General features: G+C 35.2%; 1 protein-coding gene and 1 pseudogene across 2 annotated transcripts; both read right to left on the reverse strand.

Annotated features, from left to right (window-relative positions):
- Window positions 1-9473: 9473 nt before the first annotated feature.
- On the reverse strand, window positions 9474-14028 carry LOC143608057 (sucrose transport protein SUC3-like). Its single transcript, XM_077083260.1, has 12 exons — window positions 13807-14028; window positions 12901-12966; window positions 12211-12309; window positions 12065-12129; window positions 11900-11984; window positions 11673-11806; window positions 11523-11598; window positions 11060-11425; window positions 10836-10979; window positions 10011-10241; window positions 9828-9935; window positions 9474-9727 (listed from the first exon to the last, which is right to left on the reverse strand). The coding sequence occupies exons 1-12, from the start codon at window positions 14026-14028 to the stop codon at window positions 9560-9562; spliced, it is 1764 nt and encodes a 587-aa protein (XP_076939375.1). The 3' UTR covers window positions 9474-9559.
- A 2689-nt stretch (window positions 14029-16717) lies between these two features.
- LOC143607646 (binding partner of ACD11 1-like) lies at window positions 16718-21378 on the reverse strand (annotated as a pseudogene). Its single transcript, XR_013149010.1, has 5 exons — window positions 21345-21378; window positions 20565-20685; window positions 17677-17752; window positions 17380-17496; window positions 16718-17305 (listed from the first exon to the last, which is right to left on the reverse strand). The product of XR_013149010.1 is annotated as a binding partner of ACD11 1-like (transcript).
- Between the last annotated feature and the right edge of the window lie 50711 nt (window positions 21379-72089).

Genomic DNA, 72089 nt, shown 5'->3' on the forward strand with positions numbered 1-72089 from the left:
AGAAATTGAAGTCAATCCTAATCTTTCTACTTTACGAAACTACTTGCCAACTTAAATTGACATTATTGAGATGGTATGACATTAGGAAAGGGTGGACTTTAAAATGCGCATATCATCTCCTTAGTGCCAAAGATGCTCACTTAAGGTTTAAGGAGCTATCTATCATATATTGCTACGGCAAGTTTATCACATGTCTACATCTTAATTATCAATGCTAAAATGGAGTGGATTCTTGATCTTAGATGGTAACATTCGCATAATTGAACAACTCATTTAAAATTTCTTATCTTGGTCACCTATATATATTATATATAAGTATTTATATTTTATAGAAAGTTCAAAAATTAACCTCAAAATGATTAAAACTTCCGATTAAAGTAAAACAACGATTCATTATTAGAAACATTGGTGTCCACGGATCGATACTTGGTTCTTACCAATACTATTCTACATATACGATAGGTACACTTGCCTATTTTGTGTGTGTTTGGTCTTTGTAGAAATCACTTTTAAAAATTTAAAACACGATCTTGTGCAAAAGCTAAATATCCAATCTATCATATTTATACAAGCCGCGCACACACGCATCACCCTCCAAGGAGCTTTACCCCTCTCTCTGGTCTACCAATCCCACTAGGGAAAAGCCCATCTTTAACTTTCACTCCATTACACGTTGGCCAAAAAACCTCGGTTTTCTTAATATTAAGTTGAAGCCCCAATGATGGCCCTTCCGAGATGATAATGTCTAGGGCTTTAGCGACTTCGTTGGCACCACCAATAATAGTCCCATCATCCAAGTACCAAGCATGAAATGGGAGGTTACAACCATTTTGTACCCGGAGAACAAGAGGGTGTAGGCTAAGACAAAGAGGAGGGGCCTAAGGGGGTCTCCCTGCTGAACCCCAGTAGTAGCCCCTATACAGTCATCACCAATGTACAACCTAGCCGGCTGGGCATAAAGGAACTGGACCCATAAATAGATAGATGGGAAATGATGATGAACCTCCCAGAGAAGGGCTGTGCGGTCGACCATATTGAAGGCGTTGGAGAAGTCCACGGTAAGCATAGTTAAAGAACCGTCCGCGTGAAAGGAGGTAAGAAACCGGTTCGCGCTGTGAAGCACCGCCTCTGCCCTATTAGGGGTCCCAACCCCAAACTGAAAGTCCCCTAAATACTGAGTCATTTCCTTCCCAACCATCTTCATAGCCACTTTAGAAACCAACCTACGCCAGATAGCCCCCACAGCAATGGGCCAAATTCCATTATCTGGCTTTAATAAAGGGGTAAGGGGGGCCGAAGCAATAAACTCAGCGAGCACCTTGGGGCACAGACCCCCTAGCCATAATTTGACGACTTTAGTGATGGCTGAGAGCAGACCAATGGAAGTCACTGATCCCTCACCACTAAGAGCGTCCAACAAGTGTTGCGCCCGCATCCCGTCTCTCCCGCATGAGGTCCCTTTAGGAAATGATCGGATACATCTAAGCACACAGTCCCCATCCACCGAGAGAGTAGGCAGGGCGACAGAGCTAGAAGGCAAGGACGGAGGCGGCACCACTGGGTATTTATCAATGAGGGCTTTCATGGTTGAATCTCCGAGAGGGGCAACCCCACTTGAGCATAATACCTTGACGGCAGCTGTGAAATGACCATCTCTGACTTTCCTGAGACATTGTTTAATATTGAGGCTTTTCTCAGAACCCTCCTCCCCTCCCACCTCTCTTTTAGAAAAAGTGCTTCCCCCCACGTTATCAAAGAGAGAAAGAACCAAGTCAGCAAAGCCAGATCCATCTTTCCACACCACAAGTGCTTGCTGAATGCTGCTACATTGCAAAGACTTTCGATTCCCTGACCTGCGTTCCTGCCTAGTGGAAGGTTCACCACCCTTAAAGTACAACGCGGCAACAATAGTAATTTTACCCAATTCTCAATCGAGCCTGGTGAATCCACTACCTTGCGTAAAGCACATGCCAAAGTCTGAGCAAACACCAAACGACAACTTGGGGGGGGGGGGTGCTTTTAACCGTTTGAATGGAAGGGAGAAAGCCTGTTCCAAAAGGGATACATCCCCAACCACTCCTACGGATGGACCTGGGTCCTTATCCACAGACACACGATTAGGTTTCTGGATCCCAATGATGAATTCTCCAACATCTCCAGAATCCATAGAAAAAGAATAGGCACCATCAACATGCTTGCACCCCCTGCTAAGGGCATGCAACGTCATGCACCTCCCACATAACCATTTATCCCTCGTCCGAAGGGCTTCCCCAACATCTGTAAAAAGGTCCAAATCCTTGGAGATAGCATCTTTTAAAAGGTTCTTCCGAGTATCCGTTTTGAAATGGGTACTTTGCATGTGCTCAAGTAGGCGGAAAAACCCCGAGGACCCAGGTCTACCATCCTTACACTCGTGGAAATGCTTAAAGGGGCATGACCTTAAACCGTTAGTGGAGCTAGGACCAAGCCCTCCTGTATTAACGTTTCGAATTCTTTTTATGGGAGATAAAAATATATATAAATAAAAATAGTAACGTATATTGTGAAATTTATACATATATAACTTCAGTATCACCAATTTATATGGGAGATATGAGGTATGACTCTGGCTTGCCAGTATTCGAGTTCTTATCTCACCCGGTTTTACCGGCTCCTTGTTGTCGTGCCATTTGGCGGGCATGAGGGTCGGGTTTTATCCGGGGGAATCCCTTAATAGATGGACCGCTAAGGGCTTCGTCCGTCCGGACTCGTGGCAGGCTCGGCCTACCTTTAGCCAATAGGGACCGCGTACGAAGTACCCGACGTTACTTAGCTGATCGTTCCATATATATATATATATATATATAAACACATGTTGTATTATATATAAATAAAAATATATCATATATTGTGAAATTTATAATAGTAACGTATCTTTTTTCGAGAAAACACGTCGCCCGAAGAGTCGAAGACCATTGCATTACAATATAAGGAAATAATAAGTTGCATATTTTTGTTAAAACAAATCTTACTAATCTATTAAAGCAAAATCAGTGCTTCACATGTCCTTCTACTAGCCTATCCACCTATGCATCCAACTCACCAAGTTTCCGTTCTCATATTGTCTATTATGCTGCTACGTCACCTTTCTTATTATTGCCAAATCATCTATGCACTATATTTAAACCTTAACATTTTCCAACCCTAATCATTTCAATTTTAATCTCTCTCTCTCTCGGCTTACTAACTCCACCATCATCTATATTCCGGTAATGTAGATCGGGATTAATCGTTTTCCTGTAAGGTTATATATTATACTCTAATGGCCAACAATGTTATATGATTTTCCGGCAATGTTATATCTTTTTCCGGTAAAGTTTTCCGATAAGGTTTTATATTTATTTTAATTGTTATATGATTTTGTAATAATCTCTTTAGGTTGTATATCAAAATCCAAGATTGAATTGATATTTAGATGTTATTATGGTTTTCCGGTAAGGTTTTATTTGCTACTCTAATATCTGATTATCATATTATTCCTTATTTCATTTACAATTGTTTTTGTTTGTATTTATATTAATTATTATATGATTTTCTTATAATCTCTTTAGGATCTATATCAAATCGAAGATACGATGGAGATTTTCTCTATTTTCTTTTTCCGGTAAAGCGATTCAAATATTCCGATTATTAAGTAGAGCATTTTGTAAATCAGTGGTTTAATATTCCATAACATGTAGCATTACCACGACTAATTTTTTTATTTCTAAAACGATTACAATCTTGAATTTTAAAATCCAAATTTAAGTTAAAGTTGAATTTGTAAATGGTTGGTCAATATTTCATAACGTCTAAACTTACCATCATTACAATTTATTATTTTCTAAAACGATTTGATTTAAAAAGTTTAAATTTCCAAATTCAAATTAAAGTTGATTTTTTTATTTAATTGCTGGTCAAACGTTTAAGTTTGTCAAGCATTTTTAAATTGCCTGGTCAAACATTAAAGTTGAATTTAAGTTTAAGTTGAACTTTTTAAATGGCTGGTTAAACAAACATTCATAATGTCTAAAATTATCATTACTAAAATTTATAATTTCTAAAACGATGTAATTTAAAATTTATAAATTTCTAAATTTAAATTAAATTTGAATTTAATGAATTACTAGTCAAACATTTCATAACATGTAACATTACCACAGTTAAAATTTATTATTTGTAAAACGAATATCAATATTTAATTTTTTTCATTTCAGGTTATGTTTCCAACTTGATATAGATAATTTCATGGGTTAAAGATTTGTTGATAAGATATCTTGTTTTTTGTTTAATATTGATGTATATTTTTATTATTATTCATGTATTTATGTATTTTCACAATTCATGTAATTTATTTGATTTTTATATAATCAATCATATATAGTTGTTGGTTTTTTCTATTTAATATATTTGAATCAAAACCGATATATTAAAGAAAAATTATTTGTATATTATATTTATCTATTTATTAATAATAATCTCTATAATTTATAATAATTATTATAAATTTATTGCAAATAAGCATTTACATTATATTTTATATATTCAATGTATTTCCATGATTTTAATTACATAAATACAATAATAAAATTTCCATGATTTTCATTTATTTTCACATTTCCATGATTTTCAATATCGGGCAAGTTTTATTTAAAAGTTTCTTGTATTACGTTAAGTTCCTTTGGTGTTTTATAATTTTTTATTAGCTATATATTATTTCTGATTAATATTAAATGTATTTTATTAATGTAATCGTTTATTAAGTATTAATTTTTATTTGGTTAGTTTCTTGATATGGTAACCATTATTAAATTAAAAATGTAATAACCAACATTTTAGTTCACGTAATCATTGCAAATTAATTACCTTTAATTCAATTTATGACAGTTGATTTTTGTTTAAATGTATTTAAGGTAATTAATTAATTTATAATTTGATTTCCATTTACTTAATTGTGGAAGTCAAAATAAATTACTTAATTTTAGAAGTCAATTAAATTAATAACGCTTTCTAAAAGACCTGAGTGATTATGGAAGTCAAATTTAATTACTTAAACTCAAATTTATTTAAATTACACTAATAATATTGTTAAAAAGATTTATATTTTAATACTATAATTTGACCAAAATGATATAATCATAATTAATGATATTATATTTTGCCAACTTCAAAACAATTTATACTTTTTATATATGTAAATCGTTTGAATTTAAGTGTTTGCGATATATGTTGACCGCTAATTAATTTATTAGTTATGACGTCTTTGACCATAACACTTTCTTTGTTTTACAAATACAATTATTGATAAATATATATGAACATTAGCTCCATGTGATAGCAAAATATTAATCAAACAGAAAAAGAGTTTAATACCAAGTTTATAACCAATAATGTCTATATAAACGTAGGCATGAATGAATATATACCAATTACGTTGTTCTGTTAGATAAATTTATAAATGTTACTTTTATGTTTTACTTGCATATTATATATGTAGATTATAATAACTGACAAGGTTTTGTTATCCAACTAATAGTATAGGTAGATTATGTATGTTTATTTAAACTTTTGTAATTATTTTTAACATATATATGAATCCATTTTGTTTATAACATATTAATTGTTTTAGAGTTGTACTTTTAATTTCAAATGATGCAATTATCATTTAATTAATATATGAATAATATTTAATTACGCAAAAATATCAAGATTAATGTATACAATTGAAAAAAGAATTAAATAATGAAATTGATTTTAAATAAAGTAATGATGTTAACAATTATTGCATGTTTTTTCTTCCTATATATTTTTATTAATATTTTGAAATATGTTACTTTTATTTAATAGCAATATTTGTCATTTGTTGTATGTTTGGATTGCTAAATGGCAATGATTTGAACATTCACATACTAATTCCATTGAAGTTGTTGTCATCTCTTGATGAAGAGTTTTTGAAAGCAACATATTTCTATAATATTTGCAAGATTTGCACAATAATCTTGGTAATTTGTTGGTTATATTTTTTAAAGTTTCATATTTATCTCTTATAACCTATTGTACTAAGATTAATAATTAGTTTATTAATTTTGTCAGCCGAAAAGTATCATCTTGCTCGGAACATATTTGTGTTGGTTAAATGTGTTATCTGTATTTATATGATCTGTTTCCACTCGTGTGTAACACGGGCTATACTCTACTATGAATAATAAGATACATACTTTTGTAAGTTTAATGGTTAGACTCTTAATAGTATGTTATTTCATTTTTTTTTATGTTTTTAAACATGTATAATGGTATATTATGGAACCACAGTCCGATGGTTAGAAACTTCATATAATGTTTCTATTAGAGATGACAAATGTGACTCATTAGGTTGTAATAGAATGTATATAATGCGTCAGAATAGGTCAAAGTAAACAAAGAAAATGATTGAAACGTGTTGATATTTCTCGAGTTAATTTTTATGGAACGAGAAAAATGGAGAAAATTTTTAGTACTTTTACTTTTTTAGTTTTTTATTTATATTTCGAGTTATGACTTTTTTAATTATTTTGAAATGTGTCAAAATGGGTTTAGATTTTAAAAACTCCTCATAAAAAAATTCAAAAAAAAATAATTAAAAAATCATAACTCGAAATATAAATCAAAAACTAAATAAGTAAAAGTATTAAAAAGTTTCATCCATTTTCCTCGTTCCATAAAAAAAGAACTTGATAAATGTCAACATGTTTCGACCCATTTCAATCATTTTCTTTGTTTAGTTTGACACATTCTAACTCATTATATACATTTTGTTACAACTCAATAAGTCACATTTATCACCCCCTAGTGTCCACTAATATATCGTGTACAGTCAAAAGGAACTCTTTGTCCTCAAATAGACATAAAGGTAGTGTTTGTGTAGGTTTATTGCCATTTTTTGAAATGTAAAAACATACATTCATAGTTGGAAAAAGAAAATGTACCAATAGGATGGTGGTCCATTGGTAAAGACAAAACATTTAAACACCTGAGTTTGAGAGGGGGTAAGTTTTGAATTCAAGTCTCATAGACAACAATAATTAAAAGAAATTTATCGTTCAAAAAAATAGTTGAAAAAAGATATATTTTGAGAAAGTAAGGAATGGTATCGAAATCTAGATCATCGGCTAACTATGTGGGCCGGGTGGATTTGGGTGAACAAGTCAACACAAGCTCTAAGCAAAATGAGTTCGGGTTAAAATGGTTGTTTAAAGGTGTATCGATTTGGTTCACACGCAAACCGATTCTGGCCAAATTAGAGTCGGGTTGAAAGAGTTAGTTTTAGCAAGCGTACCAATAGGTTCACTTGTTGTATTTTTATGTTGGCTAGTGGTGAAAATCAGGGCCGGCTCTGATAATTGAAAAAAAAAAATTAGGCCGAAGGCGAAAAATATTTTGGGTCTTAATTAAAAGAGGATTTTGTTGGGTTTAAACAATTAAAATTTTAAATTAGCGTCATTGGTTATGATTTGGATTGTATAAAAAACTAATGTATAAAAATAGGCTTAAACATGTCTCAAATGAGATTAAAACCCACAACCTTTTGGTTGGAAGTCATACATCTTTGCCACTAGACTAAGTTAGTTGTTACGTAATTGAATTTAAACATTGAATGTATATATGGTTTTTCATAAAATATATATAATTTAAAAGAAAATAAAAATCGGGCCTAGCGGGTAGTCGGGCTAGCAGTCGACCACTCTGCCATAGGCCATGGCCGGCCCTGGTGAACATGGAGGTGGTTGCAACGGTGGTGGTGGTGGGGTTGGCATATAATGCAGGTGGTGGCGATGATGGTAGACGTGGAGGTAACGGTACTGGAGAGGATGGTAGTGGTTGGTGGGAGAAGCGATACTGGACTGACGACGGCAGTGTGTGTCTCGTTAAAGGGGTGGAAGCGAAGGTGGCGGCAACATCATGGGCACGTTGGTGGTTGTAGTGGTGTCGATGGTGGAGACCAATAATAATCGTAGGTGGTGCTAAACTACTAACCCGTTTTGACTATTTGTAATGGGGCTTTTGAGTTCTTAGCCTCTTAGGCTAACGGTAATGGGGCTTGGTTCAGTCCCAAGTGATCCAATCAAAACCTGACACGTAGGCGATGATATGGCACTTGATCAAACCTCTTAACCAAGCCCCATAGGGTGTAGTGGGGCTTGATTCCCACCCACAAGTATTTAATCCACCCCATGCTCAAAAGCTTGTTCAAGCCCCTGTGCCATCCGCGCCCCAGTTCACTTGGGTGGTGTAGTGGTGTGCGCGAGCCACCTAGGCTACCACATGGATCACCCCCCCCCCCCCCCCCCACCAGCCTAAGTTAACATGTTTATAACAGTTGACTGTTTTGACTCGTTGACTAACTCGAGTATATCAAAATTGCCACATTACTCATTTGGGCCTTTGAAGTGACCCAATTAAACTTGTATATAAATTATTGTTGATATAAAAAGGTAAACTCAATACTTGATTAGCTTCCGCATTTGCGTTGGGTCTACAGAAGGCGATCTGTTTACCTCTTATACTTTATGCAGGAGGTTGTTTCCTTGAGGACATATCAGACAATAATTATTTTTTTTCTCTTATCTAACATATTAACACACAGATACATGCATGACAATTTATCTATATCCGACTCATTAATCGATCTATCTAGCATTCATATCTGAGCCAGCCGACATATCTCATCACACCTTGATATTTGAACCATCTTTTCATAAATGTAAATGAAAGATCAATAATTATTAAAAAACAAAACAAAATGTTGTTTTTAGAATAGAAAACTGATTCCCATGTGGGCATCTTTGGTTGACGTCTGTGTAACAAAATAGTGACTTTTAAACCACTTGATCTAGGGTGTAAATAAGCCAAGCTACTCAAGCTCATATAAATAAAAAATCTTTAAATAAGTCGAGCCTTTTCAAGCTCGAACCTCAAATAAAGCTCGTCTAACTCTCGAGCCCAAACTTAAGCCTTGTGCATTTTTAAGCTTCGTCACTTTTGAACTTTTATGTATTAAGTTAACACTTAACAACTGAGTTTTGGCTCGCTTAAGGCCTAAACAAGCTTGAGCCGAGTTTAGGCTAGTTACAGGGTTTTTTTTCTCAAAATATATAAAATAAAAAAAAATTGTATATAATAAATTAATTAATAATCAAGCCAAGCCTGAAAGAACAACCCACTAGTATATCAAAACGGGCCGAGCTTGAGCCTGGTCAAGCTCAGGCTCAACTAGTTTACACCCCTAACTTGATGTATGCTACATTTAAATAATAAAGTTAGGTAACGCATGTTAAATATTGATGTATGCTACATGTGAATGGTAAAAGTTTGGTATGAATTATAATCAGTCAATTGATCATAGTTCTAAATTAAAAATATAAATGTAACGAATATAAAAAAGAAATACAAAATTATCATGAAAAATACATCAGGTATTCCTAACCTATACTCATGGATATGATAGTGTATCCTTTTAACTCTGCAACTGTAAATATATACAAAATGGTAGGACAAAATGTTGTCACCCTACATGAAAACCTATAGGTGTGTATGAGTTGCTAGGAGTTGGAAGCTTTAGAGTTGCAAGAATTCCAGCAGCAAGAGCACTTAATGAAGCAAGAGCAAATGCCGGTACGTTCCCCCCACCGAATAACGCATCCCAAGGCCCCGCACCAAGCGACACAATCATCTGTCAACATATTCCCACAAACAATTATTCAAAGTTTCAAACAACTAATTATTGGTTATAACTATTAGAAGTTATAACCAACATGTAACAACCCAACTACCTGTGGTATTACAATTGCTAAATTCAATACTCCAATCGCCAATCCTTGGCCGCCACCTGTATCGGCTGTTAGATCAGCTGTCACAGAGAACGGGACACTGTAAGTTATCTGCACCAAGAAACGCGTGTTAAAATATTATAAGGAAAGCAAAGGTTTAGTTGCTCATGATATGATGACACTTACAGCAAGGGGAAGGCCAAGAATGGCAAAAACAACTAAAGAAGCAGTTTTGATAGCCTCGTTTCCTCCAACCATGTTATCAGTGTTTCTAGATTCTCCTAGAGAGATTAAGGTTATAATGGCGGTGCCTGCCATGCAAGCGAACACGATAAAGTTGCTTACGGCCCACACGGATTTTGAACCGATCCATTGACACATTGGTTGTATTAAGAAAGAGCTGATACCGAGAACCACCTGTGGTGAGAAATGATATTATGAGAGCTTAACTAACGATTATCCAGAAAACTTAATAAGGGAAATATGCACAAATGGTCCTCGTGGTTGACCAATTTGCAAACTTAGTCCAAACATATGTGAGAGGGTTGCACGTGTAGTCCCCACCGTCAACTCCAGTTAGTTTTTAACGAAAAAAGTGAGGGTTTAGTTATTTTACATTTTTTTTCTTCGGTTAAGACATTATATTTATAGATGGATAAGCAGATCTAAAAATGTAATGATGTTCCTCAAAGATCAGCACTAAATCAAAGGTTTGGGTTAAAAATCGAAGGTGATGAAGTCGACATTAGGAGTTCTGGAGTTTGAAAGACTACTTTATCAAGGGTTTGAATTTGAAAAGACACAATTACCCAAACATGACATCTCTTTTTTTCTGTTGAAAAGTAACAAGGACTAACGGTGGGAACTAAACATGCAACTCTCTCAAAAATGTTTGGACTCAGTTAGCATTTTAAAAATTTGGGGACCAAACTTGCAATTTAGTCAAACCACAGTGACCATTTGTGCAATTTTCTCTTGTAATAATATTGTTTGCTTAATTATGAGTCTTACGGAATTCAATAGCAAACCGAAAGCTCCTTCTCGGACACCGTCATCATAAGCTTTGATTTCAGCAGTGCTTCCCTTCGGGTCGCCATGATAAACTTCTCGACCCATCCAATCGGTATCAAAAAGGAAAAACGGAAACCAGGACAACTTCACATGTGAAAAAGTAAAAGTAAAAGTAAATACAAGTCAACAAAACAACAGTTCAAATACTGAAACTTTAAACTTACCCATGTTAGAGCCATTACAGTAAGAACCGAATGCATCCCTAAAGGTAAATGGCGTAAGCTGGTCAACAAGTTGACGAGAACCGCACTAGGACTGTTGCTAAAGCTTTCGACTTGGTCTACATCAACTGTAGAGTTGGGTTTTCTCTCACTGGTCTCTATTTCAAAAGCATTTTCAAGCCGATTACCAGCTTTGTGATCAACTGAGTGTTTCTGAGATTTTGATTCTGTGTGGTCAAGACCATGCTGCTGAGCCTGAGAATCCTCCAAAAGAGGATCAACATCTGATAGCCTACTATGCTGTTTTGGTGCTAAAGGAACCTCCTTTGCAAAGACTAGTGTCACCATTGTACAAAATGTAAGAAAAACCTGTGAAAAACACCAACAATATAATCTTACGTTTCAAACACTAACAATCTTGCTAATTAGTTTCACAATATAATCTTAAAAAACCGTAAAAACTCACCACTGCAACTAAAAAGGCTGCTTTAAGATTACCACATGCCTCACAACAAGCGCCATTTGTCAAGAACGGGAACCAACTGCATATGACAAGTGTCAAAACATTAAAATTACACACACACTACAGACTCGACATGGAATATTGAGCTTCTACCTGTGCCACTTTCCACTAGAACCAGATAAAAACCCTAAAATATTTCCAACTGCCATCCATGAGCAAAATATGGCATTTGCTGAGTTTCTCTGATCAGGGCCTGCCAGATCAGCAAGAAGAGCTCGAGCTGGGCCCTAACAAAAGTAATAAAGATTACTTTCATCAGTTCATGTACACATGATAGCTGCATCCCCGTTAATGCTAAAGATAAACCAAAAAACACTTGCCTGAACAGTGTTATTAGCAAGGTCAAGCATCCAAAATCCTAAGATGAACACAAAAGCAGCCCTTGGACGTGTACCTTTATATGTGCTGCAATACATAACATCCCGAGATTATATAAATTATATGCATCAAATTCTTAAAGACGATATAAAGAAGTAAGCAGAGACCTGCAATGTTCTTTAGTGTCTCCAATCAAGGATCCAATGTCTGCAGAAAACCCGATAATTATCACCTAAAGTGGAAATCGAGTTTAGTGGAGATAAAACAGAGTAACTAAGAATGATGAAAACATGATATTTGAAATTGTGCTTACAGATAGAGATATCATGAGAGATCCAAGCAAAATAAATGGTCGTCTTCTGCCATATTTTGAAGAGCATTTATCACTCCAGATACCAACACAAGGTTGAACCTAAAAAATGGGATCGTGCAAAAATAATCACAAAACTTCAATGACCATTGAACCTCATCAAGATACTAATGGAAATAAATAACTAGACATTTAATACTACAATCATGCTGTCCAAACAACAATATGTGGAGATGAACCACTGACACTGCATCTCTCCTCATTTAGCTGAAGATCATATTCAACTATAAACTATTGCAAAAGATTCCGATTAGCTAACTTACGAGTGACATAGGTCATTACTTCACTCCCGCATTCCTTTTTTTTAAAATACTTCACTATTTCTAAAACAGGAACTCCATCTTACATTATGAAACTTCCTCATGTATGTTTACATCCTTAAAAAAGATCAGATATAAGGGATTTATACATATGTGGAAGAGCTATGCCTAATTCAAATGACTTTAGAACTATGAGGCGATAAAAAGAGTTATAGGGACTGAAAAGAACTGTAAACTAGTTACATACACAGCATAACCAACATTAGCAAGTGCTGGCATTCGCATGCCAATACAACGAAAAGAAACATCCTATGTTACAAATCAGTGGCATATAACATAAATCTGATAAGTAAAAAAAATTACTGTAACTTACCACAAGACCTGTAATAGGACCACAAAGCCAGATAAATGAAGAGAATGCATGCCCTATTCCCAGTGTCTGTACCAAAAATAAAAGAACAGGAATCGATAAGAACATAACCAGAATAGAACATAACCAGAATAGAACAAGACACACTATCATGAGACTGAGAATTGAAATGGACAAAGTCATTCACAATAATACAGATACTAGCAAGCAATTGTATGCACAGTATACACACACTTAACCTACATATGAATCTTGTCTTTTTTTATCTATATGGCATGTGATACTCTCAAACAATTCCATCATAGAGTCATTGTCAAACAAACTCTTGGAAAGAAAATTCATAACAGTCTAATATAGAGCCATGGGATATGCTACAGGAATTTCAATCTTATTTTATGTAGCTGAGATTAATCAAATATCAACAAAAAGACATCATCTCAGACATTCAAATAGTGAAATGAAAGAGACAGAAAGACTGCAAGAGTGTGTGTTTGATACTATGTAGTCAAAAGCCTGCAAAGCGAGGCGCTGTCATACACACGATCTGGTGGCCAGATTTTGGTCAGTGAGATTCTGGCAAAATTCTGCAAATTCCAATGAACTGGTCTGAAACATGAAAGAAAACGGCCTGGAAGCAGCCTAAATGAGAGACTAAAGCCACAAACAAACGTATGTTTATGCGATGCACCTTTTCCTATCTCGAGCCTTGGCTTTTTAAACGCCTTTGACAAGTACAAATTGATATGATCATGATGCTACAAAAGTAAGAGGAGGCAGGAACTAAATGTTGCATTCCTAAATAAGTAACGACAGAGAGAATGCAAAGGCAGAAAAGCTCAGTAGCGTAGATCTAAAGCCCTAAGCGGATCTAAATCATCAAATGAAGCAGATCGAAAAGCAAGCAAGCACCTGGATGTAGGGCGTGAGAAGCGAGAGTTGCAAGGCCCAGCCAAATTGCACACCGGCGGCAACAGCACAGCTCAAAACCAGCGTAATCAAGCTACAATTCTCCTCCGTCGGCGGATTCTTCGATTCGATGTGTCGATTGGGTTCTTCTTCTTCTTCTTGGAATTTGACGATTTCAACATCCGCATCGTGTTTTAGGTTTCTGTAAGGTACGCCGGCGTCCATGATGGATGTAATTGGAATTGGAATTGGAATTGGAATTGGATTGTTAAGGCGGCATTGATATTAGAGGTATATGTAATTTGATTTAGATCCCGGTGGTGAGGAAGAATATGTGTGTCATCTGTGACCGTGGTTTGAGTTAACAGCAAGAATAGAATTTGCCCACGGGGAAGGAAGGAAGGAAGTTGGTGACGTTGTTTTGGTTTGGGTGATGTGGTGTTAACGCCGTTTATCTGGACTCACTCTATGTACCATTGACTTCACATTACCTTTACTTTTCACTTTCTTTTTCTTTTTCTTTTTCTTTTTCTTATATTAGAAACTCAAAAACATACTTTTGTCCTTATGTTTTGTTATTTCATATTTGAGGTGGGGTGCGGTGGGTTGATGTTAAGGGTTCCACTTTCGTTTATGACGGGTTGGTGTTAGGGCTGTAACGGTTCATGCACACGATTTTATGTTCGTGTTCGTTCATTAAGAAAATTATTGTGTTCACGTACACAAATAAAATCGGCAGAGCCTAGAGATTAAGACTGACGTATTTATCAATGTGAATAATGAAAGCATGTAAACGAACACGAACAAGTGTATGTTAGTGTTCATTCATTTAACTTTAAACGAACACAACCACTTAATCGAACAAATATTTATGCTCATGTTCGTTTATTTAAAAAATGAACATTTGTGTTTGTTTGTTTAAAATCTAAACGAATATAACTGAACAAATATATAAACACAAACGAACATAAATGAAAACAAATTAATAAATATAAAACTTTAAGTACATGACTCATCCAAATAATGTTTCAATCAATCAATCAATCATACCCAGTAAAATCCCACCGACAGCAGAGCTATAGGTAGGGTCTGGGGAGGGTGGGATGTAGGCACACCGTACCTCTATCCAAAGGAATAAAGAGGTGGCTTCCAGAGAGACCCTCGGCTCTAAGAACATGTGTATGAAGCAAAAAAAAGGAAATCAAAGTTTAACAGTTATATAAAAAACTACTACTAATTATAATAATATTAATAAAAAGGTCACAGTTTAACCGCAATATAAAAGCTAATAATAATAATAATAAAATATGTAAGGGAAATACCATTATGGTATGTGACCTAAATAAGTTAAGTCTAATCCCTAAGGTATTCAATTCTCTCTAAAAATCCTTAACTTTAATTCTACTTCTCCACGAATTCCTATCCTCAACCATGTCCTCGGAGAGGTTTAGGTCTATCAAATCATGCCTAGTCCTCTCATCCCAAGTCAATTTCGGTCGTCCTCTACCCCTCCTCCCCTCTATAGTAATGTTTTCTACGGATCTAACAGGATTCGTCGTCTGTCTTCTCTTTACATGTCCAAACCATCTCAATCTCCACTCTCTTATCTTGTCTGCTATGTTCGCCACCCCTAATCTCTCGCGAAGCACAACGTTTGTTTAATTATTTTTATTAATACATACACAAACATAAATAAACAGACATAAATGAACATAAATAAACGAACATAAACGAAAGTTCGTGAACATAAATGAACGAACGGAACATGTGTTCATGTTCTTTCGTTTAATTAAACGAACACAAACTTTTTGTTCATGTTTAATTAAACATAAATAAACAAACTTTTTGTTTATTAAATAAACAAACATAAACGAACTTCCCACCGAACAGTTCACCGAACGTTCGGTTCGTTTACAGGCCTAGTTGATGTAATTTATTTTGGTGTAGATTAGGTGGAGTAGGATAGTATCATATTATTTAACCGTTCCAATAAAATATATTATTACTTAGACCCTCACGAACACGGGTAGAGCACAAACGCATCACGTCCCACTATTCGTTTGACCATTCATATTCTTTTACCCGCACTTTTGTTCTTAATTGTAACTTTTAGATCCTTAATTATAGTTTTTTCATGAAAGTTAAAATTCTGCATGTGTTCTTAAACTTTTAAGAAAGGAAAATTGGACTTCAATAATTTAAACTATTAACAATTGATCAATATTAATCCTTACTAATAATATGATCAATGACAACCTTAACTTTTAGTTTTACTACCAATAACAATTTCTCATTAATATGCTTTACTCTATTATTTATTAGTTAGTGGGACTGTTTTGGTAATTTCACATCAACTTAAAGAAACATAACTAACGGAGTTAATGATCTGTTAGACTCTAACGTGATTGTTATTGTTATCACAATTGAAAGTTGAGACTACCAATGATCAAATTGTTAACCAATGCAATGGTTATTAGTTATTTTTTATTATAATATTTAATTCTTCTTTAAGAAATTATACCTTGTCTTAAATATCTACTCCATCGTCACAGTTTTAGGAGAAGTAATTTGCCGATTACAAACAAAAGTAGATAATCTGAACAAGAATTGAGTTATACTTCATGTAACTTGCCTAATTTGTACACCAAACGGTTTCTAGCCTAGCGGTATTAAAATGGCAGTAAAGGTGTTCTGCTTAAGTGATTAAGCTTTCTGATCTCATGGTGAACATCCGTATAGATTTAAAAGTAAGTTTAGAGGGTGTGCTAGTTAGCAGGTCTAAAAAATTCAATATCATGCTTAAACATGTTTGGTTTAACTGCTAACACTAATAATTACCAGTGGCCACTAAAAGTTTCAGTAAAAAGTTCATAAACTAAATAAATTAAATACTTTTACAAAAAGATGAAAATCACTTCATAAAAGTGTATTAGTATTTCTACAAGCAATATATCAACATAATAAATCTCTTTAATATAAGACGTTGAATTTGAATAGTGTTGAGTTTACTTGTTTCCCTTTATTTGTATTTCAAAGCCCACACTCACCCACCTAAAGGCTAAAACAATACTTCATTTGCCAACACCGTTATTCCCCAAATCCGCAGCCGCTTTAGCAGCTCGACTCAACGCATCGGACATCCAAAGAGCCCCTTTTGAGAAATAGCTACTGTTCACAACCGTTGTAGCAGCAGCTGCAGCCGATCTACCAGTAGTCGACATGATCGATTTAGTTGTATCAGAAATATGATAATTCTTGTCTACAGATCTAACTGCTTCAACTCCAGCACAAAATTTATCAGTCAACCCAATTCTCTCACTTAATTCAGCCACTTTTGCAGCTGCACTTGCAGACACTTGATGCGTTCATCAAACGCCTTCGCTTTTGCCAACGCGTCTTTGCCCAAAATATACCCTTTTGCCAACATTGTTTTCACCACATCTTGAGCCACCGTCACTGCTTCTCCTGCTGTGTAAGCATATTGATTTTCTTGGTGTGATGCCTGCATGAATACGTTCAGATGACAATAATGAGAAAGTAATTAACAGGGAAGATGTTAGGTGTTAGATGCATTACATATGAAGTATTTCCGTCTTCTGGAATCCATGAAGAAGCTCTGGTCCAATACTCGGTCTCATCATAATCTTGTCCCCATTTTGTTATGCATATAGTCTGGTCCAAAAATGTTGCTCCCTGTAAACAGAATAATATTCATCATTAGAAGTTAGAACGATAACTAACTCTAACTTAACTGAACAGTAAGTGGTAAAAAAGCATATGTCATATTTGCAACAATTCTTACCTAAACCAGATTTTTAAATTTTGTTGAACGACTAATTGAATGTTGCAAAAAGTGTGAGAGTAATGACTTACACTAAGCAAGACTGCTGTTTCTAGAGCAAAAGCGTCCTTAAATGTTACATAAGCTGTACACGCATAATCACCGGCTCTGTGTATCAACCATGAGAATACCTCTAGTTAGGATAGTGAAGTAATTATAATTAATACAGACATAAAACTATGGGAAAATAAAACAAATAAAGCAATGCAAACAAATTAATGTATACAACATGATAAGGATAACCCAACGAGTTAAAATTTCCAACCAGTCAACAACTTACAAAGAGATATTAGTTGGCCAACAACACAACAACATCAGGGGGGGTGTTGTAGGCCTGTAAACGAACCGAACGTTCAGTAAATCGTTCGTGACCCACCCGCCCAGCGGCAAGTTCATTTATGTTCGCTTAAACAAACGAACATGAGCAACATTTTTTGTTCATTTAGTTAAACGAACAAACATAAACACATGTCTTGTTCATGAATGGTCGTTTATTTAAGTTCGTTTATCTTCATTCATTTGCGTTCAATAATTTGTGTTCGTTAGTTTACGTTTATATGTTTACTTATAATTATGCCACTCACTTATGTTCGTTCATCTATGTTCGTTTATAATGTTTTTTACGTTCATGAACTGTTCCTTTATACACAGTTATACTGTTAACAAACAAACATAAGCACACACAACACGTTCATTTTCTTAATGAACAAACACAAACAAGAACTACTCTGTTCATCTAATTGCTCGTGTTTGACCGTTTTTCGGTGTTAAGTTAAACAAACGAACATGAGCATGCATCGTCCGTGTTCATTCGGTTCATTTACAGTCCTAGATGGTTGGCTTGCAGCCTTGCATAAGAAAAGTATATAGTCTTACTTTAAACAATAAATCCAAAGAGGGAACACACACATATATGTATATAAAATGCACACATATACACATATATCACACATACACAATCTAGTTAGGGTTCTACTATCCCACTAAATATTATGATTACATACAGAACAAAATGAATTACACACTTTTCCATTCTTAAAAAATTTATAAATAAAAGAAAATAATGAAAAAGCAATTTTGTTTCTCTCTGATGAATTTCACCATATACGTATGCGTCTGACTGTCTAAAACTTAATAGAGAGCATACACTCTCCTAAAAAACGTCTTCTAAAATCCACCTATTGTCAGCTTCGTAGGACTTGAACTTCTCTATTTCTTACCAAAGAGCATTTTGATAATTCAAGATTTTTATTATATTTAAAATTAAAAATCTTTTTCAATGGATTTCCAAATATGTAGGTGTTAAATGTATGGACATGATGGATTGCGGTGTCATGTCTAGGGGCAAAAACTGTAAGCCATGGTAAAAGAAAGGACCCTCGCAGAGGCTATTTTTATAAGTTTTTACATACTAGAATGACAAAAACTATAATTTCTTCTATGTATTGTAAACGATTTTACTTACAAACTTTAAAGTCCTTTACCATAGATTAACATAACAAAAGAAGTGTGACTTCACAAAGATTAAAGCAACTGCTCTCGCAAACGGATTGAATTGTACTGGTTAGTCGAATCAGGAATCATCTATGTATACATAAAGGTCTGGTTGAGTACCCTTGAACCAGTTCCATTTAAAGTGCCTGCTTATTGGCTTGATCAATTGAACTGGTAAAACCAAGTCGTTGGTAGGACCAAATTTACCAAAAAAAATGCATTCCTTTCGATCATGGATTGACTCGTTTTGTCTATCCTATGCTTCTTGTTGAGATTTCAAATACACACCAAACTATAAACCATTTCGATATTTTATTTTGAATTTGTTATATAATATATATAAATATATAGAACTACAATTTTTAAAATTATTATCATATTATAGGGTTTTAAAAGTTGTTAGATTACTAGCTGGTAAGGTGGTCGGTTCAATTAAGGACACTTCCAATTATGATAACACTTTGTAGTATTAAAAATGAAAATAATAATGGTAATGCCAAAATCTTATGACATGTGGTGATGGTTGAGTCAACTCAATGGGGTTTCCTAGGGGTGCAAACAAGCCGAGCTCGACTGGGCTTAAGCTTGGTTTCGAACAAGGCTTAAGCTTGGTTTCGAACAATTAGGCGAACAGTCAACCATCTCTTTTGTGATGGTTGACTGTTCCTTTATGCTGTTAACAAACAAACATAAGCAAACACAACACGTTCATTTTCTTAAAGAACAAACACGAACAAGATAGTTGACTGTTTTTCGGTTAAGTTAAAACGAACGAACATGAGCATGCACCGTACGTGTTCGTTTGGTCCGTTTACAGTCCTAGATAGTTGGCTTTCAGCCTTGCATAAGAAAAGTAAATAGTCTTACTTTAAACAATAAGTTTGCACAAATATTAATAGTCTATAATTATAAAATAAAATCTTGATTTATTGAGAAGCAATCATCACATGCTTTTTGGAATAATAACTTTAAGTAACTTGGACGAAAATTAGTAATTACTAACAATCTAGCATCATGCATAATAAAGAAGTATTGGAGCATACCCAGCCCATTCCTTACCATATATCCATATATCACTAAAAATCACTGTATTTTCTCTCTCCTGTTTAATTAAATAATACTTTTTATACCTTTATCATTATCTTTTCTTTCTCTTTCACTCACAACCACTTTTAGAAAATATTAAAATATTATACGGTATGAACAGTAAAACCCCAAATTTAACTTTCCCATATAACATTTTTTTCTCAACTCTACTCACAACCACTCATAACCATACCATATAATTTACAAAACCCCCTCACACAAATATAGGGAATAGGCTGAGAATGCTCTAAAGCATTTATTGACTCCAATCAAATGGGAAATTTAATAACAATAAACTTATAAACAGCTTACACAGACAGATAAAAGATTATGGAAGCACCTGATGATATCATTATGTTCAATCGTTCCACAAAAAGCAAAGAAGTCGCGAACATCATTCTCGGTTGCCCTAGGGGACAAGCTGGTAACTTCAGCTATATGTTCTATAGCCATATCCAAATCTGCCAAAATAGATATGCTTTTATTAAATATGGCAAAAAAAAAGGATTTATTTATCTAGTTTATATTTTGCTCCGCTTAGATTAGCTTCATACAATTTGAAAAATTGACATACTTTTTTTGACATTTTCGCAATAAATCATCACCGATTTACAAGTTTAGAAACTCTTTGCTACATTATATATAAACCCTAAAACCCAAATTCAAGTTTGCATCGAAGAACCCTAAAAGTACCACGGTTGCATTCGGCTGGGGAGTTGCAAGTACTTAGCCTAGGTATTATAAAAATTAAAAATCTGAGTTGGGCCGACTAGCTAGAGTGTAATCGATTCCGAGTAATGTTGGCTGAGTTGAAGAAACTCGCCTGAGTACTCGGCCGCATAGACCGATTTTTACAACAATGCCAAAACCCATAATATCACAGAAACCCTAAATTCCAAACCTTTCAGAAGACTAACTAACTAACTAACAGTCATCCTCGAAGAAAAATATAAATTACGGTGCGAGATTTATGAACATCAATTGATATTTTAGGGCAATTACAGTCGTAATTAATCAATAGATGTTCGATTAATTGGAAATAATAATAATGAAATCAGTTACAACAAGAACAGAATAGATTAATTAAATTGTTACGTACCTGTTTGTTATCTCTTCCGACGTGATTGAAAGCGGATCGAAGCTTCAAGACCAACTTTACATTACACGTTAACGACTCTCTTACTATTTCATCTAAAAACCTAGGGGTATTAAATATTAATTAACTTCGGCTACTTCTAGTTTAGGCTACTACTTCATTAAATTAAATTACAAAATAGTTGCTTTAATTAACCCCTACGTTGCGGTCAATGGAATTGGACAAAAATGTAACAGGGATCAAAATGTAAGGAATTTCAAAAATGAGGAGTCAGGCTATAAATTTTCGGAAAAAACGGGTAGATTTGCACAATTTATAAAAGTTTTCGAACGAAACCGGGTAAATTTACACTACTGATAAAAACACAGACGGGCGGTGGGGTTGATCTCTGGTTACAGGCAGGACGTCACGGGAACTCGATCGGGGTCGGTTTGTACCATATTAAAGCTTGTAGGATTGTTTGTGTGGCTTACTAGAACACGAGGGTAATCATACTAAAAAGTTTTGAGGTTAATTGTGTAATTAATGAAACTTTAAGGTTACCATGTTAAAAAGTAGAAAGTTTTGGGGTACTATTTGTAAATAGATGTGTGGGTTAATTATGTAATTAATGAATCTTGAGGTATACAATATGTAAATAGTTGTGCTCGGATTTTAAAAACTACAATTTTAATATACACTATAATATAATAATTTGAATTTTTGTTGATTTGGTTTGGTTCGTATTAAGTTACAAACCAATCATTTAGAGTTTTATCCAACTTTAGAAGTTTGGGATTATGATTTGATAAAGGTTTGGTTGATTACATTAGAGTCATTCGATTGACGGGCTAGGTCCTTCCTAGCTCCACCTCTTGAAGCGACTATTTGAACAGCTAATGACGCTTGAGTGGCTTGCCTGATACTTGAAGATATTAGTATTCCAACCCAAAGGCTTATAGCTTCGTGATGACCGTCGTTTTAGTCATTCAAAAACCCAATTAAACTAAATAGTTAGAGTAAGTAGGGTATCGTATCCACGAGGAGCATGTGGTCAGTATTACAAAGTTGTTTGATTTTTAATATATAATTAATTAACTAAGATGGACAAACGATGTTAAGCGAAAATTAATAGATTGATTTTAAAAACAATTTAAAGAAAATGCAACCTCCTTCGGGTTCATGTTCAAGGTTTCACACAAAACTCGTTTGATCAATTGGACACCACATAGACATGGTGTTGGAAATTAGTTAAAGTGGATATTAAAACAGGCTTTTGTCATCAAACATATACAATTCAATTACTCAGTCTACTAGTATCAAGTCAACCCCCTTTAGTCTCCCAACCCGCTTCTAGGTTTTGTCATCAACCGAACATGGTTGTAAAGAAAGAACTCAAAACACCAACAAACTGTTTAATTAACTAATACTTCAATATGTTAAATGTTTGTCATCACATAAACAAATCCAATACATAAACAAACAAAATTAAGTGCTTAACCTATATGAACCAATCACCCGGAGAAAGTTACAACAAGATTAGCCTTGCGTCATTACGGTTATTTCTTCTTGATTTACGTGTGTGGCAGCCAAAGGCTGCTGCTCCCTTGCGCTTTGCCCTACTGCCGTTCACCAACTCCCCTGGTAAGAACCCTCTTTTTCTTTTTTAATCCACTCCATAATCAAAAGTCAAAAGGCCTTGGACTTCTAGCAGCCTAATTCGGTTCATGGTATTATATGTGGCCCACGATAGTTCCCACATTACGTTGAAAGTTGAAATAGTGGATGACAAATTTATTTATCAATTCTTTTGTTTTACTTAGGTTCACAGGCATCACGAATTAACACCATCAAGCTTTAATTCATATGGAGTCAATATTTTTTTTCATTCATATAAATGATTTCAGTTCCATTTTAGATCTTTATCTCCTTGACCTGAAAGATATAAAAATAACTTAATATAATTCCATTTCAACAAATATTATAACTAAAAATACAATATTATTAATAATTAGTCACAACTAAGCACCCATTTATCACATCCCCACACTTATCATTTGCTTGCCCTCAAGCAAACTCTCATGCAACACATACACCTTGATCGATGATTCGTAAATTACCACGATTAATACTAGTGAGGTATAAGGTCATACCCAATTCCTAAGAACTGACACTGTCAAGGTTGATAACCCACAAAATAATTTAATGTTACAATTTAAAACTAATGAACCACCCAAACGAGTGTACTTTGTTTCTGGTTAAGGCACACATGGTCACACCCCTCATAATATAACATCTCTCCTCTCGGTTTAATATCTGGACTAGTGTAACATCCTAAAATTTATAATGTTGAATAAAGAAAGTTACGTTTAGTGATTTCGCGTTATTAATTAATTAACATCGAGTAAGGAACGGATCATGGACTTAGACTAATTGAGATGGGTTAAATGAGAATGGGCCTTAGGTCCATGGGCTTTAAAGGATATAAATATCCCCTAAACCCTAAACCATCATTCATTTCCATCTTATTCTCTAACACACTCCAAAACACACACACACCACACACCGCCATACTGCCGGCGGCCGAGGGAGAGGAACGAACAAGATCCGAGAGAGAGTGAACGATTAGTTGTGATTAAACAAGTTAAACGAGATCCAAACGAGCACAAAAAGGTATGTTCTTGACCTTTAAAGTTTAAAGATCCAAGCTTTATAGTATATACGGGGTGTATATATATACGACCGAAATGGTTAGGGAACGTTAGTGGGTGATGTCGAACCATAACAAGGGTATTAAAATCGCCAAAATGCGTGATAAAAACCAAACCCGTAGCGAACTGGGCAACTTCGCCTGCGAACTGGGCAACTTCGCCTTCAAAACGATAACTTCGCCTTCAAAACGATAACTTCGCCTTCAAAGCTAAGTTCGCCTAATTGATAACTTCGCCTAAGGCCAAGTTCGCCTAATTGATAACTTCGCCTAAGGCCAAGTTCGCCTAATTGATAACTTCGCCTACGGCCAAGTTCGCCTAACTGATAACTTCGCCTAAAGCTAAGTTCGCCTAAGGATTAACTTCGCCTAAAGCTAAGTTCGCCTAAGGATTAACTTCGCCTAAAGCTAAGTTCGCCTAAGGTTTAACTTCGCCTAAAGCTAAGTTCGCCTAAGGTTTAACTTCGCCTAATGCTAAGTTCGCCTAAGGTTTAACTTCGCCTAAAGTCAAGTTCGATTAGAAAATAAATTAAAAACCTAATGAAAAATGTGTTAAGACAGTTAATGTTAATAAAATTTTTCCAAGCTGACCTGGCAGCTCGACCCCAGTCAGGGGCTCTGCCCCTTGGACCCTGCTAGGGGCTGCCGCCCCTAGACCCCGCTGCCAGGGGCGCTGCCCCCGGACCCCCGTTCGTTGTGGGTAGTAATTAAGATTAGAAAGATGATATAAGTAGTGATAGTTAATTGATATGTATACTTGTTATACAGTCAGCCGTGCACAACTGAGGAAAGGGATTACGATTAACGGTGAACGTAACCGTGTTCAGGTGAGTTTCTAGCCCCACTTCTGTGTTATGTTTTCGGGGCTGTGTGCATACTCGATATGTTTGTTAATACACTTATCCTAAGTGATAAGTGTATGCCTTATATGAATGATGTGAAATGTATGAATGATTGCTTGTCAGTACGTGAACGATCTTCGGATATTGCACGTACTGTCAGGTTGTAGTGTTACGTATAAGGTGAGTATAATGTATTTGCTCATATGTATGAATGCGATAAAGTTAATAAACAAAAGAAAGGCACGGTTGTATGGTAACGAAGAGGGACCAGACCCTTATAATATCTGTGATGTTAGGGACCAGACCCTTATAATATCTGTGATGTTAGGGACCAGACCCTTATAATATATGTGAGGTTATAGGGCGAAAGGCTCTTTAAAACGTATGATTATGTATGTAAAGAAAGTATGAAGGTAAGAATGAAAGTATATGCAATTATGTGTGTATGAAAGAAAGTTAAGAGGTTAAGTATGTAACGTAAGAAGGTATTGTATGATTATGTGATTAACTAGAACTCACTCAGCGTAGCTGACTTTTAGTATGCACGCAGGTGAGTAGGATGAGGCATCTCGCTTGAGGAGACACGTGGCACCGAATAAGAGGCTGGCATCGGAAGACTCAAGACGTTTAAGTTTAATGTTTCGTTAATTTTGAAAGACAAAATGATGTTTTAAGACAAGACGTGTTTTGTTATGAAATGTTTTATGAAAGCTTTTATATTCCGCGAATGTTTTAATTAACTCTGATATTTAGAACTGCGTTTATGAGTAAATCCAACACGAAAGTAGGGCTACCGGTAACGGGGCCTTACAACTAGCAAAAGATGTGCTAGTATCACTCTGCTCTCATTATCACTCATAAGCAAATATTCATCCATAAATCTGCTTTGACACAAATGCCAATCAAGATGTCTTAAAAGGGTGGTAACGGGGCCAGGTGTAAGGGTATGGAAGGGAATTTTTGAAGTAGCTCAGACGATCCGATCCGGATTACAAAACAACTAAACAAATAATGACTTAATTTATTCCAACGACTAAACAACTAAACAAACTCACTGACTTTCATTTACAACCAGTACCTACCAGAACATTGACTTTTTTTTTACATAAACGAACTACTGAATACATAACTGCATATACACAGACATATTTTTGGCTTTTTCCTTTTTTTTAAGCATACTAACGTAATTCTTAATACTGTAACAAATACAGATACAAAATCAAAAACAAATACAATTACAATTACAAATAAACCTAGTAAGCCGAATCGTCTCGTAACATAATGTCGGGGTTAACAAAATGAAAAAAATAAGTTCAAGAAAGGTTTTCTAAGGGACCCAACCCCCCGCCCCTCACTTTAACCATCCTCATATGTATAATGTATGAGGCCCCAACCCCCCAGTACCCACACTCTCGCTCATCCAGACGAGGCTTAACCTAATTGCCTCTATCACTTTTGCATTTTGCCAACTACGATCCCGTAATCCATGAACATCAATGAAAGCACTCAAATGACATGTGTGTACTATATATTATATGTGTATTATATATATTGGGTCAACTCACACACGTACCGGAGGAACAGGGCTGAGGATATAAACATGTGTACCTGTCCCCATGACTCGTTATCCCCGCCTAAACGATCCCATTTTCAAAATTTCTTTTTGAAAAACATTTGTATGGGAAGACTTTCGAGAAGTTTAAAAACTGACCATGACCAAAGACCTCTACTTGGCATTAATAATAGCAATAAATTATTTATAATTCTGGCTTTTGCGCACAATCAAGGCACTACTATAAGGCAAAAATTTTAATTTTACCCCCATCCCCACACTTGAGGTTGACATTGTCCTCAATGTTTAAAATGTAGCATTAAAAATATATTATTGAGGACGGGGTTAAAATTGACTTATTATAAATTTTAAAACCGGGCTTAATGTGATGGTCCTAAAAATTATACAACTATATAATTACACTTTTAACAGTAAAACTAATAAAACAAAGAGAATTATAAGAACGAAATCACCTGATAAGAAAAATAAGCCACTCAAACATACTCGTGATTGCGCACAACGAACCCGGCTCCTCAATTCACTCAACAGAATCTACAAACTCTCACACGTGTAGAAGCACGCTTCTCACAATGGTTAGGATAGGTCTTTTAAACCATTTGCAAAACTGTTAATTTTAATTACCAAGCCAAATTAAATAAATTTTATAATTAAATTTGTTAAACTAGTAAAATTGTTAAAAGACCTAACTCACTTTAGTAGGAATTACGATTGCATTTAGCGTATGCAACAAGCCCTTTAAACCCCCCGGTAGCCCGGGTGGACGAGTGAGGTCTTGTGAGGGTTTTTTGTGAACTACACCCACAAAGTTCTAAGTACAACATAATATACACGTACCTAAATACAAGGCCGGGTTGCCTCCCGGTCAGCGCTAAATTTTTTCTAAGGTCTTCAGTCGGACCATACCTGATGTGACATTCATGGTGGTCTCGTATGATGCATGCCTCATTCCGCTCCTAAACTTGTTCTACTCTCATCATTAGATTTTTTCCAGACTTGATCATAAAATTTACACATTTCTCTATAACAATCAAACTCCACCTTTTTTCTTCTTCTTCTTCTCCTTCTTAACTCTTCTTTATCTTCTCTTCATTTAACCTGTCAATCATAAAACATTCTTTCTTTTCTGTTTGATTCTCCTTATTAGGAGATCCACACTTATCAGTTTTATGATTAAACGAATTAGAAAACACCTTCAAACTCATTTTCTTTTCCCCGAACCTCATTCTAACCGTTCCCTCAGCACAATTAATAATAGCCTTTGTGGTAGCTAAAAACGGTCTACCCATAATAAAGTCGGTTGTGTATTCTTTACACAATCAAGCACGAGGAAATCCACAGGATAATAGAATTCACCAACTTTTACAATCACATCCTTTAAAATCCCCCTAGGACACTTAGGAGTTTGATCAGCCAACACCACTGTTGTTTTAACTTTTTGTAGTGGCCCAAAATCATACTGATCATACAAACTCCCCAGTAAAATACTTACACAAGCTCCAAGATCCAATAAAGCCCTATCTAATTTAAAATCACCTATTTGTATTGAAATAATAGGTGTTCCTGGATCTTGAAGTTTTGGGGGAAGGGTACCCATCAAAACGGCGTTCACACTAGTTGTTAAATCAAGTTGTTTAGGAAACTTGTGACGTCGCTTGTGGGTACTTAACTCTTCTAAACACTCAACATGATCAGGACTCGCTTTAATTTTTTCAAGCAACGGTTTATTTATTTTCACTTTTTCAAAATTTTCCCACTTTTCACTCTTAGGTTGTTCTCGTTTACTTAAATTTTTCGGTGCTAGTAAAGCCATTCGAAATGGAACTTTCACATTCAAATTACTAATTTCAGAAAACATGTTATTTGAATCACTTTCAGACTTTTTAAAACTTTTAACTTCCTGATCATGTTCACTATCACCCTTAGACTCGGTAATATCATTCACCCCACCCTTAACACATTATGGTGAATGAGTTTCAACAATAGAAATTTCGGAAAGAGGACGAGTACTTACCTCATTTATGTGGACACTCGTTGTGTTAGACGATTTGTGAGTTGGACATATCTGAGTATCACTACAAAGCTTACCTTGATCTCTTCTAATAACTGCCACTTCTTCAGTTAACTGTTCAACCTGCTGTGACAATGCCTTGATTTCCTTATCTCTGATCTCGTTGCCTTTTTGAATATCCATCATTAACTCAATAATTGTATCCAATTTTTCATTGATGGAGTTATCATCCGACCCATGCTGACCGTTTGCCTATTCCCTTGATTCTGCAAGTTTCTTTGATAGTTACTTTGACTTCCTTCATAGCAATTATGAATTGGTGTCTCAAAAGATCTTGCATTCTGATGTGGTGGCTCGAACAGTGAGGCGTTCTTTGGTACTATAGGCATAAAATGACTGGCAACTCCTCTAACTGGGGCTCTGTGATTCGCCCTTGGCACCCCATCCATGTACACATCCTGACCCTGCTGTCCTCCATAATCGTTCTGTTGATCACCATTATACCTTTGCCGACCCAACTTGACCCGATTATGACCTCTTTGATTAAATTGTGGCACTCGAGGCACAAACTCATCAAACTCATCATATTCATTTTGGTTTTGGGTTTGAGGATGTGGCAGGTCAAAGTTTGAAAATTGTGGTTTTTGTGTGAATGGTGGGTATAATGGGCTACCTGGTGGACTTTGATAACTGTAATAACTCATAACCGAACTACACGTATGCTGCCGACACTATAATAAGTTCCTGCAAAAGCAAAGACAAACAATACCAAGTGTAATACCGAACTTAAACAAATCGAAATAAAAAGAAAAATATTTTTGGATTTTTTTTTAATATTTTTAGTTTAAAAAAAATTAATCAAACAAGCAACGCAACACTAAGCGCACTAGCTCCCCGGCAGCGGCGCCATTTTGATGACCGTCGTTTTAGTCATTCAAAAACCCAATTAAACTAAATAGTTAGAGTAAGTAGGGTATCGTATCCACGAGGAGCATGTGGTCAGTATTACAAAGTTGTTTGATTTTTAATATATAATTAATTAACTAAGATGGACAAACGATGTTAAGCGAAAATTAATAGATTGATTTTAAAAACAATTTAAAGAAAATGCAACCTCCTTCGGGTTCATGTTCAAGGTTTCACACAAAACTCGTTTGATCAATTGGACACCACATAGACATGGTGTTGGAAATTAGTTAAAGTGGATATTGAAACAGGCTTTTGTCATCAAACCTATACATTTCAATTACTCAGTCTACTAGTATCAAGTCAACCCCCTTTAGTCTCCCAACCCCCTTCTAGGTTTTGTCATCAACCGAACATGGTTGTAAAGAACTCAAAACACCAACAAACTGTTTAATTAACTAATACTTCGATATGTTAAATGTTTGTCATCACATAAACAAATCCAATACATAAACAAACAAAATTAAGTGCTTAACCTATATGAACCAATCACCCGGAGAGAGTTACAACAAGATTAGCCTTGCGTCATTACGGTTATTGCTTCTTGATTTACGTGTGTGGCAGCCAAAGGCTGCTGCTCCCTTGCGCTTTGCCCTACTGCCGTTCACCAACTCCCCTGGTAAGAACCCTCTTTTTCTTTTTTAATCCACTCCATAATCAAAAGTCAAAAGGCCTTGGACTTCTAGCAGCCTAATTCGGTTCATGGTATTATATGTGGCCCACGATAGTTCCCACATTACGTTGAAAGTTGAAATAGTGGATGACAAATTTATTTATCAATTCTTTTGTTTTACTTGGGTTCACAGGCATCACGAATTAACACCATCAAGCTTTAATTCATATGGAGTCAATATTTTTTTTCATTCATATAAATGATTTCAGTTCCATTTTAGATCTTTATCTCCTTGACCTGAAAGATATAAAAATAACTTAATATAATTCCATTTCAACAAATATTATAACTAAAAATACAATATTATTAATAATTAGTCACAACTAAGCACCCACTCATCACTTTGTCTATGAAAAAGATGACAGACTTTATAAAATGGGTTAGGATCCCATATTTTTTAAACTATGTACATTAAAGCTTTGAATTCAAAATGATTTCTAATTCGATTCAAAAACTCCAAATATGTAATTTGAACTCATATGGACTCAAATTTTGAGTTTTATGCATTGATTCGAATACTAAACACCCCTTTGAAAACCTCGTAAAATTTAAGATCTCACTCTCATTTATTTACCCAAGTAAAACACAAAATTTACTTGGTGAGAAATAGTGAGTCTCAGGGTAGGCTAAACAAATATGATATATAAAGCAGTGCTTTAGTCTAAAAAAATAGGGCCGATCCCATTAAAAATTTAGTTTGTTATATGGCCTAACTTTTTCTACTAAAGGGTGGTGCCCTGCTATCCAATAAAAGGAGCATAAGAAAACATGCGAGGCAATTCCATTTTTGATTGGTATGTATTGTTGTTTCTTTCTAATTGGTGGGTATCTTGTCATTCTTATATATATGTGTTGAGAGCTTGTCTTGTTAGTATGGCAGTGGGGGAAGCTTAGTGTTAATGACATTGACTATATTCAGGGCCATCTCCGAGGATTTAAATACCTCGGCTGAGCTAAAATAAAAAAGGTCATAGACTCTTACGAGTAACGAAATATATAAGTTAATTTTTGTAAAAGCCGATTAACGTTATAACAATAAGCAGAGCAAAAATATAATATTAAAATCATATACCGTAATAGTAATAGCTAATGCTAACCGATGATTCTTGTAGTTCTCCTAGCATTCTAGCAAAAATCTAGTTTTCTCTTTTTATGTTTTTGAGCACCGAATGATTGTTTAAAAGACATAATTAATTGCTAAAAATCAAATACAAACAATCAGGAAAATCATAATATCAAAATGAGTTTATCATGATATTAACACTGACAATGCTAGAAATTTATGAAAAGAGGGTCAAAATAAATAAAATAGTTTATATTCTCTAACATTACTATATATATACTTTTTTTTTTCTCTCAACCAATCAACATATTGCGAGCAATGGATTATTAAATAACACTACCATTTTTCAATAAAAAGAAATAGCATATATATAACTATATTCTAAATGACATAAAGTAATAACAAATTAAACTACAACTTAACATAATCTAGATACTTCAATTAAAATCAAATAGTAAAACTACCTAAAATACTCCGGCCACACATTTCAAGGCTTGTTGTATTTGTGTTTCTTAATACAAAATGACAATGAGTTAAAGAGGTAAATATTAGGTCATATGTTTTTAACTTTTAGCTAGGCTTTTATTGTTATACAAAAATGTCTCTACTATTGTCTTTCTAATATCATTCTCTTTTAACAGGTGGTTTCCGGTTACCGCTCTGGATTAAAAAAAAAATCAAAACATTTTCTCACCTCTTTCCTACTATCTACTAAAACAGGGTCAAAACTACAGAAGAAATCAGAGAAAATGAAATATATATATACGTTATATCAGAAAATTTTTAAAATTTTTGTGCCCAAAAATGAACGTGCCCCGGCCGGCCGCCCACATTGCACACCATGAGGGCCGGCCCTGACTATATTAGTGGCTAATATCTTCAGTTTGAGATATGGTGGGAGTTTGCGGATTCTTCTTCTAGTTGATGTTCTAATTCCTTTGTCTAAAATAAGTCTTTGTATGCATTAAATCTTGAGCTCTTACAAATAATAATTAGGGCTTTCTAATCAATTGTGTTAGAACCTAGGGGATGAATAAGTTACAGTTAAAATTAGTTTTGGTTTTTAACAAATTTCCCAAAGTTCTTGGGAATGATATGTAATCTTCAAATGTGTAAAGAGATAAAAGGAAGAATTGCATCCACTCCTCAATCTTCAACTAAGAGTTTGTTTTCTACCAAAATCATTTATCAAAAACGTTGAGGAGTAGTTGTCATTTCTCGCTACGAAGGTAGCGATCACATTATTAAATTCTCACAAATAGGGTAGTGATCACAATTAAGTGGGTTATAATTTGCCTTATAATATCTATAGAGTTTACCAAACACAAATTTACATGGTGTACTTAATAAATATTACATTTCAAACTCGCAAGTACCTCTCTCAAATACATGAGTGCATGTTTGATAAATAATGTTGCAATAAATCTCTTTTAAGCCACACAACTTGCATCTCTGTGATTATTTTGATACCGATCGTTCTTTAGGCTTAGAAACATTATTGATATATTATGATATTATGGTTATTCAATTTATGATGAAAGTCTCAAGGCTAGCTTAGAACATGAAGGACCTACGATAATATATGGATCAAGATTATTAAATATGTTTTTGTCTTGGTCAAGACGAGTGACACTAATGGGATGTATAGTGACATCTTTTCCTTGCACACATACTTTGACTTATGTATATGTTCTCTTTAGACTAGCCATAAGTCCATACTCTAGGTGTGTAGAACATCAAGTCCCGGATCGATAATCAACCACGAACTAAACAAATAACTCTTGTTTATTAATCAGAAAATCTCACTCAAAAAACTGATTACAACTCTATCAAACCCTAACTCGGTTTGACTCTTGATAAACCCTAACTCGGTTACATCTAGATGAACCCTAACTCGGTTACATCTCGTGTGTGTCTCTAGATGAACCCTAACTCGGTTACACCTCACACATCACACCACTCTATAATGTCAAATCATGACATGTTTATATAGATTAACCTAACTTGCTAGCCAATACATTACCTGCTATAATTACATTAAAATTAGGAAATATAACATAATTAGGAAACATAATCAACTATGACCAGCTTGTCAACATTGGTCCCTCAAGTTCATCGACTTGTGACTTGGAGTCCGAAATTACTTCTAACAATCACCCCCTAATTTCTGACTCGAAATAGATAGATCTTTGTCTTTAAACTTGTCTTCTTTGACACGTCTGATTCGACACACGATCTTGACCTTCTCGGCTTTACAACCATCTTGGTCTTGATCTCTCGGAACTCCTCTTGATCCATGACTATGTTCTTTCGGTTCTCCCGAACTCGACTACCTCCATGACCCTGTTCCCGACCATTCCCTCGGTCGTATGAACTCGCATAACCACTCCTTTGGCTACAATCCCAATCATCTAATCAAGCAAACATCAATCTTCTTGATCTTCTTAGTGAGCACCCGGTTCGATTCAACATATCAAATCCTTAGGCCAGAACATAACTCGTTTAACCCGTATAAAGCAAACTATGAATTTTTCGTCGTCCACAGAAAGAAAATGACAAACCTTTCTTTTCTTTTCTTTGGATTCCACGTAACACAAAATCAAATCTAATTTTTAACTTTTGACTTTCTATCCAAACAACCAATCAAATATAGAAATCCTTTTCTTTGCCTTTTACCTTTACCACAAATCAGATCACGTATACGAAAACTATCTTCCACACCGCAACACGATCTCGCAAGTCTACGAAATCCAACAATTGATGTGAACAGCCCCAAATAAACTTTCAATCGATCAGCTTTGAAAGTCTTTTCAAAACCGAACAAACCTTTGCAACACTCCGATCAGTCTACTCGATGTCGTCGTAATAGTACCCACGATTCGGTAACCCAACTTGGTTCTGATATGCGTCGGTGATAGCTCCTCCTCAAGCCAACGCTCGGTGCCGATCACTGTACCCATTGATCCGCCTCACCGCCGATCAAAGTTAACTTGATTATCGATTTCTTGAACTTGGCTCTGATACCAATTCAAGTCCCGGATCGATAATCAACCACGAACTAAACAAATAACTCTTGTTTATTAATCAGAAAATCTCACTCAAAAAACTGATTACAACTCTATCAAACCCTAACTCAGTTTGACTCTTGATAAACCCTAACTCGGTTACATCTAGATGAACCCTAACTCGGTTACATCTCGTGTGTGTCTCTAGATGAACCCTAACTCGGTTACACCTCACACATCACACCACTCTATAATGTCAAACCATGACATGTTTATATAAACTAAGCTAACTTGCTGGCCAATACATTACCTGTTATAATTACATTACAATTAGGAAATATAACATAATTAGGAAACATAACCAACTATGACCAGCTTGTCAACATTGGTCCCTCAAGTTTACCGACTTGTAACTTGGAGTCCGAAATTACTTCCAACAGACCATCATCTTCTTAGTCCTGGGTTCGAACATGACTTCATTCGTTTTTGAAGATACTCCCCCTAGACTTTTAATTTACTTTATAAAATCAATTTACAAGTTTTTTTTTTTTAGTTTTAATTAAATGATTGACCAAATTATTTAACTTTGTTTTTTTGTGTCTTCTTACTTAAAAACATGCATTTGTTGAGTTTTGGAACCATGTTGTCTGGCCCGTTGGGGTGTTTTACCCAAGTTTACCTTTCGAAAAAAAATTATTTTGTTAACACGTGAAAATTTCTTCAATAGGAATACAAACACTCCATGACGTGAGCATGGGAATTTTTTTTACGTATGTTTTGCTGTTTTGACCAAGTGTTGGCGGTCAGTTCATTGGTCGCGGTGTCTATATATCAAAGGTTTTAAATCACTTTCATACTAGTTCAAACAATGAAATCAATCATGAGCTTGCAAGATTAAAATCCATTTTAAATACTAAAAACCACCGGTTTGTATACATGAAAAAAATGTAAATATAGTTCATTTCTGGTGAACTCTTTGACTTGTCACTCGTGGTACGTGTCTGCGTAGAAAAAGGGATATGTGGATAGCGCAGTAGAACAAGAAAGGAGAACGGTGTTGTAACCTTAGGGATTTCAAATAAAAAGAAGAAACAATGGGAAAGCGTTGATTTACAAGGAAGCAACCGATTAAGAGTTGACTGAGTCGACGAAATCCGTGCTAATTGGCTGATGGTGAGACTGGAAAAATGGAATAGCGGGGTGTTTTGTGTTTATAGCTTTCTAAAGTATATGGGTTATATTTGTACATGTATTTAATGAAAATTTTAAAACATGTTGACGTTGGTGAAATGACCAAATTACTTGCAGGTCAAAAAATACTATGAAAGACCGGAAAATCAAAAAAAAAAAGAAAAAAAAAAGAAGAAGAAGAAAGAACTACAATATTGTGTTTCCGCTCGATTAAAAGCAAATAAAAAAAATATCTATGACAAACCATCTCAATAAAAATCAAAAACATAATTCAAACAATTAACTAACTAAATAAAGCTTTGCAATAATACAAAATAAACTCTGTAGGAAAATGGGACACTTTTATATTAAAATTAATATTAATAATAACGATACTCTCGTTATTAACATGAAAATAAGTAGTACATGTACCGTAATACAAACTAAAACAAATAATGAAAGAATATAACAATTATGTTAAATGATTCCAACCAAGCTTCTTCAAATGATAAAGTCTTCAATAGTTTTCTTTAGCAACATTTTCTTGTAATCTTCTTGACAAGAACTTAGTTTCAACTTTTACCAAAACAAGGTCTTCTAGTCGGCTCTTGGCTGCAACAATGAACAAACTAAATTTGACGGTTGAGGCTGAGGCACGCGTTTAACACGCTTCCCTTAAAACAGATTTCGCTCCTCTACATAAGACAACGCGTCTGTCTCCCAGAGTACAACAGCCTAAGCAGTTGGTACTGCCGGAGATGTCCATGGCCCGAGGCTACATCGGGTAAATTGTAGTGTTAGAACTTGTGGAAAAAATAGAATAAAAAAGCTAGATGAATTAATTAGAGAAACTCATCTCTATATATTCCCAACATAAGGATCTTCAAGACTTTCTTCTTCACCAAGAACTCTTCATGTATGCATACATCTCCTTGTATTTTCAAATTAATACTTTTTCTAATCTTCTCTAAAATGAGGCACATAGCCTATATGTATAAGAGTTATGGATGGTGAATAATCTCTCTTAATTATAAATTTAATTAGAGACATAAAGTCTAATAAAATCTAATCAAATTCATAAAGAGCTCTACTCAAAAGTTTTTCACCATATGAAGAATTTAATATCAATATAAATTTTAATAAATCAAACAAGTGATATAAAGAATATAATATTAATAATTCAATAAATTTCCATTCACATTATCTAATTTTCCAACAATCCCCCACATGAATGGAGATTGATAAAAACACTCAAAATATCCAATGTAACCTCGACAGTTGAGTATTGCAAGATAGGTAGCTGTTAGCTTTAAACCTTCCATTGTGAAGTACACTTAGTCTCCTAGCGGTTAGTAGACGCGGTGTCCTTAAACAAACCCCCATTCGTGTAGAAGACAATACACTTCACACAATACTCTCCCTAGCCGGGCACATCCCCTCATTGTCGTGTCCATTATGGTCCTGAAACACTAGCCTGGTTCTGTGAAAGCTCTAGGAATTGCGCACCCCACAATTTCATTTGAAGCGACCACACCTCTCTTTCACATAGGTGATTATCCATAAATCATTAAAAGCATTTAGGTTATAAATCATTAACCATACATATGCTTAGCCTCACAACATGTCACTGCTGTTATTGGAATGGACTAGGAAGTAGTTAGACTCCCTTTTTTAATTTAGGAGGATATAGATATTAGCTTATATATCAGCTTATACATAAGCTATGCCCCCACAGTGACCACCTTTAGATATATAATTAGGTTGTCCTATTGAACTTAGATCATGGGATCTCCAGTCAACTAAGTTAGGTTTACCTTTATATACCCTTTTTATGGGCTTTAGTCTCATTCCACAACTTGATCTCTACTAAACCCTCATGTTGTTGCAAGATAGGCAGCTGTTAGCTTTAAACCTTCCATTGTGAAGTACACTTAGTCTCCTAGCGGTTAGTAGACGCGGTGTCCTTAAACAAACCCCCATTCGTGTAGAAGACAATACACTTCACACAATACTCTCCCTAGCCGGGCACATCCCCTCATTGTCGTGTCCATTATGGTCCTGAAACACTAGCCTGGTTCTGTGAAAGCTCTAGGAATTGCGCACCCCACAATTTCATTTGAAGCGACCACACCTCTCTTTCACATAGGTGATTATCCATAAATCATTAAAAGCATTTAGGTTATAAATCATTAACCATACATATGCTTAGCCTCACAACATGTCACTGCTGTTATTGGAATGGACTAGGAAGTAGTTAGACTCCCTTTTTTAATTTAGGAGGATATAGATATTAGCTTATATATCAGCTTATACATAAGCTATGCCCCCACAGTGACCACCTTTAGATATATAATTAGGTTGTCCTATTGAACTTAGATCATGGGATCTCCAGTCAACTAAGTTAGGTTTACCTTTATATACCCTTTTTAGTCTCATTCCACAACTTGATCTCTACTAAACCCTCATGTTGTTGCAAGATAGGCAGCTGTTAGCTTTAAACCTTCCATTGTGAAGTACACTTAGTCTCCTAGCGGTTAGTAGACGCGGTGTCCTTAAACAAACCCCCATTCGTGTAGAAGACAATACACTTCACACAATACTCTCCCTAGCCGGGCACATCCCCTCATTGTCGTGTCCATTATGGTCCTGAAACACTAGCCTGGTTCTGTGAAAGCTCTAGGAATTGCGCACCCCATAATTTCATTTGAAGCGACCACACCTCTCTTTCACATAGGTGATTATCCATAAATCATTAAAAGCATTTAGGTTATAAATCATTAACCATACATATGCTTAGCCTCACAACATGTCACTGCTGTTATTGGAATGGACTAGGAAGTAGTTAGACTCCCTTTTTTAATTTAGGAGGATATAGATATTAGCTTATATATCAGCTTATACATAAGCTATGCCCCCACAGTGACCACCTTTAGATATATAATTAGGTTGTCCTATTGAACTTAGATCATGGGATCTCCAGTCAACTAAGTTAGGTTTACCTTTATATACCCTTTTTATGGGCTTTAGTCTCATTCCACAACTTGATCTCTACTAAACCCTCATGTTGTTGGATCCATAACATTATCTTTGACTATGTCTAGTCACTACAGATAGGTTGCGTAGTTGAGATCAGTTGTCATGATGTGTTCTTAACTTATAAGTTAATTTTGCCTATTGTTAACTTTCTAAGACAATAACCTCAGTGGCCACCTGAATCTGGTTATAATATTTGTCTTGTAAGATACACTTATCATTAAGGCAAACACATATCCATTATGCACTATGACCTTTTTGTTCTCCGCTAAGTCGTGTGTTTGCAATGTTAGATAGGATTACTATAATCCTCATTGCTAAACCTTCCAAGTTCAAATGCAAGACACCTCCACATTTAAGTTCTATTGGATAACATAATGGGGGGTAAAGAAAGGTTCTTCCTTTCTACACAAGTTTGATAAATCATATCAATTATCATTTCTACACACTTTTAAATAGTAGTTTTTTAAATGACTTTCCCCCACATTTCTTGCATTTTGATATAGTATGTTTAACTTTACTTATGCAGACAACTTGACACTCAGGATTTGAACAAGACCATGTCTTTGTATCAATGAGCTCATCATTGCTTACTAATAAAGTAACACTTGTCAGAAGTTTATTATCAAACATCACTAACTTAGAAGGATTCTAAATCACTCTCCAAGGCAACCCTAGAAAGTTGAGGTCTTCTCAAGATCCTCATAAGTTACATTGTTACCTTATATTGAATGAAAATTTCTTTCAATTTGTCTATACACAATTCTTGTGTTGTTGATGCTTCAAATTTCCGCGTTAATTAGTCTTCATAAAGCACCATAATTAACAAGTATTAGTCTAGCATGCTTTAGACTACAATACTTTAGCATGTGAACAGAAGATGCATCATTCTGATCTTTCACAGCCATTACAATATCACTTTGAAACACTCAACCCTTTGTTTAGACATAATTATGAGACTTATTCACAATCCCCAAACCTTAATATTCAGGAAAGTCTCACAAGTTATTGTATATAGAACATAAATAAATTTTTCATTCATTTAAGGAACATAACTCTTTTGCCTTTGATCTTCAAGGCTTCACCATTGACTTATAAGTCTTAATCCGAATCATTTTGATGAATACATTTATTACCAACAAGATGAACACTACTCGTCTACAATCACTATTATGTTGAGATAAAGTCAACTATATTGAAACTCAACTCTTGGAATTCACACTAGCATAAAGTGATTTACATTTCGTTGTTATCTCTTGAAACTATTTATTGAGATATTATCTCAAAATAAAAGACAAACTTTCACATAGTTCAAATATGGATGGGAGTAAAAACATTTATCTATTCACCACTATTGTAAGCATATTATAATAAATCTATTAAGATTCAATTACAATAATAACATGATAGATCTCTTATAATTCACGCTCGGTGAATTTTGAAAGATGAATATCCAATGATATAAATATCTCATTAACGATATTACGTTACAATTCACTTTTAGTGGATCTCCAAAGAGTTAAATACACCATCAACATATATTAATTCATATGTTATAATTCATACTTGTTGAATTTTCAAGAAGTTTAATTTCTTGTTAACATATATTAGTTCATATGTTATAATTCACACTTAGCGAATTTTCAAGAAATAGTTTATATGTTCTAATTCACACTTAGCGAATTTTCAAGAAGTTTAATTTCTCATTAACATATATTAGTTCATATGTTATAATTCATACTTAGTGAATTTCAAGGATTTGAATATAATAATCTTGTGTATTTCATCTTAATACACCCACCACGTTATTTCATGACCCTCTCATGATGTGGTTATACATTTGATGTGTCGTCATAGACTTTAGTAAACGTAACAACTCACAAGTTGTTTCTTATGCAAAATTCTTTTTGAACTATCAATTTAAATTAACTATTTTTTAATCCGAAAAAAAATCCTATAAACTAATTTTACACGTCACAATAAATATTGTTGTATTTGGTTGTAAAACTGCATGTGTTATCCGAAGATATTGAACACAAAATAATAATACAACCGAAACTACAACATAAAGTGTAAAACACCTTTTAAATTCAATCAATGGATACACATATGACATTTAGACATCAATAGCGTTATTAACTTCAACACTTTCATCATCCAATCGAAATCATCTCAATGATATCATTTTATGTATTAAGGTACTCCCTCAAATAGAAATCCATGCACACATATCCTCATATCCTCATTTCAGTTTTGAAACCATACTCTTAAACAATCATAATTTATCCAAAACAACAAGTTGTTAACTACATGCACTTTGTAAATTTTAACAAAACTTATGTTCATAAAAACACCAAGTTTTATTTTATCGTTTATTCTATAAAATAATTTGTTTCTTTCGAAACTGTTTAAAACCATCGGTTTTCATGAATAAAATCATATCTAACACGCATGTTAAACTATTAAAATGTTTAGACAAGCGTTGTTTATAGTTATAAAATAACTCTTTCTAACACACTTATTAGAAAAATTAAACATTGAGACAAAACATTTTTAAACTATTTATATTTCTATATTATAGTATGAAATATTTAGTCATAAAACCTTATTAGCCCAAGAGTCACTTAACTAATACATAGTTAAAGCTTTCATTAACACTTAGTTAATGTTTTCATTAACACTTAATTAAGTCTATGATAATTGGTGACTTAATGAGAGGAATTTTAATAGACACACATGAGAGTCTCATATGTACCATTTCACTATAACACAAACATGGAAACCTATGTTTATATTTCACTAAAATGCACCCAATGGATGTCTCCATACATTATTTTCTAACACACTCGTTAGAAATAACCGATTACATAAACCATTACAAAACTTATTGGTTTATATAAAATAAACCAAATCTAACATGCTCATTAAGAAATATAAATGATTACAAAAATCATTATAAGGCTTATTAGTTTATATAAAATAAACCACTTCTCACAATCGGTTTAAAAAATGAGACGTTTTGACAAACGCTTTAAACCATAGTATTTATAAATTGTAAGAATTTCTAATACGCATGTTGCTTATATTATACATCCGGTCTAACATGCCCGTTCGAGAATTTAATGTTCACAAAGAACATAGGTTTACACCAATAACCCGGTCTAACACACAAGTTAGAAAAATAACGATTGTAAAACCATCTTCAATCGAATGATTGAATCATAAACCATTCATCTTGTATCATGGTATAGGATTTAAGATTGTACCACATCTCTATAAATCCACCTCTTGTATCACGGTATAGGATTTAAGATTTTACCACATCTTTATAAATCCATACACAACAATTTGTACTACATACATACTTTCAAAACAAATATACAAGATTGTCGCAACAATCACAATATAATTTTAATATTTTCCGTGAACCCAATATCCTTAGTAAAAAAAAGGTTTAAGATTGTCTTAACAATCTCACGAAAATCTGTTTTAAGATTGTAGGAAAATGGGACACTTTTATATTAAAATTAATATTAATAATAACGATACTCTCATTATTAACATGAAAATAAGTAGTACATTTACCGTAATACAAACTAAAACAAATAATGAAAGAATATAACAATTATGTTAAATGATTCCAACCAAGCTTCTTCAAATGATAAAGTCTTCAATAGTTTTCTTTAGCAACATTTTCTTGTAATTTTCTTGACAAGAACTTAGTTTCAACTTTACCAAAACAAGGTCTTCTAGTCGGCTCTTGGCTGCAACAATGAACAAACTAAATTTGACGGTTGAGGCTGAGGCACGCGTTTAACACGCTTCCCTTAAAACAGATTTCGCTCCTCTACATAAGACAACGCGTCTGTCTCCCAGGGTAAAACAGCCTAAGCAGTTGGTACTGCCGGAGATGTCCATGGCCCGAGGCTACATCGGGTAAATTGTAGTGTTAGAACTTGTGGAAAAAATAGAATAAAAAAAGCTAGATGAATTAATTAGAGAAACTCATCTCTATATATTCCCAACATATGGATTTTCAAGACTTTCTTCTTCACCAAGAACTCTTCATGTATGCATACATCTCCTTGTATTTTCAAACTAATACTTTTTCTAATCTTCTCAAAAATGAGGCACATAGCCTATATGTAAAAGAGAAGTTTGGTGTCGCTAAGCTCTTATTGGGGTCAAGTGGCGGCACCAAACTTGTCAACACCATTTTGATTTTCGTTTTTAGTATTGGTAGCATAATAAACGTAACGAAAACTGATCGAACGTCAACTTTTTTTACATAACAGAAACCGATTGAATTCGCGCAAACTCACCACGTCAGCGTCCGGGACTGACAAGGCTCGGGTTTGACGCAATCTATTTTTATGTTTTAGTTCCGGTACCATAATGAACGTAATGAAAACCGACCGGATACCAATTTTGTTTTTGTTTTAGTATGGGTAACGAATGTGAAGGAAACCGGCCAAATTCCCGCCAAGCCACTACGCTTTGTTTTAGTTCAAGTACCAACGTAACGAAAACCGACCGACTGCCAATTTTGTTTTAGTTTCGCTACCGTAACGAAACCGACTGAATTCGTGTCGACTTACTGTCTCAACGCCCGAGACCAACAACGTTTGAGTTTTTACCACCACCCGGATTTTACCGATCTGCCCCGGCACAACGCGCAGGGTACAATCCTAGTTTACATTAAAATTACATAATTAAAGTTACATAAATATATTTAAATGTGTAAAAAAGTATAAATCAAGTCATAAATACATATGTTTCTGAAGCATTTTAGTTAGAGTTATAGAAGAAATATTGAAAACTAAATATTGATCTTCTTATTGCTAAAACCCTTTATACTATACACAAAAAAAAGTCATATATACAAATGACAGATAATTCATATAGTATTCTTCATGTTTGCTATATTTATACAAAATTTTTGGGAAAAATTATAATTATAATATTCAATTTCAATGATTTAATGCTAAGCACCAAGATATGTATATATAATAAGTATTCTTCATGTTTGTAATATTTATACAAAATTTTTGAAGAAAATTAAGAAAATACACATTTTCCTTTGTTCAAATGCATATGAGAAATTTTAATACCAAATTTGAAACCAATCTTATATAAAAAATTATATTAATGAATGAATCGGTAGGCTTTATATTCAATTAAAATATTGAATTCATATATTGAAATAACTTAAAAGATAAAGGACCATATATTGAAATTGTTTGAAAAAAATGTGAGAAGGGCTATGAAATGACAAGTGGCAAAAGTGATAGTCTTTTATTATAAGAGATAGATTACTGATATAAATTTACAAATTTCAGATGTAAAATTCAACTTTGAATTAAAATATCCAAACTGTGGTCATGTTTTTAAAATATGTAATTTATAATATGATAGTAACCGATTTGAGATGGTTAATCTCCCTAGCCTTTTGTATTAGGCAAACACTCCTAATAATTAGATGAGAAAGATAGAGACACTTTTTTACAGCACCATTTTCAATATTTCATTCATGCTAAAAACAAATTCAAAGTAACTATAAATAGTCATACAAACTACTTACCCACTACTTGCTAATATGACTCTAAATAAACTAACCACCATGAATATTAAACTACCCAATACTAACTCATAGACCAATTACTAATTAACTTAAATAAAGTAATAAACAAATACTAATAATTATATTAAAACATGCACATACACGTATCATAATACTTTAGATTTTACAATCTATAATTACGGTAAATTTTTAATGCGCGCAACTTATTATATTTATGTAATGTTGATCAGTTTTTCATATTGGTGATGAAAAACATAAATATTATGATAAACCTATGACTAAAACATACCTGTCACAACAGAGATAGAAGTCATGGCTGATGAGAATGATCTAGATGACATGATTGTCAGCTTGGTCGAGTTCCCCTTAGGATGTATATTAGTGATGGGGATTAGGGTTCTTGATGAAACAGGAAATATGGAGAGAGAGAGGGGGGGGGGGATACAAATTTTATGTATGTGTTAGGGTATGTTATGATGTTAATTAATCTCCTCCATATATTTTTATACACCCAATGAGAAACCCTTTATTAATTAGCAAGAAAAGGTAACATGGTCCATCAACAATTACTTAGCTAATACAATATAAGGTATAATTTAATTATTTTGATTTATTATTATGAAAAATGATAATGATAACTACATATAAATATATAAATCCATATATTTATTATTACATTTTCCCACTTAACCGAGTTAATCATTTATTATGAGCATTAAATTAGTTTGTAGATTTTAATGCTCATTTTAGCTTTAAACACAAACTGAAGTAGAGAAATAAAGTCATTGAATTGAACATCAGCTCAAGACCTTCATTAATCATACTGTATTCTTTGTTTAAAACTTAAGTAGTTATGATGAAAATTTATAAGTAAGCCCTTCAAATATTTGATTTGTATACTACTTTGTCTATATGCCATTATGCATGCATAACATATTAAAAGACATACAAAATCAAAACTGAGAAAATTTTATTAAATAAAATGTAAATACGTACAATATGCAATTAAATAAGGTCTTCAATAAATCCCATATTAGAAACATGTTCTTCAAAAACTTTAGGTTAGAGACCTTTAATCATCGGATCTGCTAGCATATTATTTATAACTAGGTTTTATGACCCCGCGCGTTGCACGGGTTTGTCTTTGATATAGTTAATGATTAAATTATGATCATTGTTATGGTTGCAACATACGTTGTCATTCCTAATTATAAAGCATCACAATCTCTTAGACAAATGATTCAAGTGTATACTACCAAACAATAAAACTCAAAATGTAGCTTAGATCTTTGTTGCGGTTGCAACATAAGTTCCGTTCCAAATAACAAATAGTCATCATCGTCTAGACAGGATTCAAGCGACAATCGATGAACATAAAAGCATTAGCCATTTTCGCCGCCATAGTCATCATAATTACGGGAAAAACTTAACAACCCCCGCTCTGAATTTCCCATGTTTCCAAACAGCCCCAAAACTTCAACAATCATTAGAACAGTGTACATTTCCGTAGTTCATTTCAAACTTCTGCAAATACTTATGCAAAACAAATTTGATGCAAACCATTAGTTGTCTTGTTAGAAGAATTTATAAAGCACAACGTATCAACAATCCTTATTTATTTAATGTTGCCAAATAAATAGGACATATGATGTTGCGTCTCAAGTAAAAATGTTTTTTTTTTCTCAAAAGTTTTAGTCTTTTGAAAATACCTATAAAGAAAGTCAGAAAGACAGCCTTCAGATGAACATTGTCTAACAACTTCACTCTTGATAACAACAAAAAAAAATTACTCATCACTAATTTAAATTTCTTATTGCAATAGTTTAATAAGTTTCCGGAACAAAAGCAGACAGTGAAATTTGTAAAATAGCAAAAGCAAGCGTGTATGCAGAAAATATTTCTGCAATTAACACATAAACTGCATCTATGATGTTATGAAAATAAAGCATGCTAATGAAACATATAATAATACATGCTATCGACTAAATCGTCAAACCCACCCATTTTAATATTAAATCATTGTTAAACTCACATGGCGGTCGAAGATTACATAACATAGGTGTTTTCGAATTTTGGAATCCATTTCTCTATGATCCTCGCGTGTATCGCTTGGGGTTTTGAACGCGGTTTGATGTATCATTGTAAGCTCCATTTAATTTCCTGTCATTATTAGGCAAGCTGTTAGCATGTGCACTAAAATTTGTGAGACGATTTTGATAATAAGAGAACTAATGAGATTATACAAAAGAATTAGTTTTTTTTCATTTATGTAGCTAGTTGTACACTTGTATTGTACTTTCACAACAAATATTATAAATAATCTTCATCTAAATTCATAACATAGTCAAATCAGGTGACTATCATAGTCATTCAACTTGACAAATGGACCAGCACAAATAAATTTAACATCATAAAAGTTAGGGTTCTTGCCTGCCACCATCGTCGCTTAAAACAGTCCAAATCGGAGAGACCGACGGTCGAAACCGGAGCTACAACATCAGCGTCTTACCTCCTCCGCCGCCTAGGGTTCCAAAATGGAAGCCAGCAATAGTCATAATCAGAGCGCGTACGACGGACAAGATCATCTTCTTGCGTCTGCCACAACCATACACAACCAAAAGTCATCGGGTCTCCGCCACCGCCGTCGCCTTGGGTTTACGAAATGGAACCCGGAAACAAACGAATCAGTGAAGTAACAGTCGGAAACAGAGCAACAAGTAAATCACCGGTGGCCAGGTATGAGGGTAGCGATGATATGAAGAAAGAGAGAGAAATGAAATGGGTTCCTGGGATTCAGGTATGTGGAGGGCACGTGTGAGGCCACACACCACGTGTAATAGTTTTAACGAAAAAAGAAAATGAAAGCCACAACAAAATGGTACTAACACCATAAGCATGAAGCACAAATTTGGAAGCCACATCCTCCCAATTTTGTTATTATATAAATAATATACTCAATACAAAGTTTATTTTTTTCAACTCGTTCACGCACAAACAAATACTTTGTATCAAGATATAAACCAGCTCTAGTCGAACTAATAGTGTTCAAGAAACTAACGGCGGTTGAATTATTACAATAAAACTTCAATGGTCTTGAAATGTAATTGACTATTTTGAGTCTAGAGATCAAATTTTTAAGAAACATTCCATGACATGGTGCATTATAGATAACTATATATTATGCCATCATAGTGGAAGTTGTCGTTAATTGTCATTTATGACTCCTCCATGAGATGGGCCCGCCTGCTAACATAAAGATATACCCCGAAGTGGACTTCTTGTCATTTTTGCATTTTGCAAAGTCAGAATCAGAATAAACTACCACTTTTAAATTATCACTTCTTCTATAAGTTAGTTTGTAGTCTTTCGTTCTTTGTTGATATCGAAGCACCTTCTTAGCTGCTTTCCAGTGTTCAAGGCCATGATTAGTCTGATAACGGCTTAACATTAATTCCTGAAATATAAGCAATATATGGGAGAGTACAAAATTGAGCATACATAAGGCTCCCAACTACTGAAGCATAAGATATCATTATCATTTGCACCTTTCAGCCTCTACTTTCGGATATCGGAATGCACCGAAAACGTCTCCTTTAACTACTGGAGCTTCAGTTGGGTTACAATATTGCATGTTGTAATGAGTAAGGACATGATCAATGTAGGCCCTTTGAGATAATCCTAAGATCTCTTTATGTCTGTTTCGGTGAAATTCGATGCAAATAACATAAGAAGCATCTCCTAGATCCTTCATGTCGAAGTTATGCGAGAGTTATCGCTTAGACTCATGTAACATGTCTAAACTATTACTTGCTTATAAAATATCATCTACGTAAAGGACACGTATAGTAAAGTTAGTTCCACTCATCTTGAGGTAGGTGCATTGATCCTTTGCTTCTTTGCAAAACCTTATTTCTTTATGACTTCATCAAACTTTAGGTACCATTGAAGTGATGTTTATTTCAACCCATATATTGACTATATTGACTTCTTCAGCTTACAGACAGGATGTTCTTGACCTTCAGGTTTAAAACCTTCATGTTGTTTCATGTAGGCCTCTTCGTCTAAATTTCCGTTAAGGAAAGCAGTTTTTACGTTGATGTGCTAAAAGTAGTCTAATAATTATTAACTAAAAATAAGCTAATCTAGACACTAAGTAATTATTCTAGACTCTTAACTTAACTAACACTACTAACCGGCAAGTGAACCGGTCGACACTAGTATAGCTAAGTAAGTCCGGATATCGAACTCACGAGACTCTTTTAATTGCGTAAACTAGCTAAATTAGACTTAACTACAGACACCACTATTTATTTTATATTTATTAAGGGGGATTTTACTAATAAACAAATTTAACTAATTAATAAAACATATGAAGACTTAAACATGTACTTAATTCAGATGATGACAAACAACCACCTAGGCTAGAATCCCTAAAATTTCAGTTATCAATTAATCAGAAAAATGTTTTGTTATGGAACTAGGATCATAAAATAGTCACTTAAAAGACAACCTGAACAGGACCCATGACCCTTCTCAAGAAGACACATATGGATTTCTATTAAGTTCTTAAAAACTCCAGCTTTATTATTAGACCTCCTTACGACTATCTAATTAATTTATGAAAGAGTACCTTTATAGTGAAATCCTACCTTACAGCACAGAAATTAAAGGTAATTTAATAAATTCAGTTAACTCACTTGAGAAGGTTAATTAATCAAACCTAGACGGACTCCTTACGAAGAACTAAATCTAGCAATCTTAATCAACAAAGATCTAACAATAACCTATCACCTTACAACTTTCTAGGTTAGCATCACACTTTTATTCGTTTGACTAATATTATTATTCCTATGATCTTATTCGAATTCAATCATAAACTAGTCAAGATGTAAGGCCCCGATCCCGTTGTCCTACTTGGACGTTGGATTTACTCATAAACGCAGTTCTAAATATTAGAGTTAATTAAAACTTTTTGCGGAATAGATTTTAAAGAGCCTTTCGCCCTATAACCTCACATATATTATTATGGTCTGCCACCCTTAAAGAGCCTTTCGCCCTATAACCACACAGATATTATTAGGGTCTGGCACCCTCTTTCACAGATATTATTAGGGTATGCCACCCTGGTACCATACAACCATACATATTTTTCTTTATATATATGTGTGTGTGTGTTCAGGTTCATTTAAGAAAGTATTTTTAGTGCGAGAAGTGCGATAATAGATTTTAACCAATCACATATTTTATTTTTTTATTTCACATTATTTAATCATATGGGTATATTAGTAAATTAACTAGTTTTGTTGTTATGGTAACTAATAATTATTTTTTGCAAGTTACTAATCATTATTATTTATTTGATTATTTTATTATCATCCTTAATTCATGATTTTGTTTTTCGTCAACTAATTATTTTCACTAGTATTTTATTTGAGATTATGTTGACACTATCAAATTCATATAAATCATAAAATTTAATATTTTTGAATTGTCCCATATCCGTCTTCTATCAGTTCATCATATTATTATTTTCACCAGTATTTTATTTGAGATTATGTTGACACTATCAAATTCATATAAATCATAAAATTCAATATTTTTGAATTGTCCCATATCCGTCTTCTATCAGTTCATCATATTTGTTGTGTTATATATTCGTATTACAATTTTCATTTTTTGATTATTCAAAACACAAAATCAACCAAACTAAGTCACACCGAATTCGTTTATGCCAAATTCTATATTGTCATAACATCAATTTTGTTATTTAGTTGATTCATAGAATTAGTTAAGGTTATACCATAATCATACACAAGTTACATAAATCAAGAATAAAAATATATTACAAGAACATGCTAGCCTATTAGATTAAATAAAAAATACTTTCAAAATGTCAATCCTTAAAAAAAACAACCCCCCCCCCCCAAATTCATAAACGATTCATAGAAACTTCACTGAAATTGTATATAGCCATAATCAAATGTGGTTAATGTTATTCTTGTGTCATCGCCCTTCAGTAGTTCAACTTTGCTTTTCATCAAGCCCTACACAATTTTTAGATAAGTCTCACGCAATTTACAAAAAGTCGAGTACCAGGTTTTAGGAAAAAAACAACTACCATTTTTCATATAAACCCTACACAGTCTGCATATAACATAACATAACTTGAATTCAAATTAACCCTAAACAATTTGTAGAAAAACAGAGTACCAATTTCTAGAAAAACAACTAGCAATTTGCATATCAACCCTACACAACCTACACATAACATAGCGTAACATGTATTTTCGTGTTTATGTCTGAGAGCAAAATCTTAGTGGCAAATTCAATCTTTAAATTTAGCAACTGCAGATTCCGCTTTGTTGTCTCCACACATGAACCACAGACTGTGTATAATATTATTTTTAAGTATAACCCTCCCATCTTTTGTTTGGAATATTTTCAAGTGCCATACGCAGCAACGACAGTCACCTTACATAATAACAAATTACTTACATGAGAGGCACGTTAACCCAAAACGTAAAACAAATTACTTACACAACATGCATGTTAACCATACACAGAAAACAAATTACTTACACAACAGGCCCGTTAACCATACAAAGAAAACAAATTACTTACACAACAGGCATGCTAACCCTACACAGAAAACAAATTACTTACACAACATTCCCATTAACCTTACACAGAAAACAAATTACTTACACAATAGGCCTGTTAACCCAACACAGAAAACAAATTACTTACACAACATGCCCGTTAACTGTACACAGAAAACAAATTACTTACACAACAGTCCCATTATTCATATTTAACTCATTAAATATTTAAACAACCTGCATACACGAAAACCACATTCCCACTACGCAGTAACACATTAGTTACACAACTGGCCCATTAATCATACACATAAAACAAATTGCACACACCCCTACACATGCAACGTTATTCATAATTAATTCATCAAGTATTTAAACAACTTGCATAAAGAACAACCACAGTCGCCCCTACAAAACAACAAATTACCAAACTCAACTTGACATGTACTTATGTTAAGTTAATTTTGACATGTTACCCAATTCATTCATTTGGTCATCTCTAGGTTGAGACTCGTCATTGTAAGAAAGACGCAGGATATACCTACATATTCTACACTTGTTTATAGTACCAGCTACACAGATCATCATAGTATTCAAAATGTACCATGTATGAACTATCAATATTTTTTAATGGTTGTATACAGTAACAAGACAATTAGTGTACACAGATCATAATACCAGCTACAAATTGACGTGAAGTCGAAGACTCACTGAAAAATAAACCAATTACAACTATTAGATAGCGATAAGCGGGTATCGAACACAGGGAGTTTGTGGAAAGTGCGTTACTGAGTAGCTATAAAATTTAACTATATTAAACTAAATGCAAAAAGTAAATTCAAGTATTTGGTTGTTTGGTTTTTATTAACAACAATAACTGAAATAATTAAACGAGTTTTAAACAATATGAGAAACAATGCTCTCTCCCGATTTTAGGTTTTCAATATTGATACAGTTAACGTTTACTTGTGGGATGAACTACATAAACATAGTTCGTGAAAATGCGTTTGACAGTGATAAAAGAGGGCTAAGTACTTGAATTATGAAAACGCAAGGTTGTCACTCAATAATCAGTTTTATATAGTTAACCCTAATTCTCTTATACTAAATATCGATTGCCTATGGCACCAAGAATGGATAATCAAGAACACGGATTTGCACTATATTAACAATTACTAATCAAAATCATAATCACCATAGCAATTTAATCATAGAATCAAAAGACTATCCCACAAATCACATAAACGAATAACAAGTAATCAATTGAAACCCTTACAATTCGGGAGAGAACACCAAGAGAACTAGCCACACATTGTTTGATTAATGATCACCTCAATTAAGATAATTGAACGAATCATAAAACCAAACAAATAATTATAATCACCAAAGTCATGTTCTTAATCTCCAAAATTCGTCTCTGGCTTGTTTAGAATGAAGGATATATGAAAAGACAGCCCAAAAACGAGTAATAAACTAAAAAACCTCGGTAGTTACGACTCTGGACCGTGGCCCACGGTCTCCACCGTGGGTCACAGTGGATTCTTGTTTCTTCAGGACCGTGGCCCACGGTCCCACCGTGGTTCACGGTGAGCTCCACGGCCACCGTACCAGCCATGGTACGGTGGCTTCTGTTTGATTTAGTCATTTTGGATCGTGGCCCACGGTCCCAACCGTGGACCACGGTGGACTTCAGCCAAGAAACATCATTTTCCACATGTTTTGGCCTCTCGTACGTCTTCGGCTCATTCGGTTGCCTCGGTATATACCATAATAGCCCCGGAACCTCCTTTGAACCTACAATTCACCAAAAATACCGTAGTTATCTAATTCCACAAAATAAACAAATTCAAAACATGATTATTACAGCTTTAGATCAATTAAGGGTTGTCCCATGGACCACCCGTCACAAATTCTACACTTGTTCATCATACCAGCTACACATATCATAATACTAGCTACAGATTCTACACTTGTTCATCATACTAGCTACACAGATCATAATACCATCTACACAGATCATCATATTATTCAAAATTCCTTCATATATATACATACATGATGTTGCACTAACAAGACAATTACATATGAAACCAACATATCCCTACACAACCATTATCTACACATATGCAAGTTGACTCATAAACAACCTACATATAACATAATTCGAACTCAAATTAATACCTACACAGCTTACATAATTTACAGATAAACCTTACACAGCCTACACATTATAAAATCTATACATAAATTAACACCTACACAATCTGCAGATACACCCTACACAACCTACACAGATACACATAAAAAAGGTGTGGTGTATTGAACTATGAATAACTACATCAGATGTACTTAAACGAGCTTCCATTATTAATATAATAACCTACATCTACTAAAAAAAACCCTAAAATTTCCCAGCATACCTTCAACACCTTGTTTAGGGTTCGATCCCTCTAGCATACGAGAAACCCCCAAATCAGGTTCAAAACCAATTTCGTTTAATGCACTGACGACCGATTGCTTCTTATACTCATGGAGTAGGAATCAGTCGACTTTCATTTGGTCGTTTGTGTGTATCAGCTGGACATCAGAAGAGGATTTGCATCATGAGCTGTGTGGAGGAGTTACAAAGCGAATCTAGGGATTACTCCAGCCGTTCCTTTTAGATAGCTATACACTAATGACTTTTTAGCCCTTGCAAACAATTAAAATCTGGTTCAAAGTTATTGATATTTACTAAATTGCCACGGTGTAACATAAACCATTGATCTTTGTAATCAATGGTTGAGATTGACTTCTCGCGCTTCTCGTTGTAATATTACTTATCGCAAGATCCATCCCCTATATATATATATTATATATATATACTTTCATACATACTCTTAATCTTTTCTATAGAATTTATATATCATTCAAACATCATTTATAAAACAATCACATATCATACACCTACCACTTAAGGTAAGTGTATTAACTAATCACATCGAGTATGCACAAAACCCCGAAAACATAACAAGGAAGTGGGGCTAGAAACTCACCTGAGCTCGGTTCCTTTCAGAGTTAATCGTAACTCCTTTCCTTAACTGGGCACGGCTAACTGTGTAACAATTACACGTATCAATTAACTATCCCTATCCATATCATATTTCTAGTTTAATATAAACCTCAACGAACGAGGGTCCGGGGGCAGCGGGGTCTAGGGGCAGCAACCCCTAGCAGTGTCCAAGGGCAGAGCCCCTGGCAGGGGTCGAGCTGCCAAGTCAGCTTGGAAAAATTTTATTTTCAATAACAGTCCTTTACTAAAATTTCATCAGAAAAACGTAGGTTTGAAATAATTAATCGAATGATCATTCTAATTGAATTGGCAGATTCTAATCGAATGGCGTTCTAAAATTTTGTTTTCATTAACGGTCCATTACTTAAATTTCATCAGAAACTCAATTTTCATTAAATATTGAAATGATAATTTACTCTTGGTAAACATCATTCGCTATCCCATTCGTTATGACGAATGATTCCATTCGTTATAACGAATAACTTGATCTGAGTCTTATCGAGACAAATTAGTGTATAACGAATGACCAAGCCCAATCGTGATTTCTTTGAGAGAATGAGAGGCTCATTCGTTATAAGAGCACGCGAGTGTATCATATAACGAATGGCTTGATTCGCGGTTTTATCATGGCGAATGGATGCGTAACGAATAAGTAAGACCATTCGTGAATTCTAGGAGGCCAATGAGAGGTTCATTAGTTACGGGAGCGCATGAATGTATCTTATTTATTATGACTGATCAATGAATACCAGCCATTCGTTTATCATAACGAATGAACGTCAATAATTATCCCATCTTTGACCCAAATCGCCAAAGTCAAAATTAATAAGAACAGAGATGGTCAACATACACCGGATTCAAAATTAACCCCAGAATCACGATGAAACAACACGAAATTGGTATCATTAGAATCGTATTCCCAACGCCTACTAACTCCATTCATCCAAGCATCTAAACATCGTGTTTTAATGGTGCGTTTGATCGATATATATATATATATATATAAACGGTTTAATATTCGGTTAATTAACCTAACAAACGTTAACGAATTTCAACGAGAATCATTGCGTTTAATTCGTCTTTACCGTTTGTATAGATCTAGGAATACTAAACGAGCCGAGCATAAACGAACAAGTTTTTTTGTTATAAAACGTACCTTAAACGAATCGGTTTCACGAACACAATCTAGTCTTGATGTATGTTTTGCTCGTCACGATGCTCTAACACCCACGAGCTCGGGTCTTCTCTTTTGTATCTTGGTCCGAGATAAAGGAGAGTGTTTGTGTGTGTTTTTGAGAGTGCATGGAGGCTATATGATAAGAATGAGGGTTTTAGGGTTTTAGGGAGGTTTAAGGGATTTATATACCCTTAAGCCCATCACCTAATGCCCGTCACCATCCCTTATTCCATATTTTAAATGTCCAAACTCACACTCTAACATTTTATTCATCTAAACTGAACTAAATAATAACACCCCATTAAATAATCAAAAATTCCTTTTATTTATTATTATTATCGAAAATAGAATGTAACACAAGAACACATAGTAAATGACCTAACAAAATCCTATCATATGAAACAATCACCAAGGATGATGTGGAGTAATAAAACTAGAACAACCAAAACCAAGTGCACATACGCATCAATCAAGTAAAATCAAATAGTTTACTGAATCGTAAAACCATAACGAAAAAACAATCCAACTAAAATCAAAACATAAGCAATGGTTCATCATAAGCCTAGACAGTCTATAATGTTTAGCCTAGCATTTTAAAATCAAACAAAACAATGATAAAAAAAATCATGGTGAAAAACAGTAGAAACGAAAGATTAAAGGCGATAAAACCCGTAATCTTCGTTCTTGAACAAGTAGCGCTTCACTAGGTGATTCCTTGCATTCAAAATGGCCAAATATTGCAATCCTAAGCTCCAAGAAATTCCAAATTTGGCTCTGGATCATAGGTTATCGTTCAGGTTAGGGTTAAGGGTGTATTTATAGTGAACTGGGCCCAAAACTGATAAAAAACAAAGAACTTTCTGGAATCAGATGATGGTCGCGCCATACGGCCATGTCTGCTCCCTGGTCGCGCGGCATGCAATAATAGGGGTCGGTCTGACCGCCGGTCCAACCGGTTCTCCTTCCGATTCATTTCCTGATGCGTTTCGGCTTCTTGTATTGGCTATTTTGACTCGTTTTTCGCCCTTTTTGACCACGATCAACTCACGGAACCTACAAAACACAATAATGTTAGTAGTATAAAAATCTTAACTAAAAACAAAAAAAACTAATTAAATATTAAATAAAATATACAAGGAAAATATATATATTTATCATTCTATACAAGGGAAATATTAAATAAAACACAATATTGTTAGTGCTGCTTCCATTGATCTTGTAATCCTCCACGAACACGACACACTTGGTTTCTATAATGCGAGTGACATGGTAAGGACAATAGAAACGATAACCCTTTGAATTTTCAGGATACCCGATAAAGAAGGAGGTTTAGGGTTAAATTTCCTTATGAAAGGGTTATAAAGTTTTGCTTAAGCAATACAGTCCATACTTTCATATAATTAAGACTCAGTTTCCTTCCTGTCAAAATTTCATAAGGATTTTTAGGGACATAGTTAGAAGGAACTTTATTGAGTATATGAATGGTTGCTTTTAAGGCTTAATTGCAGAGGAATATATGTAAATTGGTGTTGGCAAACATATTACGTACCATTTCCATAAGGGTTCGATTTCTCCGTTCAGCAACACCATTTTGCTGAGGCGTACCTAGCATGGTATATTGGTTCACGATCTGATGGCCCTAACAAAACTCATAAAACGGACAAGGAGCCTGACCCACATCAGTATGTCTTCCATAATATTCACCTCCTCTATCTGATCTGACAATTTATATTTGACGATCTTATTATATTTCAACTTCAATTTTATAATATTAAAAGTTGTAACAGATTCAGATTTTTCTTAATAATATGTAGGTACTATAGCGGAAATAATCATCAATGAAAGCGATAAATGAAGAATGTCAAGTTGTGCCAGCAATGGGGTAAGGACCACTAATATCCATATGAACGAGTTCTAATAAACTAGAGCTCCTAGTGACACCTTTTTTATTTGCTGATGTCATTTTGCCTTTAAGGCATTTGACTCATGTTCCAAAATCGGGGAAATCGAGTGGTAAGATGATGTATATAAAAATATACATCTTTTTAGTGTCAAATTATCTCTAAAAACCGCAACTTCCATCAAATAATATAGCTCAAATAGCTACTCATCATGTTAAAATGTATTTTCATGTAAACCCAAGTGTCAAACGAAGAAACGAATCAAAATCCAAAGAAGAATGAGATAAAACCCAAGAAAACAAGGAAACACGCCCCCATGCCTCCCTGAACACACCCCCATGCTTTCCTATGCAAGAAAGGACAAAAATCTGCAAGAAAAGACAAAATATTGTACAGATGGGCACGAGGTCGTGCCTGGGCATGGGGCGTTGGTCACCTTTCAGAAAAGACGAAATAAATATAACAAAGGACCAAAACACGAGGCCGTGCCTTAGGAAGCATGCCTCCGTGCTGAGTCGGCATGTACGATCTGACAGAGCATTTAATGTGACTGGACACGTGGACACGGGGCCGTGCCTCATGGAGCACGGGCCGTGCCTGAGTGCACAGACAGCCTATAAATAATGGAGCATCGTGCACTCATTTGGTGTGCTTGAAGAAAACTTCTATACGGGTTTCTCTTATAAAAACACCAACTTTACACTCATATTGAAGGTCCTGTGGAGAATTTAAAGGCTTGGAGGCTATCACCATCATCCATCACCATTAAAGAAGGAAGATTCATCCACATTTAGTTAGATTGCTCTAGTTTGATCATGTGTTTGTTATCTTCATCTCTTTTAATGTTCATAACCATGCTCATTATAAGCTAAACTCCATTTACCATCTAATTTCTATGAAGAAACTTTGTTTTACTTGATGATTATGTTGAACAAGTGATTTAGTTTGGTAAATTACATGGTTATTTTGTAATTATCCTTTGATGAAGAAATGTTGTATCACTTTAACTCAATACATCAAGGTTGATGACTAATAATCTTTCATGATTCACTCATGTTCTTGGAGACTATAAATGGTAAAAAGAATACCATGATAACTTATTCAAGTTAAAACACGGATCCTTATATTGTACTTAGAAATGATGAGATATAAGTTATGATCTATTTCTTTAGTTTTGATAATTCTGAAATAACATTGTTAACACGATTGCTTAGGTTATCACGCTAGTTAAAGAAATCACATGTTAATGGAATGTTTAATTATAACCTAATTAAATCAACCAAGGGGAGGTTGTGTGAGTTAACTACAATCACCCGAAGTTGTTAGAATTGGTATTTGAGAAATCGAAGTCAATCCTAATCTTTCTACTTTACTAAACTACTTACCTACTTATTGACATTCTTGTGGTAGTATGAGATTAAGTAAGGATGGATTTGAAAATACGCATGCTACTTTCTTTTATGTCATAGAATATGTTCACTTAGAAATGAGGGGCTATTCTTTTATATATTATTTGGGCAAGTTTATCACATGTTTACTTAATAATCATCAAGGAAGAATGGAGTGGGTTCTTGATCTTAGATGTTAACCTTCATATAATTGATTTACTCATTTAGAATTTCTTTTCTTGTCACCTATATATTATATCCCAAAATCATTAAAACTCTCCGATTGAAGTAAAACGGAGATTCATTATTAGAAACATTTGTGTCCACGGATCGATAATTGGTTCTTACCAACACTATTCTACATATACGATAGGTACACTTGCCAATTTTGTGCGTGTTTAGTCTTAGTAGAAATCACTTTTATAAATTTAAAACACGATCTTGTGTAAAAGTTAAATCTCCCATACTATATTTCTTTAGCTTAAATTTAATTATCTTATACTTAAGTTTAGTTTTAAAATAGCCTAACCTAACCTTTAGCTTAACTTTAACTAACATGTAGTTTAATAGTTTAAATTTGATTTAATCCCATGTATGTCCTCTACATTCGAACCAGAGCTTATTTCTCCATTTCTGAACCGGAACGACTTTTTCGTCGACGAGTACATAAACGGACTGCAGAAACCGCTGAAACAATCAAAGACGAGTCAGTAGACGCCACGACATCAGGAGAAAATCAAACCGAAGAAATGATGGAAGCACAAAACAATGGCCCAAACATGAGCCAATATGCCAAGTCAACTCTCGAAGGCTACGGCAATGGAGTGGCTCCACCCGATATCACCGAACATTTCGAAATTAAATTAAGCTAGGGGTGTGCACAAAACCAAAAAAACCATATTGAAACCGTAAAAACCAGAAAAACCGAACCGAATTAGAAACCGGCGGTTCGGTTTTGAACTTTAGTAAAAACCGAAATATTGGTTTTGGTTTGGTTTTGTATTTTGTTAAGAACTGAAAAACCAAACCGAACCGAACTAACAAAAAAATCGAAATAACCAGAATATCTTAACCGTAACCACTAAAACAAAATCTACCGATTACTATTTGTTTAGTTTTAACATATGGTTAATAACAAATATATTTGATTTCTACACATGCTTAATAATTAATAATACTGGTATTTTTAGTTTTGAATTTGAATTTTGATTTAAATGTATCTTAATAGCTTTTAATATTTGAGGTGTAAATATTCAATATTCCATTATTTATTAGTTTAAAGAAAAACAATATGTTACGCAATTTCAATATCATGAGACAAGTTTTTTTTGGCCCAAAAAGTTTAGGCTCGATTAGCAAAACCGAAAAAACCGCATCTAAAACCAAACCGAAACCAAAAACCTAAAACCAGAAACCGAAAAAACCGAAACCGAACAGTTTTAAATAATCATAAAACCGAAAGTTTGGTTTTCGGTTCGGTTTTAGTCAAAAACCGCACCGAACCGCACCACGCACACCCCTAAATCAAGCACCATTCACATGGTGGAAAATTCAGTACAATTTTATGGTCTCCTCGATGAAGATCCTCTTTCTCATATATCTCGATTCTTACGAATCCGCGGAACCTTTAAAATCCAAAACTGTTCAGAAGATCAAATCAAACTCAAACTCTTTTCGTTCTCTCTAAGGGGACAAGCCTTAGAATGGATAGAATCCATTTCTTCTGGATCCATCACTAAGTGGGATGGTTGAACAGTTTCTCCTTAAATATTTTTCGCCTGATAAAACTGTCAAATATCGGGCCAGCATTACCGGATTTCGGACCGATGATGATGAATTATTACACGCACCATGGGAGAGATACAAAAGTCTTCTAAGAAGATGGCCACATCATGGACTGAGCGTATGGTTACAAGTACAAACTTTCTTTGACGCACAATCCAGTCAAAACAAACAGGCCATCGACCAAGTCTCCGGTGGAGACTTGGGATCCAAATCACCTAACGAAGCATTTGAAATCATTGAAAAGGCAACAAAGAAGAGTTTCTCTTATAACCCACCAAGATCTACACCAAACTATAAAGAAATGCATCACGTCGATTCCAACAATCTTGTCACCGCACAACTTGAAGCACTCTCTAAAAATTAGAACAAGTTCAAGCCGAATTGTCAAAAACCAAGAAAACCTGTGACACCTATGGAGGAAATCATAAGACAAGTGACAGCAAACAAGTTATTATTATTGCCATGGAAGAAGTTGATTTCATCGCACGTCAAAACATCGATTTCAGCAACAACTACAATCCAGGTTGGAGAAACCACCCGAATTTCAGTTGGAAGGAAGGAGGTAACAATCAAACTCTAACCGGATTCGAAAAGAGGTCGATGAATCAGTCTTTCCAACCTAAACCTCAATTTCGAGAAAAAAGTTCTAGTAACCATCAGAATTCGAGCTACTAAAAAATTGAAGAAATGTTGATCCAAATCATGACCAAAACAAATAAAGCAGAAAAGAAGGCCGACTTAAGAGCTGTTGATATCAGTGGCGTATTGTTGAAGCATGAAGCTGACCTAAAAAGTCAACAAGCATCATTGCAGAATCTAGAAACTCAAATAGGACAGATTGCCCGACAATTGTCTGAAAGACCACTCGGCGCTCTTCCAAGAAACACTATCACAAACCCTAATGCAACAACCAACACTGTTACATTGAGAAGTGGCACGACCACTGTTGCCTCACTAACTTCCGAACCACTTATGGAGAAGGAAGTCCCTGATAAGACACAGGAGATACCGATTCCAACAGGCACCATACAACCTAAGAAACCAGTCCGAACTTATGTTCCACCTATTCCATACCCTAGACGGCTGAAAATGAGAGATTGGAAGCTCAGTACGGGAATTTTTTAGAAATCTTCAAACAACTCAACATCAACATCCCTTTCGTTGAAGCCATTTGCTCAGATGCCAAAATATGCAAAGTTTCTTATAGAAGTGTTAACTAACAAAAGGAAGTTGGAGGAACTCTCGCATGTCACCCTGAGTGAAGAATGCTCAGCTGTCCTCTTGAACAAGCTGCCACCAAAAATAACCGATCCAAGGAGCTTTACTATCCCTTGTCTCATAGGAAATTTGTTTGTTAGCAACGCCCTGGCCGACCTAGGAGCTAATATTAACTTAATGCCTTATGCGGTTTTTGCAAAACTAGGGATAGGAGAACCAAAGCCCACCCGCATGAGCATTCAGTTAGCAGGCTGAACCGTTAAATATCCTCGGGGTAATGTTGAAAACATGCTTTTCAAAATTGATAAATTTGTTTTCCTAGTAGATTTTGTAATTTTAGACATGCAGGAAGACAAAAGTGTACCTCTTATTTTAGGAAGACCCTTTCTAGCCACTGCAAAGGCTATCATTGATGTTTGTATCGGCAAACTCACTCTCAGGGTCAATGACGAGGCAATCACTTTTGACATAGGAAAATCTATGCAACATCCACAACATCACGATGACACATTGTATTGGGTTGACATAATGGATTCTATCGTTAGTTGCTATGTGCGAGATTCCTCCATCAGTAACAAACTAGAAACACAAATCTTAACCGAAATTATCACCAAACCCATTTTAGAAAACGAAAATCTCAATACTATCGATAACAATCAAGAAACATCAGAAGTAGTATGTGAGATCACTAAATGTAACAAAAATCAAAACCATCAATTGAAGAACCACCACTTTTAGAGTTAAAAGGACTCCCAAAGCATCTCGAATACGCCTTTCTAGAAAAATATTCTCAACTCCAAGTAATTATTTCATCTCACTTTTCTAAAGAAGAGAAAGACGAACTTCTTAAGGTTCTTAAAAACAATAAGAAGGCTTTCGCATGGAAGATCATGGATATCAAGGGAATCATTCCTTCCTTTTGTACTCACAAAATCCTCATGGAGGAAGAATACACACCCGTGGTCCAACATCAAAGAAGTCTCAATCCCAACATGCAAGATGTGGTGAAGAAAGAAGTAATCAAGATCCTTGATGCCAGACTAATCTACCCAATCTCATATTCACCTTGGGTTAGTCCAGTTCAAGTACTACCCAATAAGAGAGGAATGACAGTTGTAATGAACGAGAAAGACGAACTAATACCAATAAGGACTATCACAGGCTGGAGAGTTTGGATTGACTATCGGAAGCTTAATGACGCCACAAGAAAAGATCATTTTCCACTTCTTTTTATCGATCAAATGCTTGAACGTTTATCTGGAAAAATGTTCTACGGTTTTCTTGATGGATTCTTCGGATACTTTCAGATTCCAATTTCTCCTGAAGATCAATAGAAGACAACATTTACATGTCCGTATGGAACCTTCGCCTATCGAAGAATGCCATTTGGACTATGTAATGCTCCGACCACCTTCCAACGTTGCATGATGGCCATCTTTCATGAAACGATCGAAAACTCTATGGAATTTTTCATGGATGACTTCTTAGTCTTTGGGGACTCCTTAGATCATAGTCTGAAAAACCTAGACAAAATGTTGGCTAGGAGTGAAGAAGTGAATTTAGTACTCAACTGGGAAAAATGCCACTTTATGGTCAAAGAGGGCACTGTTTCCGGTCATAAGATATCCCAAGATGGACTAGAAGTTGATAGGGCAAAAATCAAAACCATATCCACACTTTCGCCACCAACTTCAGTAAAAGCCAAAATTGCTAGACCTATGATCAAAATTCTGGAGAAAGACGCATCATTCGTGTTTTCTAAAGAATGTGTTGAATCATTCAACATATTGAAAGACAAACTTGTCAACGCACCAATCATGAGTACACCCGATTGGACCCTTCCATTCGAAATCATGTGCGATGCAAGTGACTTTGTAGTTGGATCCGTACTTGGACAACACAAAGAAAAACATTTTCACCCAATTTACTATGCTAGTAAAACTCTTAATGATGCACAAGAAAATTACACCACAACAGAAAAAGTATTATTAGCAGTAGTTTTTGCCTTTGAAAAATTTGGATTCTACCTAGTTCTTTCCAAAACCATAGTTTACACCGACCATGCCGCCATACGATACCACTTCACCAAGCATGATGCAAAACCCAGACTTATCCGATGGATTATACTACTCCAAGAATTTCGACATTGAAGTTAAGGACAAGAAAGGAGCAGAGAATGTAGCCGCGGACCATCTTTCACGCTTTGAATGTCCAACTTCAAAAGAACATCACGAGGAAATTATTGATGATAATTTTCCACACGAAGTTCTCATGCATATCCAAGCATTCATGAAAGTGGAGGATGAAAGTCATTGGTTTGCCGATTTATGGAACTATCTAGCTTGCGGGATCCTAAGAAAAGAGCTAACTCATCAACAACGGAAGAAATTTCCGACCTTAAGTTCTACTTTTGGGAAGATCCATACTTATTTAGGATAGGTGCCGATTAGGTTGTTCGTAGGTGTGTATTAGGAAAGGAAGCTTTAGATATTCTCAAACACGGTGATGAGGGACCAACCGGTGGACACCACAACACCGCCACTACGGTCAGAATAGTGTTTGAGGCAGGATTTTTCTGGCCCACCATATATAAAGACACACATGCTTTGATCCAATCATGCGATGTTTGTCAAATAGTCGGAGACATCTCAGCCAATAATGAGATGGCTCAAAAAGGCATTCAAATTTGTGAAGTCTTTGACATATGGGGAATAGATTTCATGGGCCCATTTCCTAACTCATTCGGAAATAAGTACATCCTTGTAGCAATCGACTACGTGTCTAAATGGGTAGAAGCTCAAGCTTTTCCCACTAACGATGCTCGAGTAGTTGTACGATTTCTGAAAAAGTTATTTTCACGATTCGGTACTCCAAAAGCCCTAATCAGCGATAGGGGTACTCACTTCTACAATACCTTGATGGACAAATTCTTAGTACGATATGGAGTTCACCACCATTTGGCAACATCATATCACCCTCAGACTAGTGGGCAAGTGGAGTTTCGAATCGGGGAATTAGTAGGATCCTAGAAAGAAATATAGGAATGAATCGCAAAAATTGGGCAGAAAAATTAGATGACGCTTTGTGGGCACTTAGGACTGCCTACAAAGCCCTATAGGAACAACACCTTTCAAACTTATTTATGGGAAAGCATGTCATCTGACAATAGAACTAAAACACAAAGCTTATTGGGCTCTTAGAGCAGTAAATTTCGATCTAATGTCCACCGGGAAGATCAAATTCACGAGCTCGAAGAACTAAGAGCACTGGCCTATGAAAACTCTTGGCCTTACAAAGAAAAGACTAAACTTTTGCAAGACGCTCACTTGAAAGGGAACATGAAATTCCAAGTTGGCGATCGTGTAAGGTTATATAACACACGTTTTCGACTTTCTCCAGGAAAGTTGAAATCCCGTTGGATATGCCCATACATAGCTGAATCAATTTTTGACTATGGGCCAGTCGAGATTTCAACTTCTGACGGCCACAAGTTCAAAGTTAATGGACATCGATTAAAACCATACATCGATGGACCATTCGAAGATGTCTCGGAGGTCGTAATCCTCCACCAAAACCAATGAACATACTAGAAATAGGGTCTGGCTGAGACCCTCATTAAACCAGGCCTTATATATATGTTCTTTTGTTTGAAAAAAATATATAATATAATTTATTTGTATCAAAACACGGGGGCGTGCCTTAGTAGGCATGGTCCCGGGCCACAAAGTACGGGCCGGAATCTTCGCTGCAAAAGTCTCAGTTAGACTGGTTTGTAACAGAATTGTCAGATCCAAAGCACAAGGTTGTGTTCATAGAAGCATGAGGCCGTGCCTGACAACTGTTTGGCTATAAATTTCACCTCTTGCCAATGAATTTCTTGCACCAAACCAAACACAAACCCTCACCCCTGAGAAATCAAAATGCCAACTGAGATGAATAATGAAATTCCCGTTCCTCGCCAACTGAGAAACGAAACCTGACACATTTCCAAAACCGAGCTATTCATCAAACTTCAAGAACTCATAAAGGAACTCATCGAAATGAATCTCCTTGCAGAGATGCGCCTCATACAAATCACCGAGTCGGTGGAAATCATGAAAATAGAACTACGGGACATCAATGAACAACTTCAGTTTCAAGTCCTTCGTTTCACTTACTTTCCTTTACCTGGGCCGTTCGACGGAGGAGATCCATTCACTGGAATTTAGAGACATTCTTCTTTATCCTCTCATGTGTAATCAAGTGAAATAGGCACATAGTTTAGGACTTTCGGGCCTAACACGACTTAATTTCATGGTTTAGGATATTCGGGCTTATCCTGATTCTATGTTTAGGACTTTATTATTAATGAAAAGTATTTTTAGGACATTAAAAATGCTTAATTAACATCTTAAACATCATTCTAAAAATTCCGGTTCCCGCGTTTTGCTAAAAAATCAAAGATAATATCCCAGTGACAAAAGGCACGGGTCGTGCCTCATGAAGCTCGAGGCCGTAGTCACCCTAGAATCTGCAGCATGATACGCGCTGACTTCGTACAATTCTCTGAATCAGAAACATTTATTTTCTCAAAACCACGGGGCCGTGCCTCATGAAGCACGGGGCGTGCTGAATGTTTCAGTCTCTATTTATTGCATGCCATCCTCACTCTTCCATTCACACCAAACTAAAAATTACTTAAATGGACAACAAAAGAATGGAGTGGAAACCGGTGAGGAAATTCATAAATGGTGAATCTCGAGTCCACTCCAAAATTCGGGGCAAATGCTGATGAATGCTATTTTGTTGGTTATGCTGGAAATACCGCGTACAGGGTCTACAATATGTCAACAAAATAGATTCTAGAATCCTATGAAGTTCGTTGGTTGGAAGAAAATGAGACAGATGCTCGTGTTGGTCCGGACTGGTTATTCGATTACAATGAACTTTTCAAACCGTTCAATGTGTTTCCAGTCACCAATATTGAACCTTCAAAAGGGGTCACTCTTGATTCCAAGAGATCTGACTCACATACTGTGTCTCACATCTCTCCATTTATGGATGATGATGTCACAGAGCCACTTAATGACGATGCACCCGCATCCGTCATTCCACCGAAAGAAGTTCCAACACCTGAACATTCGCAAAGTTCGCCTGACGACACCGCAACAGTTGAGGGGGAGAGTTCCATTCGTCAGATCTTCGGGAGCACACTGTTTCCCGAGGTTATTCCAAATGAATATGTTGCCAGCACCTCGTACTCACATAGTACAGCTACTTCCGGTTGGAGGAATCCCCTTGCTGACATTGACGTGAATCTGTCAAACCTGAAATCTACAAGTGATGTTCCGGACCAACCAGTTCCTTCAAGAATTCAGAAAAATCATCCAATTGAGAATGTTATTGGTCCTCTCGAAATGGGTGTGTCCACCAAAAGTCAAACATGGCACATCAACAGCAGCATGTTTTCCTGCTTCATCTCCCAAATTGTGCCAAAGACAGTAGAAATGGCACTTCAAGAGCCAAGTTGGGTTGATGCCATGCATGAAGAGTTGAATTAGTTTGATAAGTTGAAGGTTTGGAGATTGGTTGAGTTACCGGAAAGAAAGCACTGGATACGAGATGGGTGTTTCGAAACAAGCAACATAACACAGGGGTTATTGTTTGAAACAAGGCACGATTGGTAGTTCGTGGTTTTCGTCATGTTGAAGGGTTGGACTACACTGAGGTTTATGCTCCTGTGGCTAGACATGAGGCCATCAGAATCTTTCTGGACTACGCTTCATTCATGGGGTTCACAGTGTATCAGATGGACTTAAAAACTGTGTTTTTGTATGGTGAAGTCAAGGAAGAGATCTATGTGGAACAGCCACCGGGTTTCTTTGATTCAAAGAAACTAGATCATGTTTACAGGTTAGACAAGGCTTTGTACGATCTTCATCAGGCCCCTCGGGCATGGTATGCTACATTGACAGCACATCTTCTAGATCATGGCTACAAGCGAGGGACCATTGATCAAACCTTGTTCCGAAAAACTGTCGGAAGTATTTAATTCTCGTCCAGATCTATGTAGATGATATCATTTTCGGATCCACCAGTGCTGACTTGTGTTCAGAGTTTGAAGAAGTAATGAAGAAGAGATTCGAGATGAGCTCGTTGGGTGAAATGACAACATTTCTGGGGTTACAGGTTCGCCAAAGTTCGGTAGGAATTTTACTACATCAAGGGAAGTATGTTGAGGATATGCTTGCAAAGTTTGAGTTTCAAGATTCCAAGAGTGCTAACACTCCCATGGCGGAAAGACCTCTTCTGTCATCAGATCCGGAGGGGAGTCCCGTAGATCAAACGTACTATCGATCGATGATCGGGTCTCTGATGTACCTCACAGCTAGTCGCCCTGACATCATGTTTGCAGTCAGCCAATGTGCTCGTTTCCAGGCTAATCCTAAACTCTCTAATTTAATTGCTGTTAAACGTATTTTTAGATATCTGAAGGGATAACCAAAGTTAGGTCTTTGGTATCCCAAACAATCAGAATTTGATCTTTATGCTTTTGCTGATAGCAATTATGGTGGAGATGACATTGAGAGGAAATCCACGAGTGTCGGATGTCAATTCTTAGGAGATCGTCTCATCTCTTAGCAGTGTAAGAAACAACAAACGGTGTCCACATAGACCGTAGAAGTGGAATATGTTGCCGCTTCAGCCTACTGCTCTCAGGTTATCTGGATGCAAAACCAACTGCTGGATTACGATTTGGAATTTCTTGATACTCCAATTTTCTGTGATAATGATGCTCCATTGCAATAGTTAGAAAAATCCAGTCCAACATTCTAAAACTAAGCACATCGATATTAAAATTCATTTCATTCGTGACTGTTACGACCGGAAATAATTCATCTTGAGCAAGTCCACACCGATAACAATGTGGCGGACTTATTTACAAATCCGGTCGGAACAGCCAAATTTAATGTGTTTGTGAGTTTTCTTAAAATGCTTCGTTTCGAGGATTGAGTCTTTTTGAGTGTAAATTTGTACTTATTTGCTTGTTTTGCACAAATTTAGGGGGAGAAAAATCAAAAAGTCAAAAATAGTGTGTGTACGTTGTTTTTATATTAAAAAAATGTGTGTTTCAATCATTTTCGCTTAAAATTATGTCGGTTGCTCAGGTTTGAAGGACATATACTTGTATATGGTTGGTCCGGTGTTCTACTCGTAGACTCACAGGATAGCCATTTACCTATTGGCTGAAAGCATCCGCGGCGATTATGATGTGTTTTGTATTCTTTCACTTAAAAGTACGTCAGTAACTCTGAGCTGGAAGGACATGTATCTTCATCCATGGTTGGTCCTGTTAACCACTTGTGGTCATACAGGATAGCCATTTACCCGAAAGCTTAAAGTAACCAGGGTGACTGAAATCATTACACATGTGTCTTTATAACTCCTTGGGAAATGATATTAATATTCAGTTAACAACTTTTTAGAAGCTTCAAATATTTTCAAATGAAAATTGATTCGACCTTTAGAAAATGATAGGTAAAATTGTATTTGTGTGCATAACGGGTGAAGTTATTAAGCTTAAAAGGCTCTAGAATAGTCATTGATTTGTATGGTAGCTTTCCATGATGCGTAAAAGTTGAAGTAATATAAACTAAATATGCTAAAATTATTGTGGAAAGTCATTTTGAAGAAATGTGCATGTCTCCATATACATCTTTCCGAATGATAGGCAGAAAAGCAATTACCCAATCATACACGAGCCCGTTAGTGTCTTGATCACCAAAAATATTGTTTTAACAAGTTAATGTTCCAAAAAAAATCTCCATAAGAGTTTATTTTATCCTATTAAAATCTTTGTTTTAAAAGCTTAGAGGGTCAAAACTAGAACTACATAGATGGGGGCATAAAAGTAAGTCCTGTCATGTCTCGAATGAAAGGCCTGTAAGTCCGGATGGCTTGTAAGTCCAACGTTCAACCTTAAAGCTTAAAATTATGTTTAATTATCTATAAAAATATTTTGATCAAGCACTAGGGGGTTGGAGTCAAATTGGGGTGATCTGGGGAAAGCCAAATACGCTTTGAGAAGAGATAGGAGGCATCACAGGTCCATGAGTGATGTCCATCTAAGTCTTATGCCGAACTGAACCTTAATCATATCACTGATACAATGAAAATCATGCTAAGTACATTATACCTGCTATCAACCTGTCTCTTTATGTCATAATAACGCTGAACATGAATCCTAGTGAAAGCCTCTTAAAGGATATGATTCCATGTTCGGATCTTTTCATAAAAAGGCGACGTTTTTACAGAAACTGAAATTTGATCCCGATCTTATAAAATTCAAGGGAGTTCTTTTGTACGTTAATTTGTATTTATTTTAGTCAGTTCAGTTTGTTTTACTTTATTTATTTTGTTTTGTTTGTTTTATCTCGAAACTACTCTCCTCAAAACGTGTGATTCAACTGAAGTTGGTTTCAATATGTTTTTTTAAAAAAAGGAGGTTTGGGCTGCTTCTCACTTTTGGGTCAACATGATTTTGGGCTGACTATTTTTTTTGAGCCCATTAAGGGTTCTCGGCCCATGATGGTTGGGGTATAAATAAACCCCAACTCTATTATTGTCTTTCATTCACTCATAAAACCCTTCATCTCATTCAAATCATCCTTCAGCCGAAAACTCATCTTGCATAATCTAATCCATTTTGAGTTGTTCTTATTAATTGGTTGCTGATTCACAGGTAAATGGGCAAAGACATGAGCTAATGTTCTTGTCGATTTCATGTTCTTAAAGGATTTGACATTTGAATGGCCAGATTTTGTGGACTGAGAGGGGTCGTGGATTATTAGGATTAATGATTAAGGACCTAGATTGGCTGTTAAGAGTTTTATGTTGGAAAATACTGGACTTATTGCAAGTTTCATGGAGATTTTGGTGACTTGGAGAAGACGACACACTTTCCAAGAAGGAACCCAAAGGGTTCTCTGTCCACAGATGTTAAGGAGTTATCGGTTGACTTTCGTTGACCGATATCCCCTTGCCTTGACCGAGAACTCCCGTTCTCGGTTAGATGTTGACCGAAAACTCCTGTTGTCAGTTGCTTTTGTTGACCGAAAACACAGGACTTAACCGAGAACTCTTGTTCTCGGTTAGATATTGACAGAGAACTCATCCTTTGACCGAGATCTCCCTTGTGGACTTAAAACTATCTATTAGGCCTAATCAATATTATTATTATATTCTTATGGGCCAACTAATGAGTTACTGGGATCAATCTTTAAATCTGATAGCCTAACCAACTAATGAGTGTTTGGGCTCTTTCATTAATTTTATAGTCCAATCAACTAATGAGTTTATATTTACTAACTTGACTCATTTGATGCAGTAATGGCTGATCAGACTCGGTTAAAATTTGTGGATACACATAATATTGCTGGACACTTATTTTATCCATCACTGGCTCACAAGGAATTCAAGTCTATGATCGTCGACCTCAACACTTGCAGGATTTCTCACGCACTTTGAGAAAATCCTGTCATATGCAAGAAGATGATCACTGATTTTTGGAAAAATGCCAAAATCAACCAACGAGGGCTAGATGGAGCTGTGTCAATATACTCCAAAGTACAAGAGAAGCCAGTTAGAGAAACTATTATCAGGGAGGTGCTGCGGTTTAGTGATCAACCTGATTACCCGACTGAATATTCTACTGCAGCTGTTACCGAGATCCTCACAAGGATGGGTTACGAGGGTACTTATCCTCCGACATTCAAGAAACTATTTCACCCATAATGGAGATTTTTAATACACACGTTCTTTACTTGTGTGTCGGGGAGAAATGGAGGATCAGACGAGATTAGTCATACTCAGATGTCTTCTATCGTTGCTCTGATCATGGATTGGAATTACAATTATTCCAAGTTTGTTTCCAATGAAATGATGAGCAATCTGAAAGGGAAGAAGAAAGAGATGTTCCTTATGTATCCAAGATTTCGGTAGATGATCTTCGATTCTCATTACACCGATCTCGTCAAATCTGTTGACACTTTGGATATGAAGTCGATGGGATCCAACACTTTTGGGTTAATGAAACAGTCCAGGAAATGATCCAAGATCGTAAATTAGGGCCTCAATGCTCTGGTGAAATTTGGAAGATTTGCTGAAACAGAAGCTGAGCCAGTTATAGCTCAAGTTGCTGATGAGCATGTGGCACCAGCACAACCACGTGCTGCAGCTTTTGAGATTTCTGATGATGAAGGTGAAGAGACAAAACGTCGTAACTTGGTGACCGCTTTGAATGCACAGGATTTAGAAGATTTTGAAAGGTTCAAAGAACAACTTCAGTCAACTGCTCTGAAGCCTCCTCACACAGTTGCTGAAAACATTGACAAAGATTTGATTGAAGAGCCAGCCGTCGATCTCATCCCTCGTAAACGAAGAAAGAAAGATCCGATATCTAGAGAGTTGGTCAGTGAAACAGATACAACAACCACAACACCAACAACAACCAGCAGCATACAACAACAAACTCACCAATCTGAGTCACATGCTCCAGAGACTCAAATTGAAAAGGGTGCATCCACTGCAGAGCCTTTAATTCAAGATCAGGTGTTTAATGACTTTGCTAGTGATTTTGATTTCGAGACAGATATTCTACACACCGATAAGGTAGATATACCATCCACAGATGTTCCCTCAGGCTCCTCTGGCCCAGCTGATTAGGGTCAGTCAAGCTCTGGCGCATCAGACAAGATTGCACAAATTCTTGCCATGCAAGAAACTTATTTTCAGAACAAAGGTAAGGGAGTTGTTTTTGAAGATGCTCCTGTTGACATTCACGCACTACAACGTCGGGTTTTTGAACTCGAGCAAGATTCAGTAGTCAAAGATGTCCGTATTCAAGAACTGGAAGCAAGCAACTCTGATAAAGACTCCAAGATTAAAGAGTTGCAGTCCGGCATGGGAGGTTTAAAGGCTATGTATATTGACCTCCAACAAAAATTGTTTCAAAAGTTTGGAGATGAGTTTAAAGGCAGAGATGATGTGGCTTCTCAGACTGCTCAA

This window comes from Bidens hawaiensis, unplaced genomic scaffold (assembly GCF_021521415.1).
Source record: "Bidens hawaiensis isolate Kalapana, Puna unplaced genomic scaffold, B.hawaiensis_p1.1 tig00002125_1, whole genome shotgun sequence".
NCBI lineage: Eukaryota > Viridiplantae > Streptophyta > Magnoliopsida > Asterales > Asteraceae > Bidens > Bidens hawaiensis.

What these genes read in the sequence shown, in the direction of transcription:
- LOC143608057 (XM_077083260.1), bottom strand. Translation starts at nt 14,028, where the DNA reads ATGGACGCCGGCGTACCTTACAGAAACCTAAAACACGATGCGGATGTT. An exon ending in TTCTTGGCCTTCCCCTTGCT is followed by an intron (nt 9,936 to 10,010) that starts GTAAGTGTCATC and finishes TTCTTGGTGCAG; the next exon opens with ATAACTTACAGTGTCCCGTT. An exon ending in TAGCAATTGTAATACCACAG is followed by an intron (nt 9,728 to 9,827) that starts GTAGTTGGGTTG and finishes ATATGTTGACAG; the next exon opens with ATGATTGTGTCGCTTGGTGC.